The 72,089-nt window shown below is 40.8% G+C and overlaps 1 long non-coding RNA gene across 1 annotated transcript; it reads right to left on the reverse strand.

The window, feature by feature from the left end:
- Nucleotides 1-25,324: 25,324 nt before the first annotated feature.
- On the reverse strand, nt 25,325-47,811 carry LOC125320449. The gene is made up of 6 exons (XR_007201115.1): nt 47,655-47,811; nt 40,031-40,123; nt 39,484-39,604; nt 37,077-37,202; nt 33,904-33,953; nt 25,325-30,606 (listed from the first exon to the last, which is right to left on the reverse strand). It is a non-coding gene; the product is annotated as an uncharacterized LOC125320449 (long non-coding RNA).
- Between the last annotated feature and the right edge of the window lie 24,278 nt (nt 47,812-72,089).

Genomic DNA, 72,089 nt, shown 5'->3' on the forward strand with positions numbered 1-72,089 from the left:
AAGACTTTGGACAGTGTGCCTATTCTTCATTCACAGATTTGTTGATGAGAGTGAGTTGTCTCTCAGTAGCTACAGCTGGGTATTTAGAATTACAGTCTACATCTCCACAGTCTGCTAGAAAGAGTGATAGAAATGAACGATGTATGTATAAATACGAGAAAGTTAGACATTCCTGAGTGCAGGGTATTACAAAATTGCATCAGAGACAGTTCAAGGATTTGCATTTAACCAAACACGCCCTAGTTTGTAACAAAATTCATTATGTGGTTGTGAATTCTGGGGAAATAAAATGTTGAATCTTGGTGATGATATGCACTGAAAAGTCATAAATAAGAAGTAGTCTTGTATTTTCCAGTTCTGGCTTGGGAAGTGGTAAACCTGGTTGTGCTCCAGCATGCTGCAGCACAGTCCATTTGCAGAAGTCCCAACAATGAAAATGTTTGCATAAAGCTTCATATTCATAAATATTCCCAGAGCTAACCCAAACTTGGATGCAGGTTTCATTTTCCCTTTAGATTCCTTCCAATCTGAAATGCTTTGGAAATTTTTAACCCCATCTTAACCCCCTCCAGTCCCTGCCTCTGACACACACAGACGGCTTGCCTAGAATTTGCCAATAACTAAAACAGAGCATATTTTCTGCAGCATGCCAGATGGTGCTGGTGAAGACCAGACACGCAGGAGGTTCCTAATTAAAGCTTTAAACCTAGGGATGAGAAATGGCAGGTGCAGTCTGGTGGGTGCTCAGATAGTGGACACACAGGCGAGCTGCCTAACGACGTTTTAGAGAACACCCTCACACCCATCCTCAGGGAACTCATAATGACAAGAGGCAGTTAATTTAAAGATAATTGAGAAATCTCTATCCAGTCTTCACACAATAAAACAAGGTGCCAGACCTCAGCTGGCGTTTCCACCCTGACAGGAAGAAAATGGCCAGTGTCGGGCTGCAAAAGATGCCACCTCATTCTCACCCGGGGCACACAAAGCAACTGAACCCTTGAACCTTTATAGTTTCAGCAGCATTTCAGCCCATAAATAAGAACTGCTGAGAGGGAGCACATATGTCTAGGAATAGAAATGAATCCTGTAGCTTCATAAAGGCTGTTTCTTCAGCAGTAAGAGCTCACAGAGTTGAGGAGTAAATGCAGGGCCCTGCACGGGTGCCCACCAGGACAGGCTATTGCTAGCCCTGCCTTAAGCAGGAGGGACCTCTGGAGTCATTCTCTAGGGTACTACAATTCCTTCTTCTGCTGAAAGTCTTGGGTTTTATCCAGGCCCCACTGCCCTCTGACACCTCTCCTAGCTCTTCTATGACACAGAGTGATGCATCAAGTACTTCTGCTTCCACTGTTTTAAGTTTGAAGGCAGTAGACAAGGAGGAGAACTTGCACTATCTTATAATACATAACTAGCATTTAATCCCACAAACCCAAAGTCAATGTCTCTGATGCAAAGCCAGTTCCTACACTGGACATAACCACAAGTGGCTGTAGGGCATGAGATGCCAGCAGAAAGCACAGTGTCTGTATAGCCATAAGCACTTGGCTGGTTTCAGCCGCCCAGACATTCTTCACATCTGCTGATTTGCCCGGATGCAGAGCAGGTAGACAGCTGTTGACAGCAGGTCTTGACCTGCGTCACTGACACATGAGGCAACTCTTAGGACAATGAATAAGCTGGTCTTTTTCTTCTGCAGCACTGCACTCTCAAGGGCCAGAAGGACCTTCCACCCTCAATCTCCCACTAGGGTCCAGTTTACCTCTTCAGTTTGTACCAGTTGAGCCACTGGAAGTCCAAGTTCTCCATGGAAGCTCAGCTGGGACAAAATCAAAGGGCAAACAGCTCAGGGACTGGTGCCAAACCCTCACCAAAATAGAGTGTGACATTGTGCTCCAGAGTAACTCATTGAGAAGGTTGTTTAGAGGCATCACAGTGCTGGTATCACAGTGTAGCTGAGGATCCCAAATAAACACAGTATGTCCTTTCCATGTCTCTGGTCTGCCAGAGAGTTTCTTTCCTTGTTGGCCTCACCTCAGTTCTGCTAAAAGTCACATTCCTTGCCACTGTTTTGAACAACCTCTCAGATTTGTCTGAATAAAGTGTTCTTAACAGATAGTAAGCATACTGAAAGAATTTCTGTATTGTAATAAATCACTAGTTTCTCAGTCACATACCCAAATACCAATTTGCCTAAATACCTCAACTTTCAAAAAGGTGCGTCCCATTGATTCCCAAACACATGGGTAAAATGTGAGGGGATTTTTCTCACACTTTTGGAAGGGATGGCAAAATCTGAGCTATATCTGAGCCTCATGTTGTGGACCAGTCACAGCTGCTGGACCATGAATGTGGTTGAGCTAAATCATCAGCACTTACTGTAACAGAGAAATGGCTTTCTATAAGGGTTTCAAGAGATTCCCACCTTTTCCTGCCTCTGGCAGCTCATTCTAATCCCAAATAACATTTAATCTTATGCCCTGCTGGGCCAATCATACAGTGATATGTGGGACTACAATCAATGCCAGCTCAGGGATTCAGGCTGAACCCCACAGCCTTCTTTTTGTTTGTTTGTTTTGGAAAACACAATACAGAGCAACACTTTTTCTCTTTTTGACTCATAATCTAGTCCCAGCTACTGCACACAGATAAAAGAACTGGAATTGGCTAGAGCTCCATCTGCTTTTATTGGCTACAAAACCGACCCTCTGCTTCCACTAAGTTATGGTCTGTACACCAAGTGTTTTATGAACTGTAAGGAGTATCCAAGAAGTGGGTGAATCCCATCTCATTTTCCCCACACTGATTCTTTGGCTAATGCTTGTAGAATTATGGGTGTCCTATAAATACTTATTACTGCGCATAAGCTCACCATAAACTATGCTATAGCAAATGGTAGTATTTATGAAATTGAGTGAGAGAAAGAATCTTCATTCCTTTCTAAGAGTTTCATTTCTTAGAAGTTTGGAAATCCTTAAGAACATGATGGAGAGGATTTGCAGTGTGAGTAGATTCATAAAGTTCCTATTCTAACAGAGTAAATTAGCCATGAAAGCAATATCAAAGAACTGAAAAAGCCTTTCTCATCAGAGAGCTGGAGAAGTGAACAGCAAACTAATCTGCAGGGTGCACAAAGTGTGAGATTAGTTTGGCAGAACAGGAAGATTTAATTAAAGACATATACAAACCAAATTGTCAAGCATGTATTATTCTGCTTTTGAAGCACTTGGGAAAGACAGCCATGAGCAAATGGTGGGAAAGAATGCCTGAGAGCTGGAGAATAGCAAGGATTGTCAGTCACTGGCAATGCTGAAGGCTGATTGCTCCTTCAGGGAACACTGAGACAGGGTAGAGTCAGTTTAGGGTAGAAAAGGGCAACTGAGGTAAAGGAGCCTGAAAGAAGGTTGTCAAATTCTTACCTGAATTTGACACTTATCACTGTCCCTATAGGGCCAGAGAAAAGAACCCACAGGGGCAAGTCGCAGAAGGAAGCAGAATAGCACTTGGCTCCAAGCAGAAAAAAGGTCAAGGGTCGTATTTCTTAGTTATAGAAATGCAAGCTCATTGGTTTCAACCCAGTTGAGAGCAGTATTTTCACTCAACAATCAAAGGAACTGATATGTGCATTTTGATAACACAAAAATTAGCTGCTAAATTATCCTGGTCTATAGGATCTCATTGTACAGTGGTTTGCAATCATGATTTTCTGGACACTAATATTACGACTGCTGTGATAGCATTTCAATACCATCCATATATGGAATATGCAGAAGGATCAGTGCTTCATTTTGTGTAGTTTTACTAGTATTAATTTAAATGCTAAATTCAGCAGACCTCCTTCAGTATTACAAGCTCAGGTGTTTCCTGAAAGGAAACAACCATTCAAGCTATAGGACCCTGCCATTGAATGTTCCTTCAAATTTCCAATGGCTAGAGGTGCAAGCATGTGCCAGCTGAGCCTCATTTCTGTGTGCAGCCTCTCTTGACCCTGACAGCTTCACTGCTTGCTTAGGAGAAGCAATGGCCCATAGGTTACCACAATTGTGTCCCTTCCAGAGAGCCGATGGGACCTTGGTGAAGAACACTGCTTTAAGTTCTTGCATAGTAAGCAGCATGAGGATGAGCATGTGGGGAGCTTGCTTGTGCAAACTTTTCCTCACTTTGCATTAAGTCACTAGCTAAGATTACTAATTCAGCTCAAGTAGTCCTCCTGATGTCATTCTCTGTCAGGAAGAAAAGAACTACGCAGTTTCTTTATTAGACAAGAAGGAAAACTTTGGTGTTTGCCAAGAAATCTTTATGAAGTGGAAAGAGATTTGTCATTCTAGAAACAAAATCTTACAGCTATTTGAGCTGTAAAGAACAACCCACCCAGAACAGAAAGCAGAGCATGTAAACGCAGTATCAAGAAAACAATGGCTACAGAAAATCAAATAGACTCAGAAAATACCTGAGTCAAATTCCTCAGTGTGAGCAAAGGACTGAAGATCATACTGATGGGGAAGTTAGCTGTTTGTGTGGTGTGTTGGTGGTTGGTTTTCGGGTTTGTTTTTTTTTTCTCCCCTTCTGCTCAGGAAGGCAAATTGGATTTCTGCACCTTTTAATTTTCCAAGTGTGTTGATCCCAAGTAATCTTAGCTTGTCCAAAGTGTAAAAGATTTTGTTTCCATACTGTTGTGTTACCCTGCAGTTACTGATTTCAGTTGAATAGATCTTACTAACTTAAACCTGGCAGATCAACATGGGCTATATTTTGTCTGTCCGACAGAGTTCACTTTAAGCTGATGTTAATAGTGGTTGTAAAACTGATGAGTCTGTGTGTACGTGCATGAATGCAAATGAGATCAGGAATAATAAATATACAACTAGGTAAAAAAGATGCAGGCTTTTTTTAAAACATCTCAGAGAATTTGTACAGTTGATTTACAGTTTGAGGAGATAGTGCACCATGTGTCAAGCAGAGGAAACGTGGAAAGGGAATAAAATGACAGTGTCAGTCTCTGTAAAAAGCTGGCACATATTGGAAAGGGAATTCAAGCCAGCCTTATGAGCATGGTCTGCCCCGAAGGGCATGAGGAAATGCTGATTTCCTGCGGGGCAAGTCCCAGCTACTCTATTTAGGATTGGCATCCTGCCCAAGGGCAAACGGCTTCTGCAAGGTTGCAGGCGGAGTAGTGAGTCTTCAGGCTGGGCATGGACATACCCACCATACACACACAGAAAAACACGTGTTTTGGTGCTCTATTCATCCTCACCCTCCTCCTCCTGCTCCTGCTCTTTCATTCATTTGACACAGTCACTTCCAGCCTCAGGCTCATCTCACACACATCAAAACAAAGTCCTGCCCTGACTGAGTTCAGTTTCAGCAGCTTGTTGGCTTATGTGCTTGAAGATATTTGAATTTCCTGTCAGTGTGGGTGCTGCCAGAAATTTTCTTAGGCTTTTTTCTAGACTTGTAATTACAAGACAGCACAGTGGTTCTTTGTAAAAAGGCTGCTTTCAAGATTCTCATCAGGCGAACAATAGAAATGGTACAGATGGTGCCCTGCAGATTTCTCTTCTTGCAGTATCTAGGAATTCAAGACTATGTGCTGTCTATATTTGGATAATTTCTATTTCTTTTTAAAAGTTACATACAAGCAACAAGTTATAATCCTTAAAAGTCCAGATATAGCCTTTTTTTTTAAATTTTCTAACAGTGTAAAATGCTTTTTCAATTCTGTTGTTTCCTTTTTTTCCCCATATACGTTGGAGGTCAGAACTGAGTCCTTTCTGACAAGAAAACCTCAACTGAGATATCATACCTTGTGCTACTTCTTTTTCTACCATCAGGTAAGGAGGTTATTAAGAAGGCCAGCATGACACAAAAATGTCATTAAAAAATCAGTGACTTTTCATCATCAATAAGAAAAAAGAAACAAAATACATGGTGCTATTATTACAATGAGAAAAGAAAACCTGTCTGAGGTTTCACAGCAAAACAGGTTCAGACAGTATTCTGAAATGGCTGAAATAGATGGTTAAAGAGAAAAATAAGAGCACTGATGAGTATCACAGTAGTATCCAATCTATGAGATTGGATGGAGTAATGTGCTAAAATAGGACTGAAAAGATCAGACTGTGTAGAGCTGATGTAGTTTAGAGTTCACATCTGAACTGAGACTAGGGCCTAATCCTGTAAAAATTTCAGAATCTGTATGGTTAGATTTCATCCCAAAATAAAAACATCATGGAAATTGTCAGGTTTGTGAGACTCCTGCCATCTTGAGAAGCAGAAAATCCCTTACACCTCTTTCTGTTTTGGTCTATATCTGAAAGAGAGGCATACAAAAAGATTAAACTGAAGCCATAAGTTCAGGAATTTCTGACCCTGACCCAGGCATATTGTTGTGTATGTAAAGAGCATTAAAAACCTGCTATTTTGGGTTTGCTTGCTGAAGGAAACAGTGACAGCTGTGAAGTCCAGAACTACATCTGGATTTTATCCAAATAAAACTTTTCTGGCTGGTGTAGATCAAAACATTCTTTGAGGTTAAAAGAGCTGTTTATTTCACAAAATACTATATGGGTACAAAAATGTGTATGTTTATTCCTAATTAGGCATATAAAGAAATAATAACAGACATGCAGACATCAACGACATTTTGTACAGAATATTAATTTCAGCTATAATTATTAGAAAAATCAAGCCTATTTTTTACACTTATAAAATATCACACTTCCTTATGGAGCAGTTTAAAAAAATGTTAACTCCTAGCTCAGGGATAGACTTGTAACAGTGAACCAGTCACGAGTCACTAGAGAAGAAGGTCTCAAAAAATTGAAACCAAGCTTCACATGGCCACACAAGTATAAGCATTGAGCTGTGATACACACAGCCTGTATTGCTGCTTATAAAGAAACTCTGTTGTTTTTACATTTTATTTCTCTCAACTTTTGATGTAGGCAGAACAATAACCTCCACACAGCTAGATAATTGCTTTCTCCAAAATCTCTGAGCACGTCATCCCTTAATGACACTCCACCACAAGTTCATAGATGCTATCATAAAATTAATTATGTTTCCTGTGAGAGCCATTAATGGTGATTTTGATGTCTGTCTTATTGATTGGCTATTGAACTCCTCATTGTGCTGTTTTGACAAGGCCCTGGCCTGACTGCACACCAAGCTTTTGCCCTGGGCTAGCTGTCAATCTCCACAACAAGGCAGCTTGAAAAGGTCAGTGCTACCAAAGGCTGGGCGAAGGTGTACTGCATTTAACTCAACTGAAAGAGGATTTAATTAGGAGAGAAATAATACATTTGTTGAATTTCTTTTCATGAGGCAGCTATCTAGCTGATGATGAGTAAATTCAGGAGATAGGCTGTCTGTTCTTATCCCTCGTAGGGATTAACACTGAAATGTCATGGCTTGACAAGAAAAACCCCACAACTCACACTGGCAAGCAAGGGAAGGAGAGAAGTGCTGGCAGAGGTGGTGAAGGCCGAAAGTGTGTTTCCAGTCACTGGGCCCTGTAATAAGACCTCCCCAAGGAGCAACTCCCTTTTTCTTCAATAGCAAGTGGCTCTGAAATAGAAAGGAAAGCACAGGAACGTGATTTTCAGCATCAGGCACAGAGTTCAACTGCACTGTGAAATGGAGAATGGTAGGACTGGTGCTGGGAAAACAGAGGCATCAGGGAAAGCATAGAGTGAGCACAGGGTAGCATGGCATGCTGCACACTTGGCTGTGCTGAGCTGGTGCTCACTTGCTCTATTAGTCCAGAGTTCAGAAGATAAGCCCTAATTTTTGCAAGGCTTTATCCGTTTGGGACACTGCTGGCCTAACAGCCTCCTCACCTGAGCTGCTGTTGAAGCAAGAGCTCCACCTTTTCTGATGCAGGCATCCACCCATGCTCCCAGGTATGAAAGGACGGCTTTGGTGGATTGATGCCGCGTTTATTCCACAGGGTCCCTTGTGGAGACGCTTAGGCAGCTCTCTGCCAGCACCCACGGGTGCACAGGATCTCACCTTCGCAGGCAGTCGTGAGCAGCCACTCACACACACAGTCTAAGCATGAACTGGAGACAAACAGGTGAGAGAGGTTCTCTGCCTGCGATTCCAAGGCGTTTAACGAAACCAACACACTCGAAGGAAGGAGGGACAAAGAACCACGAACGAAATGCATGTGTTGTTTTATCCCAAAGAGTCCTGGGATGGGCAAAGCATCAGAAGCCAATGGTCTGAGGGCTAGGAGGCAGAGGCAAGGGTGAGTGACATAACAGGAGCCAGTGGGAGAAGGGATGGGAGGGGGAGAGGGTCAGTAACCAGTGGAATCTTGGTAAAGGGAGAACTTTCCAGCACAGAGGTTTATGGAGAGACCACTTTCAAAGCAGCATGGAGGGTGTAAAGTGGACTTTGCCACTGCAACACCCAGGCACAGCCTGGCCTCAGTCTCCCAGTGCCTGGCCTCTGTCTCCATGCTAGAAAGCACTGGCTTTCAGTGCCTCAGCAGGCAGTGCCATGGTGTCACCTCTGCATGGGAATACTTTTACCTCAACCACACTGAATATCGATAGTTGAGGACAAATAGCAGAGCATAATGACCAAATGTTTTTGGCTTCAGGACATCACACTACACAAGACTAAGTTGTCAGTTAAAAGCTATTCTATGCTTTATATCTCAGCATTGTATAGTACCTGGGATGTTTTCCACATTCTAATTTCAACTGTTGGCACAAAATTCACATTCTAGACATATCCTATCATGAGTTTGTTTCACAGAAAACTCCTTACGACCTTTTTACTGTTAAAGCAGGGAAAATGTCTGTTACTTTGTACCTAGGCCCTCAACACTCTTATTTTCCATTAGCCCTGTGGGTTGGCTTTCACAGCCTACTGGAAGTTCTTCAACAAGCAGAAGACCACAATCAACCTGAAAGCCAAGCAGAAGCAGAAACCTACTTGATTATACATGCTAATGACTGTCAGTAGCCACTTTTCCATGGATTTAGCTATTTAGCTAAGGTGAATTGCTGGGCTCTTTGGGCCAGAAGAGTAGATGCAGAAGGCGCCTGAGTAGAGGCTGCAGGAGAGGTGATGGGGCCTGCCCTAGCAGGGGAGGGTGAATCACTCCAGGCAGAGGGGATGTGGCAGAAGAAGATTTGCTCTGTGCCAGGAAGGAAACAAGGACTGTTGTGTGTGTGTGTGTGTGGGTGGGTGCAGGGGTGGAAGGGAGCATGTCACACATATTCCGTGCCAGGAAGTAAGTTCATCCCTTTCCTGGAGCAGCAAAATTCAATTTTTGTGCATGGTACAGAGACACTTGAGCCCTCTCTCCTGGAGTAATATAATTGAGTGACAGCGGGCTGAGAGTGAGGTCTAGCTATGAGAGTAGGACAGCCAGCCAAGTGTCAACTTTGTTGGTGCTACCAGCATGTTGAAGAAATCCAAGATAGCCTTTCGTCTCATTTGTAGGAAGGTGAGATGAGAGACAGTTAGAAAGTTATTTTTGTAGCAATCTAAGCAAAAGGGAAGGAAAAGGATATCTCCTGCTTGGTTGCTCTTCCCTCATATGCAGTGGTCATAATGAGCAGCATGGGGTTTTTATTCATCCCTGCATTTCTGAACATTGACCTTCATCTCATTCTGTATGGAGAGATTTGTAGCTCATTTCTCTCTTCGCTGTTGTGCCCTTTTTCCCCCCACTGAAATTATAATATTAATTGAAATCTGAAATTAATATCTGATTGCAATCTAAATTGAATAGAGAGCCACAATTGTCCAGTTTTCTGCAATCATAAAATGACATGGCTGAGAGAGCTAAATCTAATTGTGTGGGGATTTTTTAAAAAAAATCTCTTCCTGCTTCTGCACTTGCTTTTGTATCCTAATAAGCCCAAACATAGAAGGCATTTCTAATCAAATAGCTACAATTTCATGTCTGATTATGGATGCATATTTGTAAGAAGAAATAACCTGGGAAACAGGTGGGATTGGAGAAGCATTTCTAAATGATATATATCTGGTTTCTTCCAGCTGATAACATTTTCAGCATTTCTTGGGTCTATTAGTTTTTAATTCAGTGCAAAGCTTAAAACTAGTGGCACAAGAGAATGTGTTGCTAATCTTGCAGCAGAGCAGTGAAAATGTCAGCAGCAGGTTTGATATTCAGTACTACAAACAGTGCTCCATGTAGAAGCTCCAGTGAACTGGGACTGGGTTTGTTCCAGACAGCGATTCGGTAAATCCTGCCTGTTTTTAAACACACATGTATTCCTATTAATTTTATGGAAAAAGTGTGCTGGAGAAAATCCATAGGAAGGCTCTCAGTAGTGCAGGCAGGAGGACTCCTTTTTAAGCAGCTGCTGCATTTTTAAGGTGTGAAAGAAAGTCATTTTACAATGACTCCCTTATGTGTGTTCTCAGTTTTGTAGCCTGAACTGGACAGTATGGTGTTGGTGACAAAGCTCCTCTTGATTTCATTGGTAGTAGATGAGTGTAGGTTCCTTGTCTTGTAGGTCTGTATTGTGCTTGAGTGTAGGTCTCGGAAGAAGCATTTGTTGGCTTCAGTGGGTAGAATAAGACTGATGCCTCTTTGCTTCAGTCATTTAACTGAGGGGCCTATTTTGGGAGTCTGGTGACTTGATCCTTTCTTTGAGCAACATCAGTTGTGATATGGGCACCTCTGGAGGCTGCCTGAACATGCAGCTGAGATAAATCATCTTCCAGCAATGCCTGCTTCTTTTGTTTGGGATGGCTGGGCCATATGTGTGCCTCATTCAGGAGTCTTGGTTTATGGGTAGGGCTTGAGGCTGACTGTGGGTCTTGTGACAAGTACTTCCTTTAGTTGGTATGGGGTCAGTGAGAGCCCAGAGACTCTGGCACTTCCTAAGGGATGTACAGAGTCCTCCTGGAAGAAGCGATGCTTGATTTCTGAAGGGGGTATAATGAGGATTACTAAAACAGGTTCTTCCTTAATTTTTCAGCTGTAAGGTTGGGAAAAAAAAATCATTGATTAGTGGCACACACACACACTTTGATATCCTAGTATCAAAGAAAATTGTTAGTTTCTTGTCATCTGTATGCAGAACTGCTGTACTCTTATTTTGCAACATTATAAACTAATTATTAAATTTGATCTGAATAAATATTCTTGGGATGCTGTCTGTATCAGATCAGAGCCTCATTTCATGCAGATTAGAAAGACACAGAACTACATGCCACTGGAGGTGGAAAGTACTGTCAGAGTAATTTCTTTGCCGAGCAAATGCACTGGTGGTCACAGACTCTGTCCTGCCCTAGTTGTGGGTTCCACAGAACTCTAAATTGGCTTTTTTAGGCGAAGGTCACATTGTGGTATCAATTACTGGCTACTACCTGGAAAATTTAATTTCATGCCCTGCAGTTGGTCTGCTTTCTTCTCTTCTATGATTGGCAACTGTTTCCCTGCTGGTAACCAGAATAGGTCATTTACTTTAAGTGATTAAAATCCAGAAGCTAACTGATTTGGAAGGGCAGCTTTGGGATGCTAGCATAACCCAGAGAGCTCTTGCACAAGTGCATTTGGATGAATAGAACAAAAGCTACTTCTTGCCCTTTACAAGGCCTCTGAAGAAATTGTACTGTTTGTGATTTGTGTCATGTCAATCTGTTCCTTCTCCAGTTGATATTTAGTAGATGCACTTACAAAAACCAGAGGAAATTAGTGAGCTAAGAAGTGCCTGATTCTAGGTAGTAAGATATCATTAATATTACTTATTGTCTTGTTTATCTTACTTATTTTTTAACCTAAAAACTTTTGCTTGGAAATCAATTGTCAAATCTTTTCTGTCTTTTAGAAGCTTCTGAGGAGCTTCTAAAATGCCTAGTTTGCATTTTAATAGCTCTTAGTGCTATTTCTATGATCCAGAAAGCTGGGTCTTCATTTACATTATATCATTTACTTTGAGGTGGAACTAGTAATCAAAATAAAGGGAGATTTCTGCTTTGAAATTTCTTATGTAGTATAGGAAGTGACAGGTTGAGTGGGGCCCTGGGCAACCTGGTCTAGTAGAATGTGTCCCCACCCATGGCAGAGGGTTTGAAATGAGGTGGTCTTTATGGTCCCTTCCAACACAAACTGTTCCATGATTTTATGAATCTGATCCTTCTCATGTGTCTTGAAGAATGCAGTTCATCTTTTTACTTACGTGTTTACTCAGGATAAGAGGACCGCTTCAGCTTCATGAAGAACAAGGATTTGAAAAAAAATATCTGTGAGGAATACAAGGAATTCTTAACTGTTATTTAGGTGAAGAAAGGCTTATTGTTTTTTTTACTGTGACAATAGAGTTTGGACAGACCAAGTACTCCAGGGCTTTCAGATTTAAAACAGTTCAAACAATTATTGCTTGGTGACTGGAATGACATCTGTCAGCCTGCAAATACATTGCAGAGGCCTTTCTCAATGGACATTTTGGCATAATATGAAACAACTCAACATTATTTGAAAATTATTTATACCAGGTTCAAACATACATGTGGTGGAGCAGGATCAGAAGATTTGAGAAGGCAGCAAGTTGGAATTTGGCTAGCTAAAGGACACAGGGCACCGAGTTCTAGGACCCAGTGTTTCTTTACTAGCAGCCAAGAGATTCTTCTTTTCTTTGAATTCAGATCGAATTGTCTAATCACTTCCCATGTATTTTTTAGCCCTTTTTTTTGCCTACAGTACAGTTGGAATTGTCAATTTTTCACTACAGGTAAAGTTTACTAAGTAAGGGATATATCCCTAGCCCAGGAACTGGACAATACAGAGGTCTGCTCATCACTAAAACTCTTTGAGAAGGCTTACAAGACACAAATTAAAATTTATTTTATAATAATTTTCAATACAAAGTACTACAAACATAGCAATATCTCTACACATTATTTCTTTTCTTTGGAGTGTGTTGCTCCCAAGGGTAATCCAGTTGCTAGCCCCAGATCCTAAAGTTATCCACTGGCATGTTGGAGGCCAGTGATGATCACCTTCCTTTTCATAAGACTTGACCACAGTCAGTCTCCAGAGGAAGCAGTGACACCTAGGTCTGCACAGTCCTTTGGATATTTGTTTTGATGCCTATCCATACAGGGCTTAGCTTGGGACTTCAAGTTTTGTAAGCCTGGCCCAGAATCACCACACTCAGGAGGAGCCATGAAGCAGCTCCAAGGCAAGGAATGAACTGAACTGATCAAGTTTTCTATTTCCTTCTCTGCCCAGGTGCACTGACCAGGTAGACTCCACACTGGCCATTTCCCAGCAAAGCTAGGCTCTGGCTGTGTCCCTTTCCAGCCTTGTTCCCAGAGGCAGGGGATCCAGGCATTCATGCAGTCAGTCTTCACACAGCAAAAGTTATGGAGTTTACTGTTCAGGATCTCTGCAAGGCAGAAGATTCTAGGGCAGATGGTCAAGCATTTTTACAACAGTTGAGACAAAACTCAACAACTGTAAGTCAAGTGGTACTCTAAATGCTAATACAAAGAACATATGTTTTTCCTTTGAAAATTTTTTCCTTTGAAAGTGATGAGATTTTCTCGTTTGAAAGGATGTATGCATGTATGTACTTTGTCAGAAGACAGACAAAATCCACTTTTTGCCTTATTTTGCTTTTAAACTTCTTAATGAAATTCCAAATATGTCAGGCACACGCCTGTTATAAATAATTTTACTTGGGAGAATAAGTTAATATTGGCTACTAAAGCACCGAATTGCCAGACCCAGGCTCTGCTGGTAGAAATGTAATGAGTTGCTAGTGGTTTGGCATTGCAGTATCATAGACAGACTGGAAGAAATTTGCAGGTCAGAGAGAAATACCATAGCTCCAGCCTCTAGAAGGTGAGGCAATTAACTCTCCTCATTCCTTTTAGAGAGGCCCTCCATTCTTTGACTTCCAGGAGTTATTCAGTAATGCTTGCCATTTATTGTTACTTTCCAGTCAGCATACAGATAGAAAGTATCTGCTCTGGCAAAACCAGAGCGCTACCACTCACCAATAATTTGACAATTTCACTACTGATGATGGCTCTCTTCTAAACTGCACAGCACACCTAGAACTACCTAAACTTCACACTGCCAGTGTGCAGTGACTGAGATACACTCACTGCCTCAAAAAATAACAGAGTGAATATTGGTATCATTTAAGTACAATGCATTAAACTGCAATTATTTGGTATAGATGGTAAAAAAGCAGAAATATAAAGCTGATCTCAAAGTGCATTCAGCTTTTAAATCCTTGGTGCAGCATGTGCCACATCTCATTACAGATGTAAAGAAACAGACACTTTTTGTTTCATCTGTAGGATGAAAAGACGTTGACTTCTTGCAATGTGTGAACAGATAATTTAGGAATACTCAGTTTCTCTAGCATTTTATATATATCACCAAATCAAATGCCAGCACTTGGCATGGGCAAACACATGGGCACCTGCCAATCAATCCTTGATTTTTATCCTGTTTTAACTTTTGTGCTGATTGATAAAGAAACCTCCAACCAAGTCCTAGCAAGTGAGGTTTTTTGAAAGAATCCGAATTTAAACTATAAATTCAATACTTTGCCTTTGTTGAGAATTTCTAGTATCATAAATTCAACTTCACATTCTTCAGAGTTCTTTGGTTATTTATCTAAGGAGGGATCTCCATTGGCACAGAGGGGATTTAAGCACTGGGTAGGAAGTAAGTACCTAATTCCCTTTTGTGTTTTTGTAAAGGTTTCACACTGATGCCTATGATGAAAAGAACTGAAATAGCAGGCCTTACTGCATGCAGTCTGTAAGGATATTCTAGGCACTCCCCATATTTTTTAACATCCATAAAAGCATTTAAGTTTTTCATGTGGAAAAGGAATTCCTGAATCATGAATCCTAAATATTAAGAGGAGATCAAGGATTGTATTAATTTCCAGGGGGAGGCAATACAATATTTAAAAATTTTCTTTCAATTCTAGTATCTTATTTTTCCCAGTTCTACTTTCACCCTGTCTTTCTGCCCCTTCTTTCCAGCTGAAAGTCAAGGCCCACAGCTGGAGGAAATAAAATGGCTATATTGCAGTGCTTTAAAATTAGCATGGTTCAATTTCAGCTCAGAACTAATAGACCTCTCTGCAGAAGGCATTGAACCTCTTGCTTTTTGCATCTGTGTCTTGTATAATGAAAAGAACATAAGCAGCTGCCCTATTGAAAAAAAAAATCAGAAAAATCCACCACTTGCCTTTTCCCTGCACTCTGGAGCTAGTGGTCATTCTAACATGGTAACGAAAGGCAATTCCATCCCCTCAGCATACATTATCAAGTAGCTTCAGTTTGTCTTTAATCACCTTACTACTTTTCTCTTTCAAAGTTTAGGCTAAATGATTTAACAATGCCCATGCGATTTCCCCATAAAGACTGTGGAATTGGTAGCCATGTGCTGTAGGTTAGGACACACCAGAACAGGAAAGGTGAACATACTCGTTCCACTGCAGCAATAACAGCAACCTTCCTTCCCTCCCTGCTTTCCTCTGCCCTTCGCCAAACCCTCTTCTCCCAGACCACATAACCATATGGTCAAGGTTATAAAACATCAAGGCCTCTGTCACTATAGCAATCCCAATAAAAAAGCCAAGGTAGAAGCCTTCACAAGGCTTAACCTTCATTTACGTCTGATCCCTGGAGAGTTTAGCTCTGCAGTTTTTAAACACTGCTAATATCCCCCATAAAAAATGTTTCCTATTTAAATAGTAAAAGATTTACTACATGAACATCCTTCTTTCACTCTGCTGGATTACACCTCTCCAGGGACAAAACACCAACCGGGCAGGGTAAAACACCTGCCTTATTAATACCGTTAATCAAGACACAATGATGAGGAGCCTGACATGCAAAAACCTGGCCCCCCTTTGAAGTCGCAAGAGTCTCTGCTGGGCCAAACAGACTTGAGCTAGGAGTAACAGGTGCCTCTCCCCATAAATGGTGCTGTTCTGCCTTAGGATAGCACAAGAATCCAGAGACCTGCACTGCTCAGAGAGCCGGTGTCCCTTCTCTGCTATCACCAGCTCTGAGGAGGTCCCAAGAGCTCTTTCTGATGGAGCAATATGGGCTCATCCTCCCAGCCCAGGCAGCCTGAATTAAGGAGACTCCTTAGCATCCCCCAATCCCCCGTCCTCTACTGAGGCAAGGCAGCAGCCTTCCTTGGGGAGGCCAGAGTGGCACTGCTGGCTTCCTCTGTTAAGGCCAGACCATATGTCTGGTCTGCACTAAACCCATCTAATCATGTGCTGTGTCTGCAGTCGGGAGTATTTGGGGCCAGCTAGCATTTTCCTCTGCCGCAGGCTCTCCCTGTTTCTGGTACATGACGGCGTTAAATATTACAGTGCCTGGGATGCCCAGATGGCTTATATGGCACAAAACTTTGCCCCAGGATGTCTGCAGAGAAAAGCAGATAATTGTATTTCCAAGGTGGGCTGACTTGGGCGAGAATATCCTTAGCACTACTGGAAGTGAAAATTAGACCCTTGTGTATCTGAAGGAGCTAAGGTGCTGTGGAGAGCATTTGCAGCACCTTTACTTTAATCCAGGTCTAAGCACGAAGAGGAACGTCCAAAACTATCAGGGGGACTGGAGAAAATCTATGGTTTCAGAGGGTGGCATGAAATTTTGTCCCTACTGAGGCTTACTTACTACTGCTTTAAAAGACTAGTTTTCCACTAAAAATAGATTTTAATGATCTAGTACATTTTTACTTTGTATCAATAATCATATTGTTGAGTCTTTAAAATCCTCTGGGTGTCTGACATGATTCAGTAAAACTCTAGCTGTATTTGCAGACCTGTTTTGGAAACTCAGCATTGAAGCTCACCAGTACATCTATAATCTTCCCCCTCATTCTCATTCCCCCTCTTCCTGTAGTCAGCTTCTGCTATTTCTGTACTGCAGTAGCATTTGCTGACATTTCCATGGGGATGTCATATATTAGGTAGCACTCCAGGCTTTGGTTAGCAATTCATGGTACATCTTGAAGCAGTTAAATTCCTCATGCCATTTTGAAGTTAAAACCCTGTTTCATTTAAAAGCTGGACTCCTGGCTGGTAACTCGTCTGGAATAGTGGGTGGCAGGTCAGTGCAATTTGAAATGGCTAGGACAGAGAAGGAAACCATGAAAAATAGAGCAATTACACTGCAGGTCAAGGTTTGTTATTGTGTGGCATGGTTTCAATTTGGCACTGAAGCATGGTAACAAGTCTACTAGGCATGTTCATGCGTTTTTGTTGTCTGCCATTTGTAAGCAATATTTGAGGAGGGGGAAGGGGGAGCATTTAGGAGTCCAATGCAGCTATCTTGAAGGCTTTGCCTCTTTGCCTCCAACAGAGGCCTTTTTTTGTCTTTTTTTTTTTTTTTTTTTTTTTTTTTGGAAACTACTGTTAACCTAAAGTTTGGAATAAAAGCATCCACATGAAACCTTGAAAACTGTGAGCTGTTTGCCAAGTTCTAGATCAAAGGTGCTTGAAAAGATTGATACAATTTTTTTTAATAAAACATGCACATCTGGCCTGAGAATTGTTCTGCCAAGTTTCAGCCTAACGAGCTTTGAAATCGGTCTCCTACTAGCAATTCTCTAGACCCAGGTTTCTAGTAGAGTAGCTGGACAGTTTTTATAGCCAGAAGGTACTCATATAATGACTATGTTCTCTGCTGGCAACTAATTGACAGACTCCTGATACAGTGTTGTTTCGAGCAAACAGAATTGGTTTCAATTTGTCCCCCATCATTTATCAGCTAGCACATGAAGCCTGGATGTTAAACTTTTGTTGCGTCAGAACAAGTTAAAATAGCCTTAAGTCCAGCAGTGGAATGCACATCAACAACAAACTGTTTACACAGCACAGCTCTTCACATCTTGTACCATTCCTTTTGCTTTATTATGCAGACTGAAAGTTGGTTGGAAACTTAAAAGCTTTTGCTGAAGCTGGTGTTTGTTGGAAACACCCTTTTGTTCTCCACTATCCTGATTGCCAGATGGGAGGAACTCTTGACAGTTTAAAAGTAACAAAAGATCCTTGCTTGTGCTCAGCCCAGAGTCATAGCCCACAGAGCCAGAAGCTCATGCAGAAAGAAGTGTTTCCTGCCATAACTACAGTGAAAAGCATATTTTTCCCAAATAAACCCATTTTAAAAATTCTTAACCATTTGAATCTCCTCTTGAAACTAGATTTCATTATAATGACAAAAGGTTTAAAAACTGAAAGCGCTAGCTTTGCAAGCTGACCCTTGCAAAAGCCAAATCAGAAAGGGAGCATTTAAGTGCACAAAACTTCTTTGCCCCCAGGCAGGTGAATATGTATATCTAAAATAATCCTTACAGCAAATGCCCCTTATGTGGACCAGCAAAGCTCTTTCGTAAATGCTTTTATCTCAAATCCACTTATCTGAACTCCGGCAAATTTCAAGTGAGAAGGTAATTAAGCCTCAGCACAATTTATTTGGGCTCAGAAGAGTGATAGCATACAGAGAAACTCTATTATTATTTTTCTTATTGCTTCTCCACCATTATTAAGGCTAGAAATGTCTTCCTCGTGGCTCACTTGATACTAAAATTCCATATACTCCTAGCAAGTCATATTTCTGAATTTAGAGAAGTTGAAATTATCCTGATTCAGTTTAGAGACACTGCTCAAGACAAGATGACAAGCACTTATGACTCCACTGATTGTACTTTCCAGATTTCTACTGATTCTAAAGACAAGCACCCCTCAGTCAGACCCCCCAGTGGATTCCAGCTGCAGATCTCTGTTCCTGGAGACATCAGCACAAAGTGGACCAAGAGATTCCCACCTAATGTCACTGGTGCCTTCCCACAGTACATGGTCCTTGTGTTGATGGGTAGGATCCACCTTGGACTGATTCCTTGAGTATATCCACCCTTCTCAGAGTTACAACACTGTAGTAGCTCTCTGAGCTCTCTGAGTAGCCCTCTGAGATTTCCACCTTATGCACTGTTGGTAGACCTTATGCCTTAGACGGAACAATTGGGGAATGAGATAATCCTGTGTTCTCTTAGAAGCATGGTGCATTGAGTTCACGCACTTTGTTTCTGCAAACTATTAAGAGCTTTTTGATGCTGAGTATATGCAAGAAAGAAGCTGGGAAGAAGTACTGTACAGGAAAATAAAGTATTGCATCTTGGTATGTGAAAGGCAAGCACATCATCCACATTTTACAGCCACAGGCTTTGCAGAAAGCTGAGTATCGAAATGGGTAATAGACTCTTACCCTGGCACTGCAGAACATTCTGGCTAGAGGCATCCCTCTTTTGCAGTGTAGACACTGAAAAAAATGACTCAGTGATACTGTTCCTGCCCTTTTCTTTTTTTTTTTTTTTAACGCCAAAGGAGAAAGGAAGATAAAAGGAGGGCTTGGAAAGGTTTCCAAAACATGTTATGGCTATACTGTCCTGACTACAGTAAAGAATTTATGATAGTGATTTCCACACTTCAAAAGGTTTCAACAGAACTGATTCAATTAAACAGATACTGTAACTTAACATTCTTGTACAAATCACTTTTGTTAATAGATTTTTTCTTCTCTGAAATTCTGTTGTTGCCCTGATTGAGGATTTGAACACCCCAGTGCTAACATCCACATTTTAAAATTTTGTTCTTGCACAACAATGCAACAGCAGGCTATGGTCAGAGTAATTCAAGTCCTTTACTTCCCTCTCCAGACAGTTATTAAAAATAAAAACCTTTTCTCAAAGTTATAAAGTTGTGTGGGCACCAGATGAGCAGACACATGTGATAAGGAAAAAAAATTAAAAGTTCTTTGAAAGAGAGAAAAAATATAGTATTGCTGCAGGCCTGTCCAACTGAAAAGAGCTAACCTATTAGTGTCAGACAGTAGCATCTCCTCCTTTATATATTGGTGCTCGCTGTGCTTAATGGTGAACTGTACTTTGCTGTCACTTTGAGTATTGCGCAAGACATTCCTGGGCTCACATCAGGTATAAAATCTTCCTTGTTCTAACAGACATACGAGAATGTCCTTTCAGCATCACTCACTCAATAGATTTTACATTTAGATTACAGAGATATACCTATAGATATTGCAGTAAAAATCACAGGAATCTGAAGGACCATATCTTTCTATGTATTGAAGAGTATAACCTTTAGTGTCAGTTGAGTCTGCATGTCTGCATCCCATTGTGCTCCCAGGTGTACCAAGTATCTGTGGAATTTCCTCAAAGAACTTACTGTTGACAACAGTTAAGAGAGGCACATCCTCTGTGGGTGCAGACTACAGAAAAATAGAGCAATGATAATCTGAAAATCTGCCTACATGATTTTTCTCAGCATTATGGAAGAGAATGATAGCAAAATGAGGGCTGGCAAGAGTGGTTATCATTTTGGAAACACTTATGAACAGCTGTAGCAAGCAGCAATAACATATATTCATCAAGGGAAAATTGATCCTATCTTTCAATGAATGTTATATCTGAATGCACTGAAATCCAGCATCTGCAACAACTGTGACAATCATTTTCCAGCTAGAGCTGGACTAGTTCATGTCCACAGAGCACTGTCCTGCTTAAAATCTCTTCATTTAAACAGCTAGTCAAAATGACTCCTGAGAATGGAAACAACCAGTGTATGCAAAAAAGGCCTCGAGTGATCTCTCACTCTTCTAGTGCTCACCTTCCCAGCCCTCACTTACAACTGGGTTATTACCGTCTCTTGCTGTGTTATGTCCAATCCAGACTGGAAGGCACAGGCCTGACCTTTTAAAAAAATTATTTGTAAAGCAACACGCACGCTTCTGGCTTTTATTAAGAACAATTAGATAATTACATAAACTGACCATTTAGCCTTTTAAAGAATAGCAAAAGATTTACAGTTCCAAGTAGACCATTTGCATGTAGGCAGTCTCTTACCTGCACTGGCTGCCAATATAAACCTTAGTATTTACACTGACACTGTCTGACAGCAGAAGACAACTATCAATGCTTTCCAGGTCTTTATAAGGAATTGTACCAGCCGACCTTGGAGACACAAACCTGCCTTATCCAAAGCACTGAGGCTCTGGACTTCCCAGCCTCAGGGTTGACTCTACACAGGTATTGTCCACCCCCTGCTAGCAAGAAACACTGTTTCCTGGTGTGGAGAGGAAGGAAATAGACTTTCACTACCTTCCTGGGACAAATAGCACATCTCAGCTTTCTCTTCTCTAACCCACAGAGTTGAATGTCACTCTTCCATGTTTCAGATGTCTTTGAAAAAGCTGGTGGGACAGAAGTGTTTTGCTACTCTGCAAGGATACACATAGCACTGACCATACCTGCTTCAGAAAATTCCACCTTTGTCTATAAAATGAGCATCTCCCAAGATGAACTCCCAATAAATATCTGGAAAATGTCACCATCAACATATAGTTAAGTCAAGACATAAACTTTGGCTGACCTAGTTGTGTAGTTCTCTCTAATTCCTCACTTCCTCACAAAACTGGGTGAATGGTCTGAGAAACCCATGGACCTCTTGATAAATCATAAATCTACAGGGTTTTTAGTTTGGAGGATTTGAGGAACGGATTTCAGGAAGTAGTGAGGAATAATGATGCTCCGGGGTGTTTTATCATTTTCCATTCCAAGAGTTTATACATGTTGTCTGTGACTTCCCCAGTGGATTTGAAGGAAGGAACTGAACTATCTCAGTATTTAATTTTTGAGTGATATTAATCAAATATGTATTTTAAATGATAGTGCTCCATAATGTGAGAATTGCCATATATCCAGTGAAGAAATAAGCTATTCATACAAATAAAGTCAGACCTGATTTAGGTATAGTCCAGTAGAAATGTATTCTTGACTGCAGCATTATTATACTATTTCATTTTGTCTTCTGGTGTAAAATTTTCTATACTTTCAAGATGCAAATGACTGGCCTGATTCAGAGTGTGTGGGAAATTCAGAAGGATGTACAAGGGTGGACATGCTGTGACATTGTCAGAAATGTTCATACATTTAGCTCATGGTTTTCTGCTCTTTGCTACTGTCCCAGGGCTCCAGGGACTCTGGCTGTTAAAGTACTCAACTAAAGAGCTTTGAAGGTTTGTTAATGTGCTGTGGCACTTTTGGGCATGTATTTGATGAGAACAGATCAAACAAAGAGAGTGTGAGACCATGTCTTTTGAAAAGTTATTTAGACAAGAAGAGAGGGACAGTGCAGTGAGTCCGAGGTACCTTCAGATTAGCTGGTTTGAAGCTGATAATAACCTTGTCAAGGCAGCTCAGAGCTCGGTGCACATTCATGTACTCCGCTAAACAGAGATGCAAATTAGTAATCTGAAATTGTATTCACTTTCCAAAAGTATCTCTGAATTATTTGCATCTGATTCAGTATGATTTTTTCATCTGACACCTTCCAGATAGCAGGGTCCTTCAGTGCAATGGCAAGACCGTGGAAGGACTTCTTCCTTCAGAATTCACAGCTAATCAGAAAGGATCTGCTGCAGTGTTTCATCCCAGTGTCAGGGCAGGATTATTTCTGAGGAACAGCAACTGAGATGTCCTGCCAAAATAGCACATCTGTGGATCTAAAATTGTCCGGGATTTCCTTGAGAGCTCAAGAGAGGGTTACACATACGACAAATGATGTGGAGAATAACAGATAGATGACAACTGACTAGAGAAACACAAAGGGATGTGCTAAAGGACTATCTGTCATGCTTGTCATTTTATAAGGTTATAACAAGAAGTGATAGATTTAAGATTCAGTTGGGAAAATCTGTCATTATTATTGGCCAGCATCTACAAATCTCAATGGCTAGTGCTAAGCTCCTAAATCTACTTTCAGGTATTTAAAGAAAAATTGTTCAGGTTTTCAGAGGTGGTGAAAAGTTGCCTTCCCAGTCCTCCTTTCCTACTGCAAAAAGCATGAATCCCCCTAATGAGAAAACTTTCAAACCCATGAAAATATTAATCTCCTACAGACATTTCTCCCCTTTACGCTGGTAATGTGCTTCTTGTTCTGTCAACGCTGTCTCATTAAAGGAATTGGAGTCCTTTTTAAACACACTGGCCAAATCATTTTTTGGATGCCTCTCACTTTTTGTTTCTGCAGTGCTCTCTGAAGCAGGAGCATCGGCACACAGTGACATGACCATCTCTGCTCTGCTGTTAAATTGCAGTGTGAGACACACTAAAACTGAGGGCTGTTAAACTCCCTGCTTTATAAAGTCATATCCTACAACCATGTGTATACGATTAGTGTGTGCTGCCAGATTGTTAGGAACACTAAGTAAATGCAGAAGAAAGTTGGATTCTGGACCCAGCTAGGAGGTGAGTAAGATCTACGGGTGTATGAATTAAAAGGAAATTATGAGGTTAAAAAAACCCCACAAAAGTATATCTGGTGTTTTTGTCTGATGTAAACACTACTGGATAGCCTTGGCCCAGATTATATTGAGCTGAGAGGCCTGTGAATAAAGAGATGCTCTTTTTTTGCAAAAAGTGAATAAATCTTCTCCTCAGGCTGCATCCTGCCGATGCAGATGACACAGCAACCTGTTGGGTATGTCCTTGGAGATGAGGTAAAACCACTTCTTCATTGAAAGACCCCTCTTGTTCCATCAATACACAGCCTGAATCTAGATGATGTGTGAAGAAGTTTGTACCACCATCTGGTAAAAGTGATGAGGTTTATTTGTAGCAGAGGCTACAAGGGAGAGTTACTCACAGAGCTGGTAAGCGAGAGGGCACAGCTTTCTTCTGCTGGGGTGGACAGTCCCACTCCAACAAGTAACAGTTCTGCCCTTTCAGCCTCTGCTACCCGTCAGAAAGGCACCACTTCTGTCTAACGGCCTTTGGGTGCAGTGCCAAGGATTCTTGTGCTGCTCCCTTTCCTTTGCTTGCATTTGTCTGCCTGTACCTGAGAGGTCACAACCCTCGTTCAAGTCCCTGGTGATACTTAGGAAATGGCAAAGACAATTTGCTGTTGCCACCCTGAGACTGAACTCCACACCCTGTGGCTCACCTCTGCCTGGGATGCAGGCTGCCCTGGGGTGTGGGGGAACAGCTCTTGGGAAGGCTTTGTGGCATGGGGGATGGCCACTGTTGGGGTCTCAAGCAAAAACTCAAGACGGGACCTAGCTTGCACAGTCACGGTGCTCACTGGAAAACCAGCCTAAAGAAAACCCTGACAAACACCTCTCTTCTCCAGTGTAAATCCAGCTGCTTTCAACTTTTCCAGATGCCTGCACTTGGTTCCTGTCCTTCCTTCATGCTATTTTAAATATTGTTCTCCACAGCCACTGGGCTGCTGAGATCAGAGGTGAAGCACCGCTGCCCAAATGCAGTAGGAGCTGGGGGTCCTGGGGAGGTGACATTTACTCTCCTCCCTGGATCTCTCATTTGCACTTCTTCTCAACAGTGTGTGCATCACCTTGCTGCCTCTGCTCTTCCTTTTGGAGAGGACCTGCAAGAGAGTGCACCCTGTGCCCTGAGCCGTACCTTGCTGGCAGTGTTTGTATGTGCAGAAAATGCTGGATATTGGGAACTCATGAAATTGGGGTTAAAATCCTTGTTCTGCTTCCCACAGGATTCTGGATAGTAACAGTCTGAAGACTTTTATGAGCTTGAAGATACTCATCTATGGTGAGAAAAATGCCTGGCTAAAGACTTCTGGATCACCAGGAAACTATCAGCCACTGCAGGGACTGCAATGCCTTTTTAAATGCCAGTCTTCAAGTCTGTGCTTCACCTCCTCTTACCAGCACAATTGCAGCAATGGCTGTAAAATGCTCAGATGCTCTGTAATGACAGCTACATAAATGGAGAAGCCCAGCCTTTTTCAGGAAGCTTTCTTAAAAAAATTTCAACAAGCTGAGTTTCCTTGCTTTTAAAGGGCCAGTTTGCATGAAGAGTTATACCAAACAGAGCTTGAGGAAGGCCCCAGATCCCAAACTTGCCATGCTTCTGCAGATCCCTTGCCCAAAACAAGTGAACCAAACAATGGACAAGATGTGTTGTCTCCAGCCATCCGACCATCCATTACCTCTCCCAGAACCAGACACAGAAGTGAGGCACTACTGTGCCAAGGGATTTCCTACCTCACCTGTTGGGATTTACTCCATAATCTGCTGGCAAAACCCCCTCTGTCTGTGAAGAGTGCAATAGTCTGTGTCTGTTGGCAGCTGCTGCCAGAAGCCAAGGATGATGATCAAAGCAATCAGTGTGACCTCAAACACTACATACCTGTCCATGAAAAAGCTGCATGTACTGGCTGGGTACCTTGAGTGATTCCTGACTTTTAGGGAATTTTCTCTGTGGACCTGATGTTTACCACTCAGTAGATGTGTACAAGGAAAATCTTTTTGATAAATGTGGAGTGTTGCAATGACTTTATGTAACAAAACAACTGTAGAAGCAATTTTGCTCATAGAATCAAACCATACTTTTTAATTTATAATCACATTTTTATTACAGGAACAATTAGCTAGTTTAAGAATTCTGTTCAGTTTAGCTGTTCTCTTTACTAGTAACTGATTTTAATAAGGCTGGTATAAGAAGAAAATTCTGATTAGAGAGATGAATATAGACACAGGAAAAAAAGTTAGGAAAACTACTTTGGTCTCCAAGTATGAAATGTACTATCTTAAGCAACATATTTACTACAAGCAGAAGGACAAGAAAATGTTTATTGCTTCTATCAGCCCTAATGCAGAGTCCCTTTGGTTATTTCTTTAATCCAAACAGCTTCCTGGTAGATCCAAGATGTGAGGCCTTTCTGTAATGACTTGGCAAGAGAAAGGGTCCAGAACTTCTCTGCAAACACAATTAAGTTGTCAAAGGCAAGTCCTGTATTTGAATTAAAACCATAAATCTTTCATCTGCACCTACTCCACATCAAATAGCAGGAAAAGAGGCCCTCCCATCTAACAGTCTTAATTACCAGAGCACTGCAGCCTTTGAGCATGACAGAGCCAATGATAGCTGACCTTGTGCTCCAGCCCCAGAGCGGGATCAGTGTGATGAATGGGAAATCCTGCCTGAAATATCACAGCAAAGGGAATAGCCTCAGATGGCAAATTAAGTGCCTAGCACACTGTTGGGGCTACACAAATATATAATAATACCCTTTACTTTGATCTGTTTATACTGGAATGAGCAGTATGTTGAAGGCTTCAATGTAAACACATCAAACTTTGTCTAGTAGTGACCAGCCCTTGACACCTCTTTTCCCACACGAATCGTGGTGGGATGGTGGCTTTCCCTCTCTCAAATGCTGCTTTAGAACTGTTGTGCTTGGAGTAGGAGAAATAGGCACTGTGGGTTTGTTATGGTTGTCTCTAACACTCCCGCATAACTCCCCACGGCCCATAGTAGGCAAAAATAACTGTGGGTCTCCAGGGAAAACAGGACTTCTGAGGCTTCATTTTCCTTTTCAAAGTATTCAGGTTGCAGGTGAATCAAATACTGTGGCAGCTGGGTGTTTGGTTGCCTTAGAGCAGCAGTTCTCACACTGTGTAGTGTGGGCGTTGAGCAGCTCTCAAGATCCTCAGTAGTGTTTTCTCTTCAATTCCGCGTGTTTTTTAGCTCAAGTGTTGTAACGAAGAGGCACGGTGGTCCATGAACAATACTTACAGTATGTTATTGGCCCAAAACTTGGCAAATAAATGCCTGAAGTCAGGGCCACATTTTCTGGTGTCATCTCTGAAACAACTACTTCTTAGGACACCACAACTTCTGGTGTTCTGGTGTTTCTGTGACATTTCTCAAGCTCGCTCTTTCTAATTGCTATATTGACTGCTAAACATTTCTTTTCTGATCTTAATTTTATTTCATATCTTAAGGTTCCACAGCATATGCCTTTCACTAAGGGGTCTTGACAGCTCAGATATCAATTCTGTCATGAAAAAGATACCTTGCTGTTTGACTAACAAAATCAGTTAGATAGGAGAAGAACCCATATCAGATACAGTATTTAGAATAGAGAGTATAAAATGTTTTAATTGAAAAGATGTAGCATACCCCTTCCATTTTCCTTTTGTTTTCTGGGAAAAAAACCCTTAAAAAGAAGGTCTCATTAATTTTCATGCTTAACATCATAAAGCTACAAAAATCTGCTTGTGAAAAAGCTTTGAAGCAGATGTTTTACCCTGGTAGGGAATTCTTCAAACAATATTTTCCAGAGGAAAGGCCAGGGTGTGAAAGCAAAAGTTTCTTAGCACACAGTATGTTTATGTGTGTAAATAATCTACACTTACAATCTTATTGTATTAAGTTTCAATGATAAATAGAATATGCTATCTTGTACCATATAAATATGTGTCTGTGTATATATGCATACATGTGCTTTTCTTTCTACATTTGTATTTGTTACATTTCACAAAGAAATCAGTCTGCATTTAGTCTTATGCATGGTATTTACTGTGCTTGCTACAAAAGCACTTGAAATTCGCAACAAAAGCACATTAAAACAATCAGGAAAACAACGAGTATGAACCTCCTAGAAAACTTATTGGAGGCATATTTTCAATCTGCAAGCCTGTCGGATTATACCCACAGGCATTACCCCCATGTCAAAAGGGAACTATCCAGCATAAGAGCAGACAGGAACAACATAAAGAAAGGTGACAGTGAAGTTTGTGCTGTCAGACCTGCATCCTTCACATATTCCACAGGAGGTATTCTCTTCACCTGCTATGAGTTTAGGCAGTGGTTGGTAGGGGGTTGCTGGCTGCTCCAGGGATGTCCTGGAGGATGCATCTCCTGATGGATGCTGCAGGATTACAGCCAGAGGTTAAAAGTGCAGGAGAAACTGTGAGATTCAAAGGATGTAGCCAGGCCTATTTGCTTTGAGGAAAAACGATGTGACTGTTTTAGGATTTCCCTTCCAGTGCAATTAGTGGAGCTGCTTCATTAGTAGAAGGGTGTGGTGGGAATTCAACAACCCTGGTGGGAACACAGCCTTCCTGAATGCCTGGGAGGCATGCCACTAGCTTTATCACAGGCTGAATTTCACCTCATGAGCTTGTAGTCTCTTGATACAGAACATGAATAATAAGGATGGGAACAGAGTATACATAACCACATATTGCCAAAAAAGGGACAGAATCCTATTAAAAGCAATCCACTTTTGGCAGGAGAAGAGTTTCCATGGAATTTAAAACAGGAAGTTGTGTAATTAACTGCACATTTCAGGGCAATATTATGCTTAATACAACAAAATACAGCATGAAATAAGTGGCCCAGATTTTCAGGATATAAATGAGTAGAAACCCAATTTGCTCTATAGTTCCAATGGAAAAAAGGTACCTTTATATTGTCTCAAATGACTGCTGTATGTGTCCATGCAGCATTTGCAGAACATAAAACTTGTCCAGCTAGGCACAGCTTCATTTTCATCTGTATTGTGAAGGACATATTTTATTTTGTCTTTTTATAGGCTTTACCAAGTATTTTAGATTTAAGGACTGAAACAGAAGAGTAACTCTAAAAACAGTTGGCAAAGACATCCTTAGAGAGAATGACCATGACTCTGACTCTGTATAAAAATGATCTAGAATCCCTTGAACTCTGTGGATGGACATGTTTTTGCTTGCATTTCCTGTCACCACTGCTTCTCTACAGAGTTAGCAGGGTCTACATGAACACGATCAACATTCAGTTTGTATAAAATAACATCTCTTGTGTACACAAAGAATTACTATGTTGAAATTGAGCTGTCTGGGGAGAACACCCCCAAAACTGTGTGCACTCAGTTATGAAGAGAGTTGAGATACCACAGTCAGCCCCCGCGGAACTTTTGTGCATTATATTTACCCAGGACTGCTTTGATGGCAGGTGCACTAGGAATATTTCTAGGGATATGAATATGCATATGTCTGTCTGTGCAAATATTTGGATCTACCACAGATATAAATCATCTTGCATTATATACATTTTGTGAGGATGAAAGTGTTCTCCAACATAAAGGAAATTTCTCTCCCAGCTGTAACACTGCACTTACTAATGTGTTTTGCACAGTATACAGAATTCTTTCACACAGATTGCTGGTGAACTGCCATCCTTGCTTTCTGTTTGCCTTAGGGAAAAATTACTCCCATAGCTGCAATTATTACAGGTTATAATTGCTCTGTAGGGTATGAAAAATTGCAGTGGTGAGGCTGGGCACTGAAAAGTTACAGAGAGGATGTAGACAAGGAAATCTGAGAGGACTGCTCAGGGAGGGATTTTCACTCATAAAAGGGCAGGCTTTGCTGCTCTTTGACTACAGTCTGCAGACCTCTTTAGTTTCCATGTGAAAGGATATTAGTAGAAATGAAACTGGAGAAGGCATAATTTGTTCATTATTTAGCCCTCCCCTACACAAGTCCACATATGCTAGGTGTTTGAACAGAGGCTAATATTTGAAGCCAGGCACCCCTCCCCAGACAGCATGGGAAGAGCCGGAGGCTGTGCTCAAGGGGGGCAGCAGACCCTCGATCCCCCCTTCTCCTCCCATTCTCAGAGCAGCTGGCCAGGCTGCAGGATCAGCTCTGCCCACAGTAACACCAATGTGCATGGCACTTGGCACAAGGCTTGTGCTAATCCAGCTTGCATGGCCTGAAATGTTGAGGTTATTTAATGGTATCAGCTTGTTGGATCGGAACGAAAAGAGGGGCCGGTAACTTCCAGTTGCTGCAGGAAGTGGCAACCAGCAGGCAGAAGTGGGAACAGGGGTCAGGATGTAAAAAGAAGATGTGTGACTACAGATGGGATGTACAGCCCCGAGGAATTTAAAGCCCTTGAAAAACATTTGCTAAAATAACATATCATAAGGCTCAGATGTCACAAGGCTAATGTTCATGGTGCCTGAAAAGCCTTCAAAAGGCAGGAAGAGAGTACTCTGACTTCTGTGAAGAGCCAATGAAGAGCATGTAGACCCAGTCATTGGCAGTTACGGCAGACAGAGCATGAACTCTAGCAAAATTGGGGTCTGGCCTATGATGAAGTATTCTATTCCCTAGGCATGAATGACTAGAACAAACGTAAAAGCATAATGATTTTCACAAAGCTCCAAGCAAATTCTTTTAGGGGAAGGTAGTGGGAGAGAGAGGAGTTAAAAAATAAATCGATTGTACTTATCTTTTTCTTAAAAGTAGCTATGACTGAAATTGGAAACCCAGACACACAAGGATATTACTGTGATGATTCCATTTGCAACAGAAAGTAGAAGCCTTATAGAGGTAGGATTGTATGCATGCAATTTCCAGCCTATTCTCTATGCTCAAGAGATACTTACAATTTGGCTGCACAATAGAAAAGCGGTCAGGCTGCACAAGAAAACCTTTGAAGTTTCACTCAGCATTGGATACTGTTGCTTTCAGTGTCCGGGTAGAGTTTTCATTTGAGCTACATACTTAGTGAAGCAAAGCTTGTTTCATCTCTTGTCTTTCACTCTGGTTGTAGTGGAAAATGTAGTGGACGGTCAGCAGCTTTGCCCTCCTGCTGTCACACTCTTCTCCGGCTCCTGAAATCACAGCTGGTAAGGACCGAGACTGAGTACGAAACTGTGAATTTGTGAAAGCTCTTCCACTGAAAACATTTCTTGGGCTTCTCTTTGACTCCTGCTGGAGTTCATGTGTTCAAAAGGATATTGTCTGTAAATTAGAATACGGATAAGGCTCACTCAGTTACTCCCAGTCACTCCACTGTCTACAGACACACCAAGCAACTGCAGAAACCATGCTGGCTGACAGAAAACTTGGTGAGTGAAGGGAAAATGAAAAGTCACCTGGACTGGTATTAAAAAAAGATGACTTACACCAGCAGCCTGCTTTGGCTCTGTTCTTAGTGAGACCCATCTGTTCTGAGGAAGCTGAGAACATTTCAAATAAAAGCATTTGTAATTTCAAAAACTCCTTTACACTTCTAGGGCAAAATGTCAGATCTTACTTCAACAGATCCCTTTCCCAGAGTCAGAACTTGAGTCTACCTAAAGGGCATTAGTCATCTCATACCAAATGCCCATAACTCAGCAATTTCCACCCAAAACAACTGATTAGATACAATTGGATCCAGGTGGAATGGGCAGATCACTTGTGATTTCCCTTTTCCATTACTTTTTGCTTATTGAATCTCTTCTAAAGGATAAAATATTGTTTGGTACCTAAGCAAACTTTCAGCAACAGCTGGTAGTTAGATTTGGAAATAGATGGTATGTGATATGGTCCATATTTCAGGTGACAGTGCCTGAAAACTAATCAAGGAGACATGGGTTTGTGTTCTGATGCTGTGTTAACATCATTTCCAGTGTTATATTTCTAACAGCAACTGTATCTTGGATGCCATTTAAGCAGTTAATGCTGTCTAATCATAGTATGGTAGTTTCAACACTCACGTCAGTATGCCAGGAAATAGTTCAGTTCAGTTTGCAAGAGTAAAGTTCATTAGAAGGTTGCTCCAAGGTTTTCCATCAGGACATAAAGTGCAAGGATTGTTCATTTTCTTCCTTAAGAAAAGAAGGAAGGAATCAGTAGGAGAAAGTTGTAAAAAAGGTAAAGAGATTATTTTATAAAAAGGGAAAGGTGAGAGAATTAAAAATTACTAAATACACTTACAGGCCATTCCCCCAGGGTCTCCGAATGGCATCACTGGAGCCGACTCCACTCTGACACTGCTGAGGGCTACAACAGTGAAACTCTACAGCAGCTGAACCTTTAATATGGGAAACAGCCTTTAACACTAGCAGAACTGGAAGAGATGAGCTAAAGCAAGCTGAAGGGCTTTTGCTAAAAACACTAGGTGTAGGCACATGAATGAGTCATTCAGTGTGAATTAGAAGGTGAACTTTCAACACATCTACCGACCATCTGTAATTGCTTGTGTTACTAGCTCTTACTCTTCATACACTAGGGAGGCACGCTGCTCTTCTACTGAAAGATAAGCAACCTGCAATTATCTGTCTTTCACTGTGGATGAAAACCCACACACTGGCAGTTAGTGGGGGTTGTTCTGATGCTCTCTTCATGCAGTTTGTCTTTACTGCGCAACTCAGTCAAATGTCTGTACCCACAAACTAGCCATATCCCATGTGCTGATATTCTAGATATTTTAGTCTTGTATACTGCAAAGTTACAGTTCACAGCCTCTTCTGCCTGCTTAAGTTGTTCTGAATAGACTAATCCATTAACTGTTTATTAACAGAAGAGCAGATTCCTGGGTCTGCTCATTAAAGCAGACACTTCATAAATAGTGTCCCACTAGGCACCACAAGGCACTGACCATTGCCCACAAATCTATTTCAGCTTCCCCAGAGGACAGAAGCTAGAGTCCCTTGAACAGGAAAACATTCTTTCTCAACAGATCAAGAGCTTCCATGGCCTGTGAGAGAGGATGAGGTGGGAGCCTCTCAGGCTTCATCCTTTAGCTTTCTGCTAAGTGATGCTGGCTGGCAGGGAAGCAGCATGACAGCAAGCTCCTACCACAGGACAGTATGCAGCTTCCATATGTCCCCATGTTCTCTCACTGATATGGGTTTTGTTTAACTTCCCCCCCCCCCCCCCCCCCCAGTTTTCTCTCAGAAACATGTTTGTAGTATGCTATCAAATGCAGGACACAAGGTGTTACATCAGCATAGAAGACTTGAAATGGACTGATGTGAAACCCAAAACTGGTAGTGAGGAACTCTGATCCAGAAATATGTCATGTACTAGTCTCCCTCTTCAATGTGCACTAAAAAAGCTCAGCAGGTCCTAGAAACAACATCAGTCATGAGACAGCAAATTTATTTTTCTTTAAATAGAGAACAATGATTAAAGTGACCAAGCAGCTGGCTAAAAGATGAAACATTGTTCTTGCCAAACAACTTTTTCCTCTATGCACTGTGAGCCTAATCATGAGATCTTTACCTGGAGCCCTGCCCAAGTCACTCCTGAAAACCCATCCATCTCAGGACTGTACAATTATTTGTACATTAATACCATGAAATACCAAAGAAAATTACTATGAACTTTCCAAAATGGAGCCACTCTGCTTTTCAGAGAATGACAGGATCTCTGTTCCATTCAAAAGACTCTCTTTTCCAAGAAGTCAGGATCTGGCAGTTTTGGAGAGTACAGGGTGTGAACTGCTCACTGTGGTCCTGAACTTAAACACTGCTGTAGGTCGATAAATCTGTCTGAAGCATCAAATTTGTCTGAGTTTCTTTGTGGCCTGACCCCTTCGTAACCCAGCTACTTCAATCGAGATAGTGTATCTACACGGACTCCTTGTCAGCTTAGAAAACGTTTCCTTTTCCTTCTGAACAAAAGTCAATTCTCATTTTACAATGTTGCATTGCTGAAAAAATGAACTTTCTGGGAAGTGTTTTCTATTTTGAGTGAAGATTTCAGGCTTATTTTCAAGAAATTTCCTCCCCTGCCCCCCACCCTCTCTCTCCTTTCGACTCTTCCAATTCTTTGAATCTGTCTGGTTTAGTCATATCTCTTTGCAGGAAGACCTCTGAGGAGCTGAGCCTCTGGCTCAAGAGATCCAACCTCCCCAGCTTGTTCTTGCACCAAATCTCTGTGAAGATTGTGCTGCACCCTGTTTTTCACTACAGGAGGACAGAGCTTTTTGCTTAACTAGTGCTTTCAGGGAAGTCTTTCAACACTGCCTAATTACCTGAGTGCATCTGTGACAAAGTTCCTGCAATCATAGAATATGCAGTATGGACAAAAGCATATTAAAAAACTAGTACTAAATTCCCACCTGAAATGTAAAGTGACTTCAGTATCATACTGAGATTTATGGCTGCTACAAAAAGCTGGAAAATGGAAACCGTAGTTCCTGTCTTTCCTGCTGTGATGTTTTTGTGTCAGGGCTGCTTGGCAAAATAAAATACAGAACTTAAAACTCACATTTCATACAAAACCATTCCATTACTTATCATTCTGAATTTCCACATATTGTCTTACCTGAGTGTGAAGGAACAGGTGTGTAGTTCAAGAAAGTGTATCCTCTAGGCCTGTGAAAAGATAGGATTATCCAGATACACGGACATGGATAAACTATTTGCCAAGAAGCAAAATCTTTTAAAATGATGGACATAGTGGGATTCAAAAAAGGCACACATATGGATTAAAACTGCTAGATTTTTTTCCACATGAACTGTAAGGAAACATTGTTTGTTCTTCATATTTTGAAAGAAATGGACTTTCTACTGGAGTGTGAACTGGAGGTTTAGGAACTTGTGATCATTATGGGTCTCACAGTGATCTATCACATGCAGAGACTGACTGAGACAAAACCCTGCTATCAACTTGAGTAATTAACTGTAGACTAACTAAAATTCCCACTGCAAATTTAAATGGAGGTCCTGGATAACCTCCTTTCATATCAGTATGAATGTATATCATATTCAGCAAGACTGAAGAGAATTTAAAAAAAATCTATGTATTACTCACTACGTGAGGAGAAGAGACCTGATTTTCGTTGGTGTTTTTTTTTTGTTTGGTTAGGGTGGGGTTTTTTTGCTTTTTTGGTTTTTTTGTTTGGTTGGTTTTTGTTGATTTTTTTGTTTGATTGGTTTTGTTTTGGGTTTTTTTGTTGTTTGGGGGTTTTTTTTTGTAAAATCAGACCTCAAAGCAGGAACATGTGAGAGCTGGATTTCACTATGGACAGTGAATAAAATTTCAAAGTGGCTCAGATCCCAGTTTTCAGCTTTATAACACAGCACCCAAACCAGTGTTGTAGTTTTCAAAAAATGTAATACCTTAATAGTCTTGGAATTTGAAATAATTTGGATCTTTTTAACCAAAATCATCAAAGCTTGATTCAATAAATGGGAGATGTTAAAGAACAGCAAAGGCTTTGAACACAGTAAACCTGTAAATGATGTGATTAAAGACAGGTCAGATTACAACACAGGGAAGAAAAAGTTACCTGAATTCAGGAAATGTTTCTTTGGATTCAGAAGCAGTGCCATAAACCTTAAAATATATAGCCCATTTCATACCACAACTACTTCTGTTTATGACCAGCAAATGCCAAGACATAAAACAATGAAATGAAGTGGTAAAATTTTCAAAGATCTGTTTAATCTCTTCAGGAAGTTTCAGTCTCATTTTGAGGTAGTGACTAAAAAGTGGAAAACTCTTGCTTGAATTTCATCTCAACTTTCTGGCGTCACTGACAGAACATTCTACTGTGAAATGGTCACCCATTACAATTAAATGTTTGAACTCAAACAGAAAATCTGAAACATTGAAATACTGAGTAGGACCTGAGATGGCTGACTCTCTAATGAGTGTAAAACAGGCAGGAATCATAGTGTGATAGTCTCTTTGGTCAAACCCAAAAGCTTGCAATATTTCCACAGATGTTTCTAGATGCCCAGCTCCTTCATGTCAAGGTCATGTGCTGTTGACCACAGTCTATTTCAAAGCAAGTTGTAACCAACATCTTTGAGGGATATCTTGTATCTGAAGAAATGGAGAGCAGTTTGCCATGCATAAGTATGAAATTCAAAATAATCAGAAATCTGACGCTAACTGTCAAGTATTTATGTTACTGTGGTCATCTGAGCATTTTTTTTCCCAATTTAAGAGAATGTAACATTAAAACTATGAAATAATGGGGAACTAAGAATCTTTGTTGATGATGTAGAAACTCAGATTTTGGAAGGTCAGTGTTGTTTTTTGTTTAAAGAAGGCCAGGAGGGGGTTTTTTTCACCTAAAGCATTTCATGTCAAAGGCACTACACTTTCCAAGCCCTTACAGAGTAAATTCTATCTTGTCTTATAGGATTTGATTACTTAAAACTGTATGTTTTGGAACTGAATACAGCAGTAACACAATACTGTGACATTATGTTGACCTTTATATCCATACGGTTATTTTATCTAATCTGTGATTTTTAATATGAAAGTCAAGAAGTCTGAATATATGTACCAGGATTTAATTAGATTTAACCTAAATTGTGCTGTATGTTATACATTGAAGTAAAATTAATGAGAATATTGTGAGAGTAGAAAAGCCATTTTGTTTAACTGTTCTTTGAATGTCTGTTCTGAAAGAAGCTCCCACTATCAGTGATGCAGCAGTTAGGGCACTCAACCAAAGTAAGTCTACTTATACATGAGCAAATAGCTCTTGATACAGAGCAGAACAATTGCAACAGAAAAGGTGAGGTCCCCAGTGGCCCAAGGCATGGACTCCTGACTTACAGGAGACTTGGACCCTGGTCCTGAGCAGATTCTTTGACTCAGAGATCTCTTACACTCCAGCTGGAAAGCAGAATCTGAAGCTTGAAGCTGGTGTGTGAAAAAAAGGGGTCAAATTTAATCATAGAGGTACTTTGTCTGTCTTAGGGTTTTCTCTGTTTTCTCAGTAATACAGTGGCTAATTCATGTGTATACCAATTATACTGATTTTCTACTTCCTTCCATTTTTTTAACCAATTTGTTTGATAAACTAATCCAACACAGATTTTATATACAGGAAATTCTTTTAATTTACATTAGATTAGTTGGCATGAAAGGCAACATAAAACATGACACAATGTTTTTTGTAGTACTTCTTACAGGTCTCCTTGAGTTTTCATGAAATTCTAGTAGGCCATGCATTTTCATATGTAGATGGCATGGAGGTATCAAGGGAGTCTATTAGTCACACTGACTGACCCAAAGAGGAGTGAAAACAGGATAAAACCAGGAAAGCAGGAATTGGCACACAGAATTGATGGCTAACTTGGCCAAGGTCCTTGCCTTTCCAAGTTCACTTTCCTTTTTTTTTAAACCTCTGAAATCTCATTGTTGTGGCGGCAAAGTCCACTTTACATCCTCCACGCTGCTTTGAAAGTGGTCTCTCCATAAACCTCTGTGCTAGAAAGTTCTCCCTTTACCAAGATTCCACTGGTTACTGACCCTCTCCCCCTCCCATCCCTTCTCCCACTGGCTCCTGTTATGTCACTCACCCTTGCCTCTGCCCCCTAGCCCTCAGACCATTGGCTTCTGATGCTTTGCCGATCCCAGGACTCTTTGGGATAAAACAACACATGCATTTCGTTCGTGGTTCTTTGTCCCTCCTTCCTTCGAGTGTGTTGGTTTCGTTAAACGCCTTGGAATCGCAGGCAGAGAACTTCTCTCACCTGTTTGTCTCCAGTTCATGCTTAGACTGTGTGTGTGAGTGGCTGCTCACGACTGCCTGCGAAGGTGAGATCCTGTGCACCCATGGGTGCTGGCAGAGAGCTGCCTAAGCGTCTCCACAAGGGACCCTGTGGAATAAACGCGGCATCAATCCACCAAAGCCGTCCTTTCATATCTTACCAGTTACAAGCACTACTTCTAATTTTGTACACTGAAAAACTTGCAAGAAATTGAATATAAATTAAGATATGTACAGGTGTAAGAGCTTTGTTTGTTGCTTCCATTTGAATACTTCAGTTCACAGAAACTCCAAAATGCATGCGCCTGGTTTATCTGCATATTATTTATAACACAGTAATGTCAGGATCTGGAGTCAGAAGCTTTTGTCAAGCTATCATTTCTTCAACAAGTGTTAAGTGTAAACAAGTAGCACAGTGCATTTTTCACATTTTGATATCTTTTATTTCTTTTGCAGTAAACTGTTCATACAAAGTTTGTAGAAAACCAGAACAATTTCCCAGAAGTAGTGTAAGCAATTTTGAATAAATGGCTCAATTTGATATGGCTTACAAATAGTTTGCGAACAGAGAGTAAGGTGAAATACACTTTCACGGAGTCCTTCTTACTTTCAGCTTCTCTTTATGCAGACTTGCATGGCTGCTGTCAGACATTCAGCACCAAGTGTTAATTTCTCACTACCATAAATTACTTTGAAGGTGTTGTTTTCAAAGATTGTATGCTATCACACTTACTGTATTTGCTATTTCTCAGTAGACGGACTAAATTTTACTTGCAGTGAGCTTCAAGCTGTGATTTATGTTACCGTCAGACTTAGGAAACCAATTGCCTCAAAGTGAATTAACTAAACCCAAAGTGTTGTAAATTCCAAGTGAACATTTGCAATTGTTTTCTTTTTCTCAGCTGCACAAACCTATTATTCCCCTGGCACACAAATAATTTGTAATGGGCTGCTAGACGTATTTGTTAATGCATTCACTCTCAACTTAAGCAATGTTCCTCAGCAAATCCAATAGATGAAGGACTGAAAATAAACAGAAAAGGTCTTCCACAGTATTGACTTGGGTCTCATATAAAAACAATTTGGATACTTCAGGCTGGAAACAAGTGTTTTGTTACAGAAGCTGATTGTTCCCTGCTGTACTGCATGCTAGCAATTTCTTTCAGACGTGTTCTCACTTGAACATTCTCCTCAATCACATTGCAGCTCCATGGAGCCCATATTTCTTCCTGAAAAGCATGTCTCTTTGACTCCCTGTCATGCATTAGTGTAGTGGAAAGTAGCTAAAATCATGTGGTTTACTCATGCTCGTAATGATGTGCCCAAAGTGTGTCAACTGGTACCATCTGCAGTGCCTGGAGCAGTGTCTGGGAGACTGTGACAACTCAATTGCAGGCTGGAGGTTTTGAAAAACAGGCAATAATTACTATTCCTGTTAGGCAAGAGGTCTTCTTTGTGCAGCACTGGGGAGGCCACATCTGTTACAATGATTACTAAGTCTCTGCTGATCATCAATACTACAATCAAAATAGTCATCAATCTGGATAAAAATCACCATTTCTTTTCAGTTCCAGCTCACTGATCTGATCCAGTTGTAACTAATAAATTGATGCTCTGTCACCCTTTCCCTTTGTGTGCTTTTCTTCTCACTCTGATTGTTTTTGTGAGCCATGCAGGATCCTGCCACAAACAAGTGCTTGGCAGTAAAGTAAGAAGGCTAGAAAGAGAGCTGTAGTTACTCTCGAAGAGAGGAATTGGATATTTTAGAAGAACATTGAACTCTGAAGTCCTAGTTCAAGAATTTTCTATAAAGCCACTGCCTTCAACTGAGCCTGGTTTATAGTTATCTTGGGTACGATCTTGACTGTCAATTATCTGACAATTGCTAGTTTGCATTTTTAGAAAAAGTATAGTTTATTATCCAACATAAAATTGAGAAAAGTATTGTAGGATATTTTCTCAGATAAATTGTGTGTCATTTGACTGTGAAAATTCATGGCTCATTTTAGTCAGCTTCCTTCTAGCCTAACCTAAGACTTAACTGACCATTCATAACTCTTCTGGAGTCCTTCTTAGCACTTAGAATGTGGTTTGACAAACCATGACATTCTTCATGCTTTTTGTCCAGCACTGATATGTGGAAACTCGATACTGTATTACTATAAGGCAACCCCCAAATACTCTTCCTGTGAAAATTTGAATATTGGATATGATATGGATTTCTACTCAGCTGGTTCAGCTAGTCCTTCATTTAATGTTAAACCTGCCAGAAATAACATGACAAAGCTGGGTTTCCAATCAGCAGAAATGAAATTTGAGCTCTTGAGACCATGAAAGAAGATGCATTTTGAAATGGCCAGTGATGGAAAACATGCAAAAGAGCTTCTTACATTGTATAATTCTGCATTGCCATGAAACTGGTAATCCCTGAAGGGAAGTCTTCAGTGCCATATCAGATATCTTGAAACAATGGTTGCTGCAATGTTCCAAGTTTTGTTTTCTTCGTACAGTCTAACAACAGACATAACAACAGATAAATATCAAGACAAATTTGTTAATATTGCATTATTGGCAGACAAAAAAAAGATCACTTTACATTGGAATGCTGAGCTCCTGCCAATCGCCAACAAGTAGATAGCTAGCTCTGTTTTAGAACTTGCTGCTAATGGGGGCAAAAAAAGTGTGTTGCACAAAAATAGAAATAATCTGAAGGTATTTGAAAAGGTTTAGGTTCTGTTCTGATAGTCCCTCAAAAATTAGCTCTGATGACAGAGTTTGAACAATACAGCTTATATAAAGGCAGTGGCATTTAATTTTTACATAGCCCTTTGCATGTCTTCCATGCTTTGAGAAAAAGAAACACAGTGAATCTGGTAAATAATATTTGTCTAACGTAGAGTTGCAGAAGCAAATTGATACAAAGAAAGAGCAGCTTACCTAAGACCACCCAGAAGATGATCAGGTACCAAAAAAGGTGGCTTCGGAAGAGACAACATAGAGTAGCAGGGCTGGTTTGAAAAGCCTGAGGGTCTGAAATGGAAAATTAGTTTCAGTATATGTAATTAAAGGATGAGAAGTATTTAAGTATGTATTCACATATGAAAAGTGCTATAGCAATATGTTTTTTATGTTGCTGCAAATATTTTGGGGAATATTTTTATTTCACGCCTTAAATGTGAGAACTCGTAATAATGTGTGGGTCAGGTAAGGGCTCAGATTCATGGTCATGATTCTTCCAAGGAACCTGGCCCTGTGACAGTGGTCAGGGAAAGAGTGCTGACAGTGGTCCTGCAGGAAACAGACTAGGAGTTTGTGGATGTCTATTTAGATAAGGATCTAGGAGGTTTCCTGAATTAATATAAGACTGATGTTGGAAAGGGAAGAAGTGTTCTGGAAAGGCTGTGTTATTGCCACCTCCTCATGGGGGTCTGTTCTCCTGTTTAGGGAGAGAGACTGTCCATGTTCCAGCACACAACACTCTTTTTACAGCATGTCCACTGAGCTTCAGTCCTTGTGTGATGATGGCCTTCTTGGAATGCGTGCTGTGACTGTAACACAGGATTCCATGCCCTTCTTGCTCTGGAGTTCTCCTAATCTCCTTAGGTTCTTTGCCAGTATCGAGTTTTAGACAGGCCTGTGGATTAGGCACACTAACCTTAAAGAAGGTGAGATAGATCACACACTTACTACAGGTACAAACACACACAAAGAGAACATTGCTGAAATGGATGCATTTTACAGTGATGAATGAATGAACTGAATTATAGAGGGCCTGAGCCCACCTGTCCCTCAGGATCTTCAGCCAGGAGACTGGAACAGGTCTCTCAGAGTGATCTCATCATGTAAAGTGAATAAAAATTCATCTTATAAATTGTTAGATTTTGGCTGCTTTTTGGTTTTGTTTTCTTCACGCCACTGAAGGGGAAAAAAGGAAACAAAAGGGAGATTTTGATTGATCTGGTAAATATGGATGTGGCTGGACCCAGGAAGAATACATTAGAGAAGTGACTGATGGCCTTGATTATGGTCAGCATATTGAGAACATGGGCTTCCACTGTGGCTGCAAAGTGCAGCTCACTATTCTCTCACTTTCTGTCTGGCACAGCTTGTGCTTTTTTTCCAAGAAGGGCTGCAGTCAAATACTGATAGAATTGTGAACATACTGGTTTCACAACGGTCAGTTGGCATTTTCACTGTCAAATTCTTCTGTCAAAGACCCATCTTTACTGGAGTTCCACATAATTACGTAGTGGATCCAGATGGCAATACTTATTTGCCCATATCTGCTTTTTAAAATTGCTCCAGAAAAAAAAGTCTAGATTTATTTTTATGGATAGAAAGGAAGATATTTTCTGATCCACCACTATAACAGTGGATTTTCTTTATATTTGCCTTTTTTACAATTCTCTTTGGCTTTTCAGCCAACATGATTTTAATATAATAGTTTAAAAGAACCTCCTGCATGTATCTTTTTTGTGTCCCACCATAAACAAAATGCTTGCCAAATGCTGGAGCTCATAGGAGAATATTGTAGGAATTCTCCTGTAGGAGTCTTTGGTCAGTGAATGCAGCAGACTGGAGAATATTTTCTGTGTTCTCAGGTAAATGAATGTGTCTAGCATATATACAGCAAGTGAAGGCCACAGACATGCAGACTAGATGGGAAAGAGAAATCACGAAGGTGACAATAACAAGAATAGCAATGGCAAGGCATTTGGATGGTTCTTTTGTTTTATTCACAGCCTTGACTGCCAAAAGTGCCAGAAGGAGGTGCTTGTAGGAGCAGCTTTGGTGAGGACAGAGGGGATGGATGCTTTTGTGAAACAAGGGAGGTAGCCAGCATGACTGAGTGGAACTAAAGGAGTAGAGAAAAAAGTTAGATTCAGCAAGAAGAGCTGCACAGCACCTCTTCAAGAGTAGGATATCAGACCTCTTTAGAGATCACTAGCAAAAAAGGCCAACATCCAGAGAAGCAGTTCCCACAGCCAGAATAAGAAAGATGGCTTTGGCAGAAACAACCCACTGGCCCAGCAAAGGGAGAAAGAGGTCCTGTGAGGAAGACTGCAGTTGCTGAAAAGGAAAGTGATAAAGTGTGTATAAGTGGTTTGGCTGCAAGGCTGGAAAGGAAAGGCTTGATAGATAAAATGCTGTAGCGGGTGTGGCTCACTCACTCCATCTTGTCACAGGAGTGTGCTGGGAATCCACAGAAAAAGACTGAAGATCAGTGAGGTGGAGACAGTCAAACACACTGCAGGAGGTTTACATTGGGTACTCTGTTATGCTGTTTCTTTTGCTGCTTGTGAAAGTCAGCCAGGGGAAGGAGTCATTTGGGACGTTTATCAGAATGGGAGCACTCTGACAAAGACTTTGTAGAGTGTCAGCTCATTTTCTAGGCTTGTCCACCTCCTTCATCCCATTGATGCAATGCCACATCTATTACATTGTTGTGCAGAATGAGCTGTTCATTATTTGTGCAGAACACACACGTTACGACTGCAGTGGCATAGGAGGTATCTGACATTTGCACGTAATTGCTGTGACCTGATACTTGTGTAACTGAAGGATGAAAATGCTTTGCTTTATCTGAAGTGGATTTTCCATGTAATGACCATATAACTAAATTAGAGATGGATAAACTTGCTGAGATTTAATATGAGCTCATAGCAAAAAAATTTGTTTAAATAAACTTTATGTTCAGATGGGTTTTGACAACCGGCAAAAATGCTATTTCTCATTCTTTACTAAGATATGATCTCATTACACATGAACAATCCCTGCAACACATGCAGAAAATGGCGTAAGAAAACCTCCTTTCTGATATCATCTCTGGTTGTCAAGCATTAGATGCAAGGCTAATGAGCTTTGATCCAAGTGCCAACCAGTTTAATTCTCTCCATTATTTTGGATGAATGGGGATATTTATTAAGTTTCCCCACACGTGCTCGCTGTGGTACAAAGGCAATGAATCATTCTTATGCCACAATAATATGTGCCTTGACTCTCTCCACCAAGAACCAAAGGTGTGACTCCTGCTCTGCTGGAAAAACCCAGAGCACAGCACCCAAAATCAGGTGTTCACATAGGGCCACACACAAAGGGATCTTATTCTGGTCATGATCTGGTTCCTGGAGAGAAAGAAGCTTGACTTTCTGAGGCTGCTAGTGCTGCTGCCACAGATCTGATTCTGTTCCGGTAGGGAGGAATTTGCAGCAAAACCCAACCTTATCTTTGGATCACAATTTTATTCTTTGGTGTGGAACTATCACCTTATGCAAGGCTGCCCTGTGATCAACGCTGCAGACTCACTAGCTGCAGCAGCAGTTTCTACTGCACTGTGTTGATGAAGTACACAGACCTATCACCTATGGGAAATCAAAGCAGGTAGTGTAATCCAAGTACAAAGGGAAGGTGAAAGGAGAGAGCACTGTTACCCATGGCCACCCAGAAAGAAGAGCAAGAAATGGCTTATGTGGCCCAAGACCTTCCTCTGAGAGACTAGAGAGAACCTCAGCTCAGGAGGTTATGAGCTGTCCTAATAGAGATCATCAAGCTCAGCTGATCTGTCACAGGCCTCACAAAGTACTTGGGCCTGCTGAAAGTTAGTATATGTCACCCATCAGCTCATGGGGACACATGAGCAGGTTCACTGCTGAAATAAGAATTTCAAAATACAGTCCTCAGTAACTGGCAGAGTTAGTAACTTTTACTTGGCTGGCTTGTACTTTAGGTTTTATAAAAGTGAGCACGCTGAGAGTGGAAGTCTAGGACACAAAAAGTAAGCAGAGATTCCCTTACTCAAGCCTCTCATATTTGTTATATTTTACAGAGCAATGTGATGTCTTGCGGATGGGACACCTATGCCAACCTTGAATCTGTCTTCTTTTCTCAGCTTCTGTCAGCTGTGTTCCCTTAACATTATTTCAAGATCCTTCTATTCTAGCAGGGCATTTCCCAAGTTGTTAGACATGCCTGTGTTTAAGTTCACACCCATTTGATGTGCCAGCTACAGCTCACGACAATAAAAGTTTATTGGAGGCTTTTCAAATATATTCCATTAATCAGATTCAAGGCAAAACCTTTCTCAGCCTTGAAAGCTCTTGAACAGACTTCACAAAGAGCCTGTACTATGCAGCATTGCTTACCCCCAGGTAGGAAACATCTGATATAAAAAATGCTCATCAGCAAACCGAGCTGGCAGAAATGTTTCTTGACTGCACTGAAGAGATAAAAAGAAAACTCTGGGACTTTCAGGACCAGCCCATCCCAGGTTATAATCGCTAACCTTCATATTTTCACAGTATTTCATGAAGATTTATCAATACATAATGACTTAATCAATCTGACCTTTAGTAAGAGTCATTAAGCTAAAAGCCTGTGTAATTCAACAATTAATCAGAGAGAATCAAAGGAAAAGACTTTTCAAAAAGAAAGACAGAGAATAACAAATTGTAACAGGCCAAATATAGAAAAATCCGAGAATTTTTCACCTGGGAAATTTGCCTGGAGGGGTCAGGTTAAAGAATTACCCAGCCATTGAGGGAAGGGTACCATATCTATCCACATACCTAAGACCTTTCTAAGACCACAGAGCAGGCCCCCTTTTAACAACCTAAGCTTGATAACATGTCTAATGTCTTCAATATTGACATGTTGTTTTAAAAAAAACTAAACACAAAAAACAGCAACAAGAAACAAAAGCATATCATTCTACATCTTACTCATTTTGTGAGACTTGTTACTTTCCAGTTGCTTAGGGTTTTGCATAGAGATGGAGAGGAGTCTCAATCATCTCTAATCCACCATTATCAGACTGCAGGCAAACCAGCCAAGTTCTGGTCACTGAAAGAAGTCAGATTGGAAAAATGCAATCTCTGAGTGATGGTTCAAATTTTGTCATTTAAATGTACCGTGAATCTTCAGAATTTTGTATGAGACTGCTTCAAACTGAAGGAAACTCAAGCCAAAAATGGGGAGACACACTGAAACAGAGTGAGATTTGGCAGTGCATTGACTCTGCTGGGGCAGGAACAAAGGCTTGGCTAACAGCATATGCTATCTATTAAACTTTGTTCTTTGTGTGTGTAGACAGAGAAAGGGAGAGAGCAAGAGAGGTAAGAACTCCAGCTCTCTTCTTGATTTCAAACAAAGCTTTTGCCCAGATTATCTGATAGCTAATGGAGCCTGGAGAGAGCTAGACATTTTTGAGGATTATTTCACACAGTAAAGTTTTAATTTGGTGCTCTCTCTGCTTTGTCAGAGAGTTACTCTATCCACTACAATCTAATCAAATTCATTAAAGAATCTGGTAAGGTGGGCACTATTGCAGCAATTGTCTGCTTTGTTTTGGATGAAGAAAACTTTTTTCAAGCCAGGAAAACTTCCATTGTTAGGAGACAGGAGGTGTTTTCAATTAAGTGGTTCACCTGCATACTAGAAATGTGTGGGAAACCCAAATGGGAATGACAATAATTCTTCAGATCCTCCATGAAAATGATAAAGGTTAAGCAAAGTCCTGGGAGAAAGCCATTGAGCTCAACAGTACTAAAGCCAAGGGTGCCTAATAATGAAAAGGATTTACCCAGTGTCTTTTTCTTGTAGATTGAAGTCCTCTCTCCAACTGCAAACAAAAGCAGTTTAAGATACAGGAGGCAAAAGCAAAAATCGAGCATCCGTTTGAAAAGAAAACCTAAAATTCTGGCCTAGTAGGAGGAAATGGTAAAACCACCTCAGTTTTCATTATCACCAGGATTTCTCCTGCAATTTCAAATGTTAGCTCTTAGACAGTGGGGTACTGAGGCCTTTCTTGGCCTTCCAGATCAGTCCCTCAAAACCCTTCTTTCCTCACCTTTGTCCCCTGGACTTGTGAAAAGCACTAGACATCAGTACAGCTGTAATAATACTGGAAGGAGTGGCTGATATACCAGAGGGCTGTGCTACCATCCAGAGGAACCTTGATGGACAAACAGGAACCTCATGAAGTTCATCGGGGGAAGTCTCAAGTCCTGCACCTAAAGAAGAATAGTTGCAAGTACTGGTACACACTGGGGGCTGGCCAGCTGGAAGGCAGCTGTGCAGAAAAGACCCTGGGAATTCTTGGGGACCAGATGTTGCCCACGGGCCACCAATGCATCCTTGTAGCATAAAAAGACCAGCAGCATTCTGGCCTACATTAGGAGAATAATTGTTAGCAGGTTGAGGGATGCGATCCTTCCCTGCTACTCAACACTGCTGAGATGTACCTAGAGAACTGTGTTGGGTTCTGGGCTCCCTAGGATCAGAGATACACGGAGCTGCTGAAGCAAGTTCAGCAAAGGGTCACTCAGGTGGTTAAGGGATTGGAGTACCTGATATACAAAGAAAGCCTGGGAGAACTAGGATTGTTCAACCTGGAGAATAAAAAGCTTAGGAGAAGCCTTATCACCGTCAGTCTGATGAGGGGAGTAAAGGAGATGGAACCAGACTCCTATCAGTGGTGCCCAGTGAGAAGTCAAGAGGCAGAAGATTCTAATACAAGAGAAGAAAAAACTATTGCTCTAAGGTTATCAAACACTGGAACAGTTTTCTGTCCTTGAAGGTGTTCAAAACTTCTCTTAGAATCATAGAATGGGTTGAGTTGAAATGCACATTTAAAGCTCAACTAGTCCAAGCCCCTGCTATGAGCTGCGACATTCTCAACTACATCAGGTTGCTCATCCATCCTGACCTTGAATGTTTCCAAGGATAATCAACAATGGGAAGCCTTTCCTGTGTTTAACCATCCTCATTACAAGAGTTTTCTTCCTTCTGTCTTATCTAATCCTGCCCTCTTAAAGAATTACCCCTTGTCCTATCACAACAGGCTCTGTTAAAAATTCTTGTCATGGTCCTGGGCAACCTATTCTCAAAGGCCCTGTTTTAGTACTGGGGCTGTACTGCATGATCTCCAAGGGTCCTTTCTAATCTCAACTGTTTTATGAATGCTCACAAATTCAGCAGCTGCATCACCACTACAGATGCAGGCATCTCTGGGCTTGCTTGTCTGTCGTGGTTTGGCTTGGTGGTGCTGGATGGTGAGGTGCCGCGACCTTCCTAAAAGCGTCTCTAAGGTGATGCCACTCTGGCAGGTCCACCACACCCTCACACACGTGTGTACACGCAGAGACACAGACAGCTCCCTAGAATGGGTTGACAGCAAAGAGGCAGGAAGGGTCTTCGTATAGAGTTCCATGGGAGGGGTTTATTGCAGCCACGCTCGTGAAGGGGTCCAGGGACGAAGAGAAAGAACGATGGAGGGTCCAGGTTTATACACAGGAGCGGATCAAGCATCAGGGACCAATGATCTGAGGGCACGGGGGCGGTACATAGGCAGGGCTAGGGTAAGGGAGCCAATAGGGAAACTCTGAGGGAGTGGCAATGGGGCAAGGGCCAATGGGGGAACAAGGAGTGGAGAAGCTTCTAGGGCAGGGACATAAAAGGTAACGAGGGGCGGGGAGGCCAACGGGCCAACCGAGAAAGCAGAACTGGGGTGCTTTAACATACCAAAGCAGAGCATTCTGGGGGAAATTTCTTTCATCACCCTAACCTGGGAGGATCTCTGTTCTTAGGGACTGTCCCACCAGTGGGCTCTCCTTGTTCCGTAGGCTCACTGGCCTCCACACTTGTCCACAAGGCTGAGCAACTGACTCATAAGTTTCTGTTATGAAAGGCTGACGTTTGAGAAAACATTTCTGCAAGATGGCAATTTGAATAGATCAGACAAGACAAAGTGCAATATTGTTATTAAGCCATGCAATAAATTGTGACAGATAGCAGTCCATAGTGCCCATAGAAATACTGTTTCATTTCTTTGGCAAAATTTATTATTTTTGAAATATGATTTCCATGCTGAAGTGACAATGAAATGGCCTACTCTGAGAACAGGCATTATGTGGCACAGGTGGTTATTGGGAACATGGGAAATACTCACTGATTTGAGTTGGAATTAGAATGAAATGCTACATCTCAGTCACACCAAGGAGTTGGATTTATTCTCCTTTAGACAACAGCAATACCCTGGAGAACCAAGGTAGAAAGCATATAGTTTGGCATGTTTCACACAGAAATTTTATGGAAACATTTTCCAAAATATCATTTTGCTGAGGAAAAAAATTCCAAGTAGTTCCAGCTAACATACAGCTGTACTTAGAAAAGGAGATGATGAGAGTGACAAGCAACTGTTTAACTTCCTGTCTGGAGCAAGAAAAAAGATAGCCATCATCTCTAATTATTGAATAAAATTATTCCACCAGCACATCATCAAGAAATACTTCTATGTTTTTAATATAAACAAATGTGTGTAGTTTATATTAGGATGTCAGACATGGTAAAGTGATCCTGAACAATTACTTGCTGCCCTACATCTGCTAGAAATTTTTGTCCTTACTCACTTAGAAAACTCTGTGGATGCATCTCCACAGATGTCTGCTCTCAGTAGAGTACTTCACCCGCACAACTCTCCATGCAGCCAAGTCTAGATAAGGCTACCATGCATCCAGCTTTTCCATATGTGGCTCCTCTTCTCCAAGTTTTTGGATGCCTTGTTGAATCATGGGCCACCGCAGAGCTGAAAATCTTGGAGACTAAAGCTATTGCTTATGCTGTGTGGATCTCCTATCAAGAAATATGCCGAACAGGACAGGCCCACTGAGACCAAAGACTCTACACAGCACTGGTCTCATTATCACATCCACAAGTGTTTGTGCCACGGGAACTTCAGATATGGCACCTTGGCACCTCAGCTCCTTCCACTGCCTTACTTATGTTGCTTATATATGGTGCAGGTCTTGCTAGTCCCCACCACAGCACAAAGCCAGAACACAGATGCTTTCGGTGTGAGATCAGATGTGAGTTATTGATCACAGTACCCTGCTTCAAAGTTTGCCCAAATTCTTCCCAGAAAAATGGTTCATAAAGGATAGTAATAGTATTTACCTGCCCATAGGGGTACATTGCTCCTTAACACTATAATTTTGTATTGACTCAGATCACACAGATGTAGGTCCTTTCCTATTTCTTTTCTTTTCCAACTAAGTCTTTCTGTTCCCATTGCTCATGTAGATTTCTAACTCATCAATTAAACATTATATAAACGGGATTGTTTTATTGCTTGTAAATGTCTTGTTACTCAGTTTCATGTCCCGATGCTTTTGTTTTGTGGTGAAGGCAATCTTCCTTACAGAAATAATTATTTTGTACACTTATGTCATGCTGTCACTTCTTTTTCCTCTCTAATCTAACCATCTCTACACTTCCCACACTTTCCTTACATAACAAGCTCGCACCACACTTCCATTCCTCTAATCATTTTTTTCATGTATTTCCCTGGACTCTTAGTATTTCTGCAGTATTCAAGGTGGTTGACCTGGAAGGAACAGAGAGATGTCACTGGCTTATATAATTATATTATTTTTAATATTGTTTTCTATCTTTTTCCTCCTACATTCTATCAGTTTGCCAACAATTTTGCTGCTTTCAGAGCATATGATTTGGCTAAGATGTCTGTTGTGACACTTTTTTTGTTGCATGGCTGTGATTAATTTAGAGCCAAGCAATATGTCATTCTGAGTTTTCCTTCCAACTTGCATTAGTTTGCCTTTGTCTCCAAGGAATTTAATCTACCACAAAGCCACCTATCTTGCTTTACTCCCGCAGAAGTTCCTCACAGACTTGTCTCACTGGGACTATCTTACTTATGTCCGAGTCATTTACAAACCTCATCTCCTTGTTGTGTCACTTGTTTTCTAAAATAATTCCTAGTGAGGCTTTTTTTTTTCCTTGAAAAAGAGAATTTTTATCCCTATTTCACAGTTCCTTTGAAATTGCCTGAATTAGAAGAAGCACCCCATAGAGTGCTGCAGACAAAGTAACATAGTGTGACAGCCTTTTTCCTGAAGGAATACTGTAAGAGAAAAAACAGTCAACACAAATTAAGCAATTCTGATACATTGACAAACCCTATCTTGCTTCCCCCCATGGAGTTTTAGACTCTGGTGCTAGTTTTCTCATGAGAATGAGAAATTTCCTGCTCAGTTCCTCAAAACAGGAGGGAAGGTCTTAGTCCCCCAGCAAGAGAAGGACTGGGGGGCCTATAAACAACCTCACACAGGATTGATGGGAAGGATGTCATTTTCACACCTACAAAGTCACAGGATTGTTGTGCATGTGGCAGTATTTAGTACAAAGAGACTGAGGTTTTATATTGCAAAGAGGAACTGTGTGTGCGCAGAAACTGAGAGACCGAGGTCAGAGATGCAGAAACAAGAGACAAGGCCACATGTGGAGATATGCAAGGATATGAGTGGTGAGAGAGGAATGGAAGCAACCAATAACTTGCATGTTATGGGTCCAGCTGGGCTTCCTCCCCTCTGACACATACAACTGGAGTTTCTATGAATTTCTTTGATTTTGATTCACCTAAATGTGAAGTGATAAAATGGCTTTGTCCCTCCCAGTGTAATCCGTCCATTCCACATCTCACTCACCTAACCTAAAAAGTTAAGTGGGGAGGCAATCCCAAAGCAAGCTCCATTTCCCAGCACTGCTCCACAATCCTGAGCTCCTCTCCAGGCTTTCTGGCTGCTTTCACTCACCTTTGCCTCTGTCTCTAAAGAGTTCAGGCACTATTCCAAGTGAGTATTCCTCAGGCCATATGGCAACAGGGGTATGTAAGGAGAAAGTCTCTGCATGGGCGTGGTTAAAAGCAACATAGACCTGATCTTTTCATTCCGTGTGACAAATAAAATATGCATTGCCATTCAGGTCCATAGGATAATCACTGATTTCAGTGAAGTCTTGGTGAGGATTTTTCAAATTACCTGTCATAAGCTATTTCTGCCATTGGAGGAAATACTAAAAAGATTTTGACTTCAGCAGAGCTAAGTTGCTTATCACTGAGTATTATGATAATCTAGCCATTGAAAACATTACTGCTAGAAGTTCAGTTACATTATTTATTCTTTAATTCCTTTAAATCTCTGGATGTCTTCAGTCCCACTCTGGAAACTTCATCTCTATTTCACATTTCTTCTGTTTCACGTTTTGACCATTCACTCTGGCATACACTCTTAACTTTTTAACCTGGAAAACAGTAGATATTTCCCTGGTATATCAGTGATTGACATTAGCACCTGTTTTATCAGAGTTAGCATGAGAGCACAAAAATTGCAGTATCCAAATACTGTGATCAGTTGCCTCTGCTCAAACCTCTTTAGCATCTGAGAGTAAAATATGTCTCTGGGTAATCTGTTTCCTGTTGCAGTTTTAAAGGTCTGCAACATTTTTATAGGCACAAGGACCAAAGTGACTTAAGACTAAATTGTGTTGGCTTACCCTGGGGTAACCCTTATAAATGACAAACAAATCAGCATTTCACAGTTAAAAAACAACACCAAGTGTTCTACAAAATCCCCCAGAAGTTTACTGCAGTGATGCTAACAATGCTAGATATTAAGGAAAGGAATGTCCTTTTTGCATTTCAAGAGAAAAAACACCACAGCTGTTTCTCAGTGGATTCCCAGCCAAGTTGAAAAGGTCACTGACCCAACCATAACGTTACACCAAATACTGCGAATGGTGACTCCCTCAAACAATTTTTCTCCAGAGCACTATCTAAAAATTTTCACCCTACAAAGAAGGTATTTCTAATGTGCCTCTTGCACTAAAGCCTTGCTTAAAAAGGGTGCCGAGACTCTTTGCTCTTCTACTGGTTGAACAATCTGCAGCAAATATTTGTTAACAACTGGTAGGAATAGAGAAAATCTGTTCCTGAAAGTGACATGCATTACCTTTAAATACCGCAGAGTTTCAATGTTAGCCTCAACACTCATTGTGTAATCGATGGTGGGCCTGTTAGAAACTGCAAGGGTAGTAATTCCATTTTCTCAGCAAAACACCTAAGTTTACTGCATAGCCTAAACAGGAAAGGCAGAAGCCATGGGCTGGAGGAGCTCTGATGATGACTCTCATGATGGAACAGTAGTGGAGGCCCTGTGACTGAAAACATGTGGAAACACCTGTGTACAGTTCACCTTCACCCCTCTAGAGGGGCAAGAGATGGTGGGGAAAACTTGTGAGGAGAGATGGTAGGGGAGGCCTGGGAGGGTTGGAGCAACATTTAGGTTACTGGTACAGCTGATAGCATTTGCACAGGCATCTGCCATCTGCACTGGACTGGCACCACCAGAAAACCACAGAGAAGTGGCTTACTAGGGGGGGACGCATATGGGAAGAAGCCCCAGGAGCTGATGGCAGAGGATAACCAGGCTAATGCCTCCTTTAACAGAATGGTGAAGAAAAGCTGTAATTTGCAATTAATTCTCCTTGTTTACTAGGAAGTGAGAAAACATGACTCTTTGTTCACGGGCTGAATGTTTCTGAGTAGATTTTCTAATTTTAGCACGTATTTTCTTCATACAGTCTATATTTTGAAGGGTTAAAGGATTGCATCCTTGAGTGGCTTCTACAGCCGTGCATAAGATTACCATAGACCTGCTTTTAGCTGTAAGGGTTGATTCAAGACATGTGAACCACTTGACCTTACCTCATGCCTTATCCTTGACTGATGCTTCTAACAATTACTAATTCTGTAGAACTGGTCCTTTGTATACTTAGGGACAGGGATTTTTGGGGTGCAGTGGCAGGTGGGCAAGCCAGTATGTTTCAGAACTCACTCCAGTGTGCATAGAAGAGGGAGAAAAGATCCATTTTCAAAAAAGAATAGGTGGTTCTGGAAAGGATAGTGCCCAACTGACCATGTTCTCATTGTGAAGGAAAATACCCATTATAATGTCCACATTTGCACATGAACAGGGAGGCAAAATGCAAACCAAAATGTATTTGCCATCTTGAAGGGTTATTTCCAAATGTTCCCTCTCTGCTGCAAGCTAAACAAACCGTGTGTACACTTGCACTTACTTTAGGTGTGCAGTGAGAAGCTTTTATTTCAAGTACACTCACATTTACTCTCCTTCCTTTCTCAAATTAGAAAAGATTTTGAGGAGGAAGTGTGTGTTGGTAAACAGAATATCAAAAGTAGAAAGAAGTATTTTTGTCTTATTACATCTGCACTTCCTCTGTGTCAAAAGCACATAGCTTGCCCAGAACACAGTTTTATGGGGCAGATGGCAATTTTTTGTCATCTTGCTCATTTACAAGTGAAGAAAGGCAGAAAGGAGTTTATCTGAAAAATTTTTGCATTACAAACTTGTTTTATTTTCCTTTATAAAGTTTTTAGAGGTGGAAATTCTACAGAGACAGGATTGGGAAAAAAAAGCCTGGAGAGATGTTTAAAGGGAAAGATGTCTTTAAGATTTAACTGGCTATGAGTTTAAATCTCAGTTTTGACAGGTCTTGGGAATTCATACCCGATTTACACTGTCCACTGCAGTTCTGAGTAGAGACACCAAAATAGGTATCAGCAGCCTGTCTGGGAGCCAGCTGTGATAAAGTTCCGCTGACACAACAAAAACACAGCCCTGTGGATCTTCTCAGACCAATGCAGAGTGGAGGCAGGGACTTCATGCCTGTGTGTGCCTGCCTGTGCAAACACAACTCAAATCACTCAAGTGCTTCAGATATGATATACTTCAATTCAGGAAAGCACCACACATAGATGTATCCCATATACACAGGAATTGTCCAGTAACTCATAAAGCTCTGAAGGGAAAGCATCATTGTTAATATCTAGGTCACCCACTTGATAAGTCAGATTGAAAACTACAGAGTAAACACAATCAGCATGGGGAAAAAAAAAAAACAAACCAAAAAAAAAACCAAACTGAAATACTCTTTCATGCCTTTATTATGTATGCCAGAAAAAACTGCACAATTCCAGGGGGAAAAAAATCAATTTAGTGTGATTTAAGTGACTAATTTGTTCCTTCATTAGGAAATTTGATTTTTTTTCTATTTGCTAGCTGCCCTTCTTTCTCAGGTACTTACCTTTTCTAAAGTTTACTTTTCCCACAGTTTGTCTATTAATAAACCTTGCTTAGTGACTGATTAGGAGCCACTTAATCATCATTCATGTTTCTGGATGTAAAGCCAGGAATCGAAAAGGAATTTACATAAGTAATCCCAATTACAGTTTACTCCATTCTAATAACCAGTTAAAGAAGGAAAGACCACCAGCTTACCTTTTTTGTTTTGTTTTGTTTTCATTTTGTTTTTCCTTTTTAAATTTAGACCTCTCCTCTAAAGATGCTGGTGAGTCTGTGTGCAGCAGGCAAAGGATATTGCAGGGCATCCAGGGTCTGCAGTTCTGAAATAACCTTGCTACAGGAGCTATTCAAAGCTGGGATCAATAAGGATTCCCAAAGCTTCCTTGTTTCCTGTTTGGATCAGAAATCTTCACACCTCGGGGAATCACGGCTGAGCTGGGGCAATTGAACCTAGGGAATTCCAAGTTAAGACTCTTTTTGAAAAGAGATCTTTCGGTGACTTTGAAAATATTTCTTTGTGGAAAATGTTCCTTTCCACAACTACTTTTTAAGTTAACAATGATATTTTCCCCCACAAATTTCCATAAAATGGAAACTTTCTGTCAAAATTAGTGAAATATTACCAAATCCACTTTTTATTCTATTTACTGTACACAAATTAAAGCCACAGTCAAAAGTTAAGGCAAATGAATATCCAGTCTTTCTTGCAGGTTTTTCTTTGTTTCCAGCATTTTGTATTCTAAAACTACTATTTGCAAAGAGCATTAGTACTGTTTTGGACACAAAATGCCTGTGCACTCTGCAGTGTATTGAGTGACAAAAGGGTCCAGGTCCAGCCCACCAGGAGAAGGGAACCTGAACATTAGAGAGGTATGAGGAAGATTTGAGACCTTTTATGCTTTTATTTGCTCATTTGCTTTTCAAGTCTCAATCTTTTCAACAACAAAAAGGGCAACAAAGCCCTCTGATGCCCACATGTCAACTTTTGCCCTGCATGAACCTGGAAAAACCCTTCTCACCATCATCTCAGTTTCACCCCACTCCTGCTGGAAGTTATCTGATGGAAAACCCTGCAGCAGACAACCCTGCAGTAGACAACCCTGCCCACAGCCCAGTGCAGGTCCACGGGTGCTTCTGCCCACCTGCAAAGCCAGATAAGCCCATTCAGTCCTGTTCTAGGGGCAAGGTAGATGCACATGCCTGGCACTTGCTTGTGTCAATACTTCTTACTGCCTGCCTGAATGGATATTTTTTCTAAATATGTCTGAAAATTAAATTTCCAGCTCAGATGAATAAATGACTGTATCTGACCATATGATCATTCCTTCTAAATTTTTCAGCCTCAGAGTCCAAAAGCAAAGGTTTGAAAATGACATCCTTTATATCTGCAGGCATTACAGAAGGCTGAATCCTCCCCTGAGCTGTCAAAGCTTTATGTCCTGCTTCGGAGCAGACAGGAAGCTGTCTCTGGATTGAAACACGGCAGCCATTTAAGGGTACACAGCAGTGGCACAGAATAATTTGGCAAAGGAGTGTGGAAGAAACACTGCATCCAACTGAAATGACAGGAACATTCACAGGTAGGAAGAATGCAATAATCCAGGCTGGAAGCAGACCAGGATGCCATACATACTGCAAACCTGGCATTTCTGAAAATGAAATGGCAGATGTTTTTCTGAACTTCTGTGAAGCAAAAGTTTAATTAATTAAATCTGTAAGAACTACTCTGCTTTTCTGCCTTTGGCTCTCTTTTTCTTTTTTTTTCCAAATAAATGCAAGAAAAATGAAATGCAATTATATATAAATATATAGATAAATGCAAATATACACACACACCACACACACAGACACAGACACAGACACGTATTTATACATTTCCTTCTTTTTGTTCAGAACAGATTAATATTCTGAAGTAGATGAAAGGGGGAAAAACTGGTCTCTGGGACCTCATGATCATTTCTAGCCTCCAGCTGCAAGAGAGACCGAGGAGAGACAAAACATGAGAAGATATTCTGGAGGCAGCAATTTAGACTGACAGTGTGATAGACTAGGAGATGGTATAGATCTTGCTACTTTTAACCTCTCAGAGGTAGTAAAATAGCTACAAAGGAGGGGGGGAGCATGTTTTAGGGAGGACAGGAGGAGAGATATAACTAATGCACTGAAGAGAAGCAGGTGTACAGCCCTGCAAAGAAACAAAACTCGTTTCCCCACTCTGCAGCTGACCTCTGCAAGATGTGCCTGATGAATGGAGGTACCGAACACTGCTCCTGGCTGGAGATTTTGTAATAGGTAGCATGCATACCCACACACACAGAGGCACACAAAAAAACCCCCGCGACCCCTTTCTCACTATTCAGGATTCCTTTACTACACATTTATTTAAATGCTCTAACTGTGTAGGTAGGGTGAAACAGACTTGCTACGCTGCCAGGGGAAAAAAACAAACAAACCAACCAAACAAAAAAAAAGCCAACCCCACAAAAAACCCACCCCCAAACCAAACAACCAAACAACACAAGAAGGTTTTTTATATTAATTGTTTTTATCAACAAGTAATAGAAACCGCTAAGCAACAGAGGTAACCTGTTCCCAGCAGAGGGATGTCTCTGCAAGATTTGAGTGCCATGAGATACTACAGCAGCAGAAAACTGAAGGTTAATGTCTCAGTGTAGGCCTCCCTCCGGGTCTCAGTGACTCAAATAACTACATTAATTGGTCTTCCTCTATTGACATGGGAAATTCAGGTGACTCTCTGATGCCCAACAGTTTAGTCCCTTCCGCCAGTCACAACAGATCATTCACTTTCTCCTTCACCATGCTATGGTGTTAGGGATAAAAGCAAGCTCTGAGAGCAGTAATTCCTTCCACTTGAAAAGAGAATTCTTCAAGCAGCACTAAAAGGGAAAGTCGCCATGGAAGATCCTGTGTCTCTGACCTCGCCTCTCCAATTAAGATTTCTGGATTTGCAGAGCAAACTAAAACACACATTTACATTTTTTTCTCAATGAAGAATGAGGTTTTCTGAACCGGAACAAATGAAGCCAGAACGTTTATCTTTTTCTCAAGTCTTATTTATACAGGTGTCTAGAAGTTGTACAAGATCTTTGGTAAATAAAAATAAGTGAATGAAATAGCAGTAACAGTCTTACTCTTTCAGCTGGGGTCATTATTTTGATTAGGCTGAACATGAACATAGGGAAAAAGCAGGTATTTTATCTCTAAGCCACTCAAGCTAGCCCGGTTATTGTTGTAACTTGACATGAACAAATGCAGTAGTATGTCCAAATCCAGTGTTCCCACTTAAAGCTGATGTTGAAAAATGGGGAATAGTTCAAAAGAGCTACACGACTCAGTGAATGAATGATCCATAAAACATGCCTGGTGGTGGGAAACTTGATACACCCAATCTATCTGCTTTATCTGAAAAAAAAAAATCAAAAGGGAAAAGTCTGCTCATAGCAGATGATTCTTTAGGGAAGTAGAAGATGACAGAACATGGTTTCAGAGTGGGAAATTCATCATAGTTGCAAATGATGAAAAATAAACATTTTTGACAGCAAGGGTGATTAGCACTGAAACACCCCTCTTAGGGCAGGCTCACCTGGTTCAGTGCAGAGCCTGTCAGACACTTCCATGCACGCCATCTCATTTATCTGACTCAGTGCCAGGCCAGGATGCTCCCTCAAGTGCTGCCGTGCATTTACATGACACTGGGCTGAGCCTGGTTTCTTCTCTCTGTCCTCGATGCTGAGCCTGGCTTGTCCTCACCCTCTTTGCTCAACTCTGCTCTGCACTCTGCAGACACAGCCTGAAGTTTCCAAGCCAAGATGCTTGCTCTTTGAAATGGTACCTGTACACAAGTCAGGCTGGGGTTTGTGCTGAAGGAATTTTTAGTTCAGGTTCAGTTTGAAAAACAATGGTTCAAACTAATACTTGGTTCAAACTCAGTTAAATTATCTCATGAACTCAGAGTCTTTGACTGGCCATTTTTTCTGGATTTAACTGAGGATTTACCTGGAAATTATCTAATCCGTCTGCCAGTGTCTGTAGCAGGAGCAGCATGGCAGGAGAGATGCCCATGGTCACAGTGAGACACAGACCCTGGGCTACACAGTAAAGGCAACTTTCTCTTTCTCCCTCTCCCTCAGACTTGTAACTCAGGAAAATCAAGTACAGCCCCCAGCACTGTGTTTTCTAACTACTTCTATTTGGTTCCATCATGAGATGGTGAGAACTATTTAGGTCTACCATGAAAAATTAATGCAACCTCCAGCTGCTTGTTGGATTTAAGTCTTGTATCTAAACAGGAAGAAACTTTGTTTGGAAATGATTGAGAAAGGTAGTTATTTGTGCCACTAAGCCAGGAGGTAGCCCAGCTAAGAGGACAGTGCACTTTCCAAGAGATGTGTGAGGTTTGCAAGATTAACCACAAACTGAATTCTGTATATATCTCAGACTATGTAACTAGACTCAAATCATCCATTCATGTTTTTTTTCAACTAAGCAAAGTCAACAGATTTAGATATCCTACTTGCTCAAGAGTCAGTGCTGGATTCTAGTTATCCCTAGATCAGATGTGGACCTAGTAGTTGTAAGAAACAGCCTTCTTCTAGGTGTGCAGTTTCCTCAGAATCCAAACTAAAACCAAACTGCTTCAGGTGCACAACCATTAATGAGGAGACTTTGTTCAGTTAGGTAAAGGGACAGATTATGAACTGAAGAATCATTTAGGTTGGAAGGACCTCTGTAGATGGACTCATCCAATCCTCCTGCTCAAAACTCAATCACAACAGGTTACTCATGGCCATGTCCAGCTGGGTTTTGACTGTTTCTGAGGACTGAGACTCCACAGCTTCTCTGGACAACCTGTTACAGGGTTTGACCAGTCTGACCATTAAAAAAAGTAGAATTCTTTTCTTACACTGAAATGGAATTTTCTGTGTTTCAGTTAGTGCCTGGGTTTTTTGCCCTTTCACTGGCTTCCACTGAGAAAGGTCTGCTTCTGATCAAAGTCAGTAAGGAGACTATTACCAAGTGTGTCCTCTGGTTTAGAGCAGACTTGGGACAGCCATAGCACTGAAGGACCCCGGACTCAGGAGGCCTGTCTTTGCTCCTGACTGACTTGGTGGCCGTCCACTCCCCCTTCACTTGCAAAGCACCATGAGACCTGTCCAGCGACTGTTATATATTATCAGCAGGCAAAGCCTATGGGAAGCAGTGATGATTTATATGAAGCCAGCAGATACATCTGAGAAATCAAAAATCACAGGTTTTGAGTCACCAGCCCTTTTATAGTATTGTTCATTCTCACTGGAATTGGAAGTGAGTGGAAGATTTTGACCTTAATATGCATTGCAAACAATTAACTCATACCTGAGGCATTCATTGTAAAAAGTCTACAGCTTACTTTCCAGTATGAAATGAGAAAAACTGTTTAGTGTAAGAAAGCATGAAAGGTATATTCAAAACAGAGTAAAGTCATGGAAAAGTAATATGTTTGATCAGACTTGCAAGGACTAATTCTGGTACTAATTGCCATGGGCAACCTGAATTTCCAGAGCAATGCTTGTGAATGCTGCTATATGGCAGGTACATCTCTGGTGGCTGAGTGAGACTTAAAGTGCTAGGGGGATGGTAGAACTAGTTCACTTGGATTGTTATGAAATCTAAGATGAAAATAACACAGAACACTGACATAACTTTTTTTCTTATTTGGCATTGATTAAAATCCTCTGTTCCAGTTACACAAAATTCTGTCTTAGACCTATATGTTATGTTGGCTCAGTCCTATGTAGTTCTTTTTCAGGTAAATGGTATCGATTTCAATAGAAATTTATCTTGAGGCAGAAAGGCTTTAATTCTGAGTATATGCAACCTGATGCAAAATCACTCACATTTGAGCAAATGTCAGTTTAAATTTCAGTCTCGATATATTCACTGCCATGATAAAAGAATTTTCTGTTGATATCAGCACAAATAGTCTTCTGATCTGAAGAGCTGGTATTAAGCAGAATTCAAGCTTAAGAAGAAACACGTCTCTGAATAAAGGTGATTCCAGAATCCTACAATGGCTAAGTTAATTTTCTTCTTCTTTCTTTTTCTTTCTTGCTTTCTTGCTTTCTTGCTTTCTTGCTTTCTTTTTCTTTCTTGCTTGCTTTCTTTCTTGCTATCTTGCTTTCTTCATACACCTCTTCTGGTCAGAGTTAAGCCTAGGAATACCAAGGGAGTCATGCCTGTCACGTTAGCCGTGCATGACCCTCACTAATTCAGGTCTTCAGTAGAAAAGTGTTCATTTATGTTTGTCATTGCTAACAAACACATCTCAAGACATACCCTAAATGCAATATTAGTTCAGTTCAGTGAGATGAACTGAGTATAGTATTGACCCTAACTTATAGCCTGGAGACACACTATGTGAGTATCAGTGAGTATTTTGTCTAGCTTGGACTAGCAGGCATAGTACTAATTTCTTTGGACTTTGTTGGAATGGTCAGATTGCCAGATTGGAGTAGAAATCTCAGGAGATCAAGTTTGAACGAATATGTTTTGGCAGCAGTCTGGAAGAAATAGAGTAAAAGAATTGTCTACTTATGAGGCAGTTCAGTATTTCCACTGTCCATCTCCAAAACAGCAAAGATGCCCAGAGATGCTAAAATGAAGAAGCTTGTCTCAAGTCTCCAAGTTACAAGAAGTCTGCAATCAGAATTGCCCATCTTATTTTACACAGTCAAGACAACCCGTTGAACTCAAAACTTTATTTAGTAAAAGCTGTTTACAAGACTGAAGCATAAATGCCCAATCTTATCAGTTGTTCCTTCAGGCCTGAACATCTTCAGTCAGTCAGGAGCAGAGATAGGACTTCTCTGGTACAGGCTTCTGACTTTAAACAGGATGTAACCTAGCTCATAATCATGACTGGAGGTTTCAGGCAGAGGAGGGCAAGCTAACAAAATAGAAATTATTACAACTATTAGGCAAAATAGAGTACTATACATACTAAAGAAGCCTGGCTTTTGCATATTGGTGCTTATTTCCAAGCCACTTACCATTTGTAGACTTTCAGCTCCATAGCTTAGGGAACTCCTGAGGTAAACAGGAAATAGCAAGATGCAGAACTGGGGCATTGGCCTCAAAAGCAATCAGTACCATCCTCTTCCATTTGGATTCAGAGATAGGAGCTGGAGTCTGATCCAGACTGTTGCTTTCCAGCAAACACACACAAGAAAAGCCTTGGCTGGAGTCCCACTCCTGCTGCCAGCTTTCCTGGTTGCTCTGAGGAACTCAGGTGAAACCCTACTCTGCCTATGAAAGGTAGGAATAGGGACTCTGGTTTCTCCATCCCACTCAGCTGCACTTTCTGTTCTGAGTGAGCAGTGTGGCCTGGTTATTTTGTACAAAAGACAAGTCTAGTAGGCAGGTTCCAGAGACACTGACCAAGGCAGGGAGGATGCCTGGCAGTCAGCACAAGAGTAGGATATGTTATGGGCTCCTGGGCAGGACTGGCTGATTGCACATATACTCAGTGTGTGGCAAACATGTAATTGCCAGGAGGTTTCACTGGAGGGAATTAAAATGCAAAGGAAATCTGGCTTCTTTTCAAGGTAGGCAGCAGCTGAACAGGAGGCTGAAGGATCAGACAATTAAACTGGACACAGACAATTAAAGTGTCAGTCTTTGTGAATGTAGCTACTGGTGCTTAGAAGGAGATGAATTTAAATCTGCATATCAGACCTACATTAGAAGAAAGATGCTTTCAGTTCAGACTAGGATTTAGAAACTATGCATAGTCAAAGAAATGTTAATGGACGGCAAATATTTTTTGAATTATATTTTAATTATACTGGTGATGCTACTGTAGGTATTAGCAAAAATGCAAAGCATACGTTTTAGAGCAGCAATAAAAAAAAGAATGTCTTGTAAAGTAAGAAGTACGGTAGAAGTACAAATATGGGTATTTTTGAACAGTCAGAAAAAACCTGGAGACTTGACACCAAAAAAGAAATTAGCTTGCATTAAAATGTAGTTTGGGCAAAAGAGATAAATTTTTTTACATATTTTATACTCTTTCTGTGAGCAGATTACAGTGTAGTGAACCTCTTAATAGTTTTAAGATAAACTAATTGGCAAGTTATTTTTGCATTTTGCGCATGATGCTAATCATGCTTGTAGCTTTATGGGTATGAGTACAATGTTTTATTTCTAGGATTCAAGTAATGATTTCATAAACTTGTCTTATGCTTATTTTTTTATAAAGCTGCACAGAAAGGTCAAAGAAAAGGTTGTCTTTTATATTATGACAGCTCCCAGTGGGTTGAAGAATAGAAGTGGTTTATAAATAACAGCCTCTTTTATCTGTCCTTTGATCCCCCCATAACAAAACCTCCTTGCAAGTACTTTGCTTGACATAGTCATAATTTCTTATTAGTTTCAAAATATCTGCAAGACAATGTCTTGATCATCAGTTTATGGGTACATATGGGTACAGTCTACTGGGAACAGAGAAAAGGCTTTATTGTGCAGGGAGGGAAGAGGCCATACACTACACTATTTCTTTCCATGATTTTTGGCTCTCTGGCCCCTGATAAACTGGGCTGGTGACTAGATCCTGTACCTTTCAGGACAGGTTCATAGCTGGACGAAGCTGGAATTACTTCCAAAAATTAAGTATCTTAGCCACATCTTTCATCCCCAACTGAGCTTCCAATATGCCTCTCTGTCAAGGGCCATAAAAACTAAAGTTCTTCAGGGCAGCCCTTGACATTTCTGCTGGGTAACTTACAAAGTTTGTGCCACCAATTCGCCTCCTGCCTCTCAGACAGAAGAAACAGGAGGTACATCACATTGATGCCTTTGCCTCCAAACTCCCCTGCTCCATTTTCAGCCTGGCCTGACACCTGTGCTGGGATGTTACACCCTGTGAAGAAAGGTAGCAGGTTGAGAGGGTGACCTACAGATCATTTCCAGACTCCAGCAGGGATATGTGATGAATGGCCGAAGAGGGGAACATCACACACTGGGCTTTGTGGGTCCCTGACACATAGGCAGAATGGGGCTCCAAGGCAAGAACCAAGAGTTTCAGTCTCTCATTTCTGTGGGCTGGACCTTCGAAATCAGTAGAAATCCCTTCCTTTTAGAACTTTAACTGGGTCATGTGAAAGAGAAATCATTAATCTCACACACTGAAATAGCTGAAAACAGATATTTTAAAAGGACCATCTTTAACTTTGCCAATAAATTGTCATATTTAGCATTTGAATTTTTTATCTGCTTGTACTTTGTTGCGTATTCTTAAACTTTGCAGAGTTTGTTTAGTCCTTTTTCTCTTAAATAATTAAAGTTTACAAAAGTATTTCTAATTTTCATTTATTAATAACAGTTTTCCTGCATAAAAGTAATTCCAACTGATCATTAAAAAGAGATTTTAAGAGATAAAGAAAATATATTGATTGCATAAAATTTGAATGGCAAGAAATATGTTTTTAATTATTGTTATTTTATTAATGGAGGAGTGCTATCTTATTAAATCTAAACTGGATGTGCACTGAGGAACACTAATGTGAACCATTCCAAAGACAAAAATTAAATACACGTTGGTACATAATAAAGCCCTCATATATAATAGAGGTAGTTCACAAAAAGATCTTTCAGCTTTTGAACAGATCAACATGCAAGTATTTCACCATCTGAGTTCCTGGTAAGGTCCCTAGCATAAAGTATATTTATTGAAAGAGCCTGATTCTTTTTTCTGTTGGTATATGTTTATGTAGCTTCATTAACTTCCAGGCTACTGCTTCCAATTTCTAACCGTTCAAAATAAGATTTGGGCTGGAAAAGCTGAAAACATCCAGCTAAAATTTAGTAGGGTAGACATAAACAATCAAACATTGACCCCAAAGAAATGCATTTCAATGCAATTAAATTCCTGCGTACAGCAGAACAACACTTGTCTTGACTCCCCTTTCCTTCCCTCACCAGGCAGTTTATGGTCACTGTCAGGAGTCAAAGCAGCTGGGGATGATTGTGACCAGTGTCATGGACCAACTTCACCCTCTCAACCCTTCTGGTGTCTGACAGCAACCTGGGTTTCCAGTACATGGAAAAGTCTTTTTAAATTTTATTTTGGTCCAACAATGTAATAGACCAACCAGCAGCAGTTCAGGCCCACTCCAGCTGTTTCTTCTGATACACTCACAATGATAAGCTGACTGTCTAATCCTGTCTTTCACCAAAATACCTAGCAAAGCCACAATGCCCACACATGTGTTGCAGGTTCCCTTGTTTTGAGCAGAGACAGTTATTTGGGCTTTCAGTACAATCTTCTGTTGCTTCACCCATCTGGTTTCAGAAAAAAACCAAGTGTATTTGGTTATTCTTTAATGAAGGGAGGTTATTAGATCACTGATCTGAGCACACATGTCTCAAACCCACAGCAGCAGTGGGTTTTTCCAGACATATTGGAATACCAAAAAGGAATTTCCTGTATTTACTTGGAATAAACTATTTTATGCAATGAGTCTTACGAATATGAACACTGTTTAGAGTGAGAAGTTGAAGGCACATAGACACAACAAAGCTTGTGTTTATTTGTTCAAAGGGAAGTTAATGACTTCCAGTTGTTCAGTGTTTCACAATCAATTCCCTCAAACTCCAAGCTGGAGCTTTGGCCTTTCTGATACTGGGGATTAGATACCAACATCAGGGCACTTGTTCGGTCTAGTGGAAAGATCAGTTAAAATTCTCCTGGCATCCTGTAGGCCATGGGAATATGGATACTTCACTGGAAAGTAAAGTAATCCTTTTTGGCTCATGGGTGAGAGGACTGAGGGGCATGTGGACAGATCTTGTTGGCTTGTCGTGGAGATGACACAGGCAGTGGCGAGGACTGCTATGGCATAGAAAGGAAGGGGAGAGGGTGGCAGCTTTTCACATTTCAGCAAACCCACTCAATTCCTCCTTTGGCAACATTATTTTTTGCCATCCAGGAAGATGAGACAGGTGGGCAGAAGGGAGTTAGTGCTGTAGACCTTTGCTACAGCAGGCTTTGGCTGTAGCACATTTTGACATCCTTGAGAAGGCAAGACAGGCTACTGTTGCTTCCGCTTCTTTGCCCCAGTCCCAAAACTGAGTCATGGGCCAGGAGCTAGATGACACTGCATAATGCACAGGAAAATTTCCTAACTCTGATCCATAAACTACATTTTCCAGTATATTTAAAGATTTGGGTTGTTTGGCTTTTTGTATCTTCTCTCTTTAGAGGTGTTTGAGAGAGAACAACTATCACACAAAATAAACCAAATCATGATGATTTCATGCTGGAAAGCATGCTGCAAAATCAGTGAGAAATTTTCCTGACTTAAGACCCAGAAAAAGAGTCTGAATCCTGAAAGACTATACCTTGAGGTGTCTTGGACTGCCTGCCTGTATTCAGGGCACTGAACTGAAGCTTTTTGTAAATGGTATTTTATCAGTAATTACAGTGTGTAGTTTATCTACTGAGGCTAAGACTTTGATCAAAGTTTCTAGAACTTCACATAAAAGGGTTACTATTTATACAGAGTGAGGCTGCTTTGCCATTAGCTAAAAAAAATTCCAAAAAACCTTCCAGACCTAGAATGTGCTCATCTCATAGAACAAGCATTTTCCACTACAAAAAACAGTTTTTCAGGTAAAAGTAAGCAGCTTTTCAAATTTTATTTGTATTCCACTATATTGGGAGTGTAGTTCAGTCCAGACTTTAACGTGCTCAGAAAAGAAAAAGAGAGATACAAAACATAAGGTTTGCATGTAAGTTAATGTACATGCATTTGAATTTCATGAAGCTCCTACTCTCAACAAATGAATCACTACTATGAACACTATTAAAGTCCTAGGATGGGTTTATGTTAGGATGAGGTAGCTACACAGTGAAGCTATGTGGCTAAATTTCTCTAGCACATGTATCCTTGAAACCTTCATAGGAGAGCTGGTTACACAGATTTCTGTTATGCAGAGGTCAGCGTCAGGGTACTGAAATCTCGTTTTGAGCGAAGCATCCCTCTGTCAGGCTCCACATGAGCAAGGAATTAAGCACAGTCCCAGAAGCTGAGCACAACAGAAGACCATGATCGCAGGCACTGGGCAGCTTTGGAAAGATCTGGTGCTGTGAGGGCAAAGCTAAAGGAGTGCAGATTGTAAGAGCGCGTCATGCTAAGAAGGATGGGAGGGAACATCACAAGGCTATGGACATCACTGAGTAATTGCTTGGACAAGGAAAGAAGGGGCCTGATGATTTCCTGGAACTGTGCTTTACGTAGGGAAGTTTATGACTAACATGGTTGTCAGTCATGTCACAGAGCATGACTGCTTGAACATACTCAAACAACAACAGATGCAACCCTTAAGAGAGCACTTGAAAAACTGAAGAATTTAATTAAAGAGGCCCTAGTCCCGAAATACTATGACAATAAGTGTAGTGGTGCAAGTGGCTCCAGCGGCTCTGTCTCCTGAGCAGAACTCAGACAACCAGCTGTGGTGGTCAGCAATCCGAGTTTAGTAGGTATCTCACAGTCATGATGAGAACCCATGATTCCTTTGTTCGGCTGTTTGCATGTTTTCCCCTCATTGGTTAATATTTTCCCCTCCCTGTTTTATGCATGAAGTTATCTATATTCATTTTCCTTGTTTAATATGTATCAGTTCTAGAAAGTTCTTGTTCCTCAATGCCCCCATTGGATCCTTCCCTAAATCCCTCCTATGTGTTGTTCCCATTGGTTCCCTTGCTGTCAATCCCACCTGCTTTTCTCTATCCCATTGGCTGTGATCCCTCTCCCTGCCTATCTTGTACCCAGTATAAGATCCCTGGACCCTCCCACCAATTGGCTTCTTCATCCCTGTCTTTCACCAAAATAACCCTGTGTGGCACATGTATGGAGAGTGCCCTCTGTTTGCTTCTTTGCCTTCACGTGCGTGCCTCCCTAACAGCGACAGGAAGGTACAGCCCCTTTTGGGTGAGGAGCTCTGCCCCGTTTTCATTTTGTGGTGGGCACCGAGTGCTGCCTTCCAGAGGGGTTTCAGCGTTGACCTCCGGGCTTCTTTGTGTCGGCACGCGAGGGGTAAACTCCCTTCTGCCAGCTCACTGCTGCTGCAAAACCCCTCAAATAAGCACAAAATTAACTTGTTCATGGGTGCATCTCAGGAGAATATTGGCACACTACTTTTTCAATAACACACTTGAAGCTGGAGACAAGTGGCTAGTAATTCACGGCCACTAACAAAAGCTGAATGTATATATGCTGAAAGAATGAAGGCGACTTTGGCCTTAAGCCATGGCTGTAAAAAAAATTCCTTTATTTATGGGACACCAGTGTTAGCTGAAACTGACCATAAACCACATGCTGCTATTGCCAAGATGTGCCTGATAAGCATCTCCTGGAAAGAACAGAGATTGTTTTTTCATTACAAATGTATGTTTTACAAATTCAGTAAGCCCGGGTGAGATTTGGTGGTTGCAGGCAAATTCACAACCATTTTACAGAATTTGCAGACATGGATCATGGATGTGCCAAGCCTCCTAAAAAAAACCCAAACAACCCTCTCCACTTGCAGGCAAAATGTAGACGATGACTTCCTGTATCACTAGTAAGTTTGAGATAATGGGAAAGGTAATGCAGGCTTTGGCACAAAGCTGTTAGTGCTGTATTGTAGCCCCTTATTGTACCTTGGCAGTGAGGCCTGAATGGTACATGTGGACTTTGAAAAGAGCCTGAATGGAGAATACTGAATATATTAAAAAGAAGTATTTGAGAGCCATTTTAAAAGAGAGACCAGACACTGTCGAGAAATCAACAGTTATATTAAAACAAGTCAATATTATCTAAAAACTTTGTTTATGCTAGCAGTGCAGGACAACTCCCTCCAAAAGAACCTAGGAAGATGGCAAAAGAAAAAGAAGTATGTGTAGATATTTTTGTGATTTTTGTTACATTAATAATAAATAAAACACACTGTTACTGTTTTTGTAGCTGCTTCTATTTTTACAATTACTTTCCCAGCTTCCTACAAGGTCCTGCAATCAAACAGCTAGCCATATACTGCATAATCTGTTTAACTAAATGTGACATACCAAGTGCAGTAATATCTGAGGACAGTCCACAGTGCAGTAGGTATAATTGAAAGCAATTTGCACTGAAATACAAGTTTAGGTTTATCACCACTAATCCCTTGTACTTTCAGACTTTCAAGGCTAATGGAAAAGTGTCGGAAGAACACAGTCACGTCTGTAAAATAAAAAACTGGAGCAGTGAGACGGATCCCCACTTAGTGCCAGTGCAGAATCTGGGGGGAACTGGTCTCTTGCAAAGGCAAGCTGGACCATGCTGTGTTGCAGAAAGGCTCTTGCTGCACTGGGCTGGTGGTTCACGCTCAGGGCAGTGATGGACAGAGATCCAAACTCTGTTTATCAGTGATCCCTAAATGCTTGCCGTGTAGGAAATTACTGTACTGTTGCAGATACATGCACGGTACTGGTGACACTGCTGAACAACAAATATAGGCATCCTACAGAAAACTAGAAGAATATTTTACGACAGCATTAGCTGCATCTACACAGGAATACTTGCTGAGATGGAAAATAATTTGAAAACTTGCTGACAATTTCTACATCAGGAACCATGCCCAGTGAAGAGAGTGCTTAAGGGATACTTTCTGAAGATGTCAGTTATTTCCAGGCTAGCAAACATAATGCTTTTTACCATTGTTGCTCCTAAAGTTCTGTCATTACTCAAATATTTAAATGTTTTCACATGTAAAATGGACTAGTAATCCTCACCAAAGAAAAAAATTAGAAAATACTAGGTCCAGTGGCAAATGTAGGGAACACGCACACCACCTTTTTAAAAAACTCTTGGGCATAGCAATGGATCTTGGTTCTTTTTTTCTTCTTCATGTTTTTTTTTTTTTCTTTTCCTTGAAGTACAAACCTGGCATTTCAGATTTCCAAATGTACAGAAATCAGATGGAAATTCTCTCTAAACATAAATGGGAACATTGCAGGGTTCATTTGAAGCCTGATCCCATACATCCTATTGTGAGTGGGAAGCATGGAGCAACCTCAGTGGTTGCATGGGGAGACCTTGCAGACTCAGGGCTGGTTTGGCAAATGGCTGAGCACGCTCTTCTCTCACCCAGTGGTGTCCTGGCTTCTAACAGAGGCTATCAGCAGGTCACTATTCCTGATAAGGATGCCATCATACACAGAGGGAGTTCTTGAAAAAAGCTGCCTCTTGAATAAACAATGGGTGAATATGTCTTCAGAGAGGGCTGGATTCTCTGCCTCTCTTGTTTTATTTTTGTGAGTGTAAAGGAAAGGAAGTATTTAAGATACAAAGTTACCTACTTGTTTTGTTATCATGAAGCTGCAAAATGCTTAGATAAGATTTATTTTGTACTGAAAGTTAAGCTGAAAGGATTTTTTATTTTTGTATGTGCCTGTTTGAGCCTAGAGAAGATAAAACAGACTCCATTTGTTGTATTTCCTTTCTCTGGAGTTTTATTATTTCCTGTGTATTTTTCAGGCTACCTCTTCTCTAATAAAGATATCTTTTTTCCTAAAGTATTTTTTAGAGGTAATCAATTAAAAACCCCACAGTATGGATTCATTACATTAATTGATAAACATAGAATTGTGTTTTGTATAATGCAGCTGATGTGGTGAGAGTAATTTCTGAGTTTTCTAGAAAGGAATGTAGAGAATGGATGGACTGTCCTTACCCTTCCTGCTGTTCTATGCTTACTTCACTCTATAGATAAAGATTTTTGACCTAAAATAAGATTGGGTGTTGCTGCCATTCATTAACGCATGAACTAACACACAAAACTGGTGGCAAAGTGGAGCAAGCTTTGTTACAATCTTACAGGTCTCTGGGGTCTCATATTAATAGTTTAGGAAAATGGATTTCTGGCCATCCACAGGAAACGATGATAAAATGAAATTTAACAACTTTTGCACATGAGAGGTTAGCAGGAGGCTTGAGACTGCTTCAGCCCTGAGCCGAGGGAGAGGAATGCCACGCGGCACTGCAGCGCTGTGGTAAGCAGGCAATGTGTACACTCTTGTGCCTCAAATCCTCCACATGACTTGTCACGAAGAAATGAGAAAATATTAAAAGGAGGTGCAACAATTTTTTGTATTCAGTGTGGGTTGAAGTTGTCTTTGGTGCAACTTGAGAACACTGCAGAGTTTTCCTTCATTTATACCGTAACTCATAAAATTAAAAAAAAATTTTCGCTAGTATTTTCTTGGGAAGAATTTATTTTCTGGCAACAGTTCCAAAGTTAAGACATATTTATACACTAGAGTCCCATTTTGTATTCCTTGGGTAGAATCCCAAATTCCCTCCACTTTCACCTCCAAGGAGTCATTAGCATTTATCAGGTAAATAATCTGTAAAAGGCAGATTATACTCCTATAAATCCATTATAATTGCACTGATTTCAAAAGTGTTGCTGAAGATTTATGCCCAGGTAATTCGCCTCACAGTTGATAAGCTTTCTAAGGAAGACTCTAAATAATTTCTCAAGAGAAAACAGCCCTTACAATGTGCTATTTTTTTCTCTTCTGTATGTCCTCACCTGCCATCATAATGAAGTATTTTATAAAAACACAACATGAGGTAATGACAGTAACTGAGAAGGAAAGTAAATCCACACTAGAATATCAAGCTGAAGTCTTCCCATCTGAGTTTTATTAACACAGACCACCATCTTAACATTATTTAGCATCATATTCTTATTTAATTTAGGCTGCCTATTCCCTCTTTACCTTGACTACATGACGAAAACCTTTCTTCTTGGTGCACTTTAATACCAGGAATATAAGTTTCAATTGTCGTCTTCACAGACTCCCCAGACTAAATTCTATTAGAGACAGGCCATTCATCAGCTGTTTTCTCCTGCATATCCAGACACTAACGCACACTTCTGTGCCAATGAAACATTTTGAAGTGTCAGCTCAGCCTTCACTGAAGCTAGGCTGAAGCCTGTGACTTACTGTGGATACTGCTTTGGAGATGTTCACAGGAGTCCCCGTCACAGACCCTGGAGCCCTTTATGCTGCTACTCTATGGACAGCATCACATCCATTATTTCTTTGCAAAACATATACACTTAATGCCCTGTAACAATATGAATAATCTAATTTCATGGAGATTGCAAAAGGCATTTACTCATTGATGCAGAAGTTCTAGTGATTGTAAGATTCGACATAGTCTCAGAAATGTCTTAAATTGTTACTCTTTCAATTATAAGCTTCTAAGGCTATGTTTGCAAAAAGACAAAGAATTATCATTTGTATGTTTATTTGTGAGAATGAACTTAACTGTGACTTTTGTGGGAAGAATTTGAAACATGTGGAATACAATTGTTTATAATTCAGGGGGTTTTTTTGGCATAATAGAGGCATGCAGAGAAGCTGTACTCTGGACCAGGAGTCCAGAGGTGTGGTAAGACTGCAATACCACGGAAAGCATGAGTGGATGCTCTGTTGGAACTCATTTACTGGGGATCATGCTATGAGCCTCAGATTAGCAGCTTCCTTTAAAGTGCCAAATTATTTAACTGTGTAAACAAAGGAAAAAAGGAAAACCACATTGTGTTAGGAAGAAGTAAATGGTTGGAGAAGGAAGAAAACAGAAACAAAAGCATATGATCAGGTTTACCAAACATTTGCACCATCAGATGATTGCAGATTGTGATCTGCTGTTTATTTTACAAATACGCATATTTCTTGCTTTAGCTAGTAACTTTCTCAGAAAAATTCAGAAAAAAAAATCTCTTTTTTATTTCAACAGAGGAGGTGGGGAAAAAATGTTTCCACCTTTGACAAGACTCTGCTTGTAGAGACAGATACCAAGATAGAGAGTGGAGTATTGCTTGTCCTTATCATCGGGATCAGTCAGGAAGAGGACTCTGTCACTGATGTCTCCCAGGGGCAAATGCCACCTGGGGGAATTGGGGTAGAATGTACCCAGACGATTAGGAGAGGTGGCATCATCAATGGTCTT

Source organism: Corvus hawaiiensis, chromosome Z (assembly GCF_020740725.1).
Source record: "Corvus hawaiiensis isolate bCorHaw1 chromosome Z, bCorHaw1.pri.cur, whole genome shotgun sequence".
Taxonomy (NCBI): domain Eukaryota; kingdom Metazoa; phylum Chordata; class Aves; order Passeriformes; family Corvidae; genus Corvus; species Corvus hawaiiensis.